General features: G+C 34.2%; 6 protein-coding genes and 1 long non-coding RNA gene across 16 annotated transcripts; 5 read left to right on the plus strand and 2 right to left on the minus strand.

The window, feature by feature from the left end:
- Positions 1 to 5,707: 5,707 nt before the first annotated feature.
- LOC126693539 (probable methyltransferase PMT7) lies at positions 5,708 to 13,110 on the minus strand. The gene is made up of 7 exons (XM_050389515.1): positions 12,729 to 13,110; positions 11,238 to 11,652; positions 8,887 to 9,176; positions 7,738 to 8,121; positions 6,591 to 6,837; positions 6,353 to 6,491; positions 5,708 to 6,170 (listed from the first exon to the last, which is right to left on the minus strand). Exons 1-7 carry the CDS (start codon positions 12,910 to 12,912, stop codon positions 6,012 to 6,014), a joined length of 1,818 nt encoding a protein of 605 aa, XP_050245472.1. The 5' UTR covers positions 12,913 to 13,110; the 3' UTR covers positions 5,708 to 6,011.
- Positions 13,111 to 17,170: 4,060 nt separating this feature from the next.
- On the minus strand, positions 17,171 to 20,653 carry LOC126693552 (pentatricopeptide repeat-containing protein At4g35130, chloroplastic-like). The gene has a single exon (XM_050389539.1). It carries the CDS (start codon positions 20,320 to 20,322, stop codon positions 18,385 to 18,387), a length of 1,938 nt encoding a protein of 645 aa, XP_050245496.1. The 5' UTR covers positions 20,323 to 20,653; the 3' UTR covers positions 17,171 to 18,384.
- Positions 20,654 to 24,338: 3,685 nt separating this feature from the next.
- Positions 24,339 to 26,497, plus strand: LOC126691451 (disease resistance protein RUN1-like). The gene is made up of 6 exons (XM_050386497.1): positions 24,339 to 24,441; positions 24,637 to 24,818; positions 25,347 to 25,569; positions 25,770 to 25,870; positions 25,952 to 26,188; positions 26,300 to 26,497. Exons 1-6 carry the CDS (start codon positions 24,339 to 24,341, stop codon positions 26,495 to 26,497), a joined length of 1,044 nt encoding a protein of 347 aa, XP_050242454.1.
- A 2,367-nt stretch (positions 26,498 to 28,864) lies between these two features.
- LOC126693558 (uncharacterized) lies at positions 28,865 to 29,721 on the plus strand. Its single transcript, XR_007645421.1, has 2 exons — positions 28,865 to 29,073; positions 29,250 to 29,721. It is a non-coding gene; the product is annotated as an uncharacterized LOC126693558 (long non-coding RNA).
- A 10,772-nt stretch (positions 29,722 to 40,493) lies between these two features.
- Positions 40,494 to 48,456, plus strand: LOC126693549 (disease resistance protein Roq1-like). Of its 8 annotated transcripts, none has more exons than XM_050389532.1 (6): positions 40,494 to 40,788; positions 45,488 to 45,557; positions 45,662 to 45,710; positions 45,825 to 46,352; positions 46,624 to 47,725; positions 47,846 to 48,456. In XM_050389532.1, exons 4-6 carry the CDS (start codon positions 45,838 to 45,840, stop codon positions 48,164 to 48,166), a joined length of 1,938 nt encoding a protein of 645 aa, XP_050245489.1. In that variant the 5' UTR covers positions 40,494 to 40,788; positions 45,488 to 45,557; positions 45,662 to 45,710; positions 45,825 to 45,837; the 3' UTR covers positions 48,167 to 48,456. The 8 variants fall into 8 exon arrangements, with proteins under 8 accessions (XP_050245489.1, XP_050245490.1, XP_050245491.1 ...); XM_050389533.1 differs by having other exon boundaries at positions 45,662 to 45,698; XM_050389538.1 differs by lacking the exon at positions 45,488 to 45,557 and having other exon boundaries at positions 40,496 to 40,788; positions 47,846 to 47,966; positions 48,059 to 48,456.
- Positions 48,429 to 49,715, plus strand: LOC126691452 (disease resistance protein RPV1-like). Its single transcript, XM_050386499.1, has one exon. It carries the CDS (start codon positions 48,429 to 48,431, stop codon positions 49,713 to 49,715), a length of 1,287 nt encoding a protein of 428 aa, XP_050242456.1.
- On the plus strand, positions 49,356 to 53,325 carry LOC126693548 (disease resistance-like protein CSA1). Of its 3 annotated transcripts, none has more exons than XR_007645415.1 (5): positions 49,356 to 50,627; positions 50,734 to 51,385; positions 51,638 to 51,970; positions 52,248 to 52,572; positions 52,893 to 53,325. XR_007645415.1 is itself a non-coding variant. In XM_050389530.1 (4 exons), the coding sequence occupies exons 1-4, from the start codon at positions 49,716 to 49,718 to the stop codon at positions 52,373 to 52,375; spliced, it is 2,025 nt and encodes a 674-aa protein (XP_050245487.1). In that variant the 5' UTR covers positions 49,356 to 49,715; the 3' UTR covers positions 52,376 to 52,678. The 3 variants fall into 3 exon arrangements, 1 of the variants encoding a protein (XP_050245487.1); XR_007645416.1 differs by having other exon boundaries at positions 52,951 to 53,325; XM_050389530.1 differs by lacking the exon at positions 52,893 to 53,325 and having other exon boundaries at positions 52,248 to 52,678.
- The last annotated feature ends 7,071 nt before the right edge of the window (positions 53,326 to 60,396 follow it).

The following is a 60,396-nucleotide window of genomic DNA, read 5'->3' on the forward strand; positions in this document are numbered from 1 at the left end:
TTTTGCTGAGAGAGAGAGAGAGAGAGAGAGAGAGAGAGAGAGAGAGAGAGAGAGAGAGAGAGAGTTTCTTTCAATTTTTTAATTAGAGGAGATAGGGAGGGAAAAAGAAAAAGGTGAAAATGTATATACAAAAGCTAATGTACTTGGTATTGTTACCGAGTAATGTGGCTTTTTACAAATGAAAATATTAAAAGTATTACAAATTTAATTATATAAAACTTACAAATTGATGTGACAATAAATGTGATTAGTGGACTATAATAACTTCTTAAATAAATATTTAAATTGCCTAATTATGATTGGTAACGCATCAATTTGTAAGCTCAATGAAGTAAAACTTAAAGTACCCAACCGTAGCACTATTCTTTTGCAAATTAGCTTTTAATTGTAGTTTAATTTTGTCCCAAGTGTTCATTTTAATTTTCTTAATTTGGTATCAAATACTTCATTTATAATACTCAATGCGAAATTCAGGATGATAATTTGATCATCACTACTATTTTTCTAACTATAGTGCTAGTTAAATTGCTTTAAAACAAAAAACAAACAAACAAAGGGAGTGCTCAATGTGAATGCTCTAATCTTCGAGATGCCTTCCCTATTCTATAATATCACCATCAATAGAAGTGTTGAAGTAGATTATCATAATATTATGTCAAAATTAAGATGCAAGACTATAAAATAAATGCATAAAAAGAAACTATTATAAGAAAATTATTTCTTTATCTTAATAATAAAAAAAAATGAGAATTTAAACTCTAGATATCTCCTTTGAAAATGCCAAAAAGAGCCAACCAATTAAATTACAAAGCTTTTAACAATTATAAGAAAACCACTAATAAAAGAGATTTGGTTTTCTTAACCATATCAATAGTGCAATAAATCATTCTTGTCCATGTATTAATACAAGAAGTCCAAAAAAAAGAAAAGAAAAAAAGAAAAGAAAAGAAAGTAAGAAGAATAACTTTACAAATCTATGGACTAAGTTGAAATCTAGAAAGAAAATTAGCTAGGAAGACCCCGCCATAAATTACTTGCTAGACTTTCTTGATAAGATTAGCATCCAAGGAACCATATATAACTCACATATACCTGGCCTTATGGATAAGATCGAAATTAATGTCCAGACCAGATTACCATTCATATATTGCATCGTGTTCACTTTTCTTGCACTTGAGTTTACCATTCATATATTGCATCGTGTTCACTTTTCTTCCACTTAATTGGTCAAGTTGCTAATTACTAATGGAAAATGCACTCAAATTATTTTACAAACTGCTAATGTAATGAGTGATTATTAAAAAGTAAAAAAATATTATTAGTGGTGGGTTTAGATAAGAACCAATAAAAACTTGTCATACCGTGATTTGTAAAAATATTGTAAAAAAGTTTGTATTTATAACATTACCCATTACTAATTAACAAAGCAAAATACATACTGACACTTGCTTTTACCTTAATTTTCTCCTTTTTGAGCATGGCTTGTTGTTAAATGAAGATGTACAAAACTACAAATAAGAAGCGCATAATGTTTGTATACTTTAGGCCGAGAATAAACACGTATTTCTATACAGGATTTAGTTGACCATATTTAGTCTCATGAAAAGGTAAAAGTAAAACTAAGAGTTTTGTAGCTCAATTGATTGATACGTCATGTTATTTTCAGCAGTCTTCCAAAATCCAAATCTCTTCTCTCCTATTCTAACTTATAACTATCAAATTATCTTTTAGAAAAATAAAAAAGATAGAGAGAAATCATTTTGGGAAACTTTGAAAAAACATTAGCTCTAGCTTATTAATGTGGATATTATCATTATTTTAGTTTAAATATGCACACACACACACACACACACACATATATATATATATATATATGTCAAAAGTCTTATAGTTCAGTGACATAATTTGATTTTCTTTATTAGAGAAATCAAGTTTGAATTCCCCTCTTTCACCTATCTGACTTTCCAAAAAAAAAAAAAAAAAAAGAAAAGAAAGAAAGAAAGAAAGAGGCACATATAGAGTCAAGCATCTCTAAAAAAAAACTTTTCCGAGTGTTATTTCCATTTCCACCTACACCTAAATTTTACAAAATTCTGCAACTCCTTTCATAGTCTCCTTCATAATGGCACGTCTTTCATTAAATTCCTTTTCTCAATGTGAAATCATGAAAATGTATAATGAACCTCCTTTTATGTACAGAACAGAGATTGCAAAGGTAAGGTCCTAAATAAATATGTCATCGCTCAGGAGCCGAATAAGCAATATTAAACATCAATTCCTTTCATTCCTCTACATACTAAAATTATTTTGGTTATTTACAAATAAATGCTTCTCTTCACAAACTTGTTTGATCACCTTGTGTTGTGTACCACCATATAGAATTTGCTCAATTTTATTGTTCTAACATTAACATTAAAAAAGGGGAAATGAAACTTTACCACATCAAGTTTGAGAAAGATCGAACTGGAAATTTATGTGGAGCTGCTTCTATCTTAATTTATCAACTTTAATGTTTGTCATTTGCAATCATTTTAAACTATTCATATGCAACACCCCGAAATTTCTTTCCCCTTATTCTTTTTTTTTCATGATTGATCATGTGTTGTCTCTTGTCATATATGTAATCAATCATGTCTTGTTAATTTCCTTGGTGTTATAATCGTTGACCCATATTTTGCCTTCTCAATGTCACTTTTATAATGCTGTGTTTAATTAGACGTAAATGAAGAATTAAGAGTCTTGACATATTCCACCCAGTCTAATTGATGTGAAAATATTCAGTGTGAACAACATCAAATCCAACAATATCAAAAAGTCAACTAAAAATTAATCTAAACAAAACTTAATTAAAACGACCACAAGTGCACAACCGTCAATGAGATATTATCATTAACTTTGGAACCAAACAAAAGTCAAGCTCTAGCCAAAAATACTACTAGCACTAATCTAAAAAAACTTTCATTTACTTCTATGAGGACTTTGAGTACATTTGTAGACCAAATATTAAATGACATAAGTCAAGATGTGTCCATGAAATGGCGATTGATGGCAACATATCCTGAACCCACATGTATCACAATATAAAAAACCAATCCAACCTTTTTTTTTTTTCTTTTTTTTTTTTCCCTTTAGAAATAAAATGATATTGAAATGGTCAATCTCATGAACATTCCATATGCAAACTAGGTATGATCATAGTAGCTCCTATCGCACATGCATGCTTCCAAAACCACAGAAGATAAATTCCAATTATTGCAAGAGAAATTAGCATTAAAAGCAACATAGAGTTTAGCCGTAAAATGAACTGCTAAGTAACAACCTCACCAAATACCTAAGAGACTTAAATGGAATAGGGACTATGGGTATTCCTAATTATAGATTTAATCATAAGTTTGTAACATAGACTTGAATGGTTGAACCTCATCAATATCTTATTAAAACAGTATAAAACCTTAAAAGTCCACAAGAAAGATGGGAAGTAAGAAGAGGGTGATGGAGCTAAAAGAGGTCAAAGCACTGCAGCAGAGAGAGAGCAAGGAAGCACCAACTGCAAAAAAAATGAAATAATAATAATGGGGGCAGATTTATGTGGGGGAGGGGGGCAAAGGCGACAAGCGTGGGGTTGTCTAGTCATGTCAACTCCAATTTAGTGGCCTCACCATTCTTTTGACACATTCAAGGCCAAGGGGGTTTTTGTTTTTTTTATTTATTATCCATCCTTGGCACTTATTTTGGATTTACTTTATTGTCCTCCTATCTTAATTTTCCATCTCATTGGAGGGTCAATGACTCCAAGATCTTGTCCCTCTCAATCTCTCTCTCTTAGAAACTCTTTTATTTTTATTTTTATTTTTATTTTTTTAATTTTTTGGGAGTCCTTTAATGTGAGAGATATTATTATTGTTATGTGTATTTTGAGTGACCCAAGGTCATAACTCATCATCATAATTGAGATTTTGTTATACTTGTAGAATTGTATCCTGACCACAACCTTGATTCCAAAAAATGAAAAATATCATATGAGATTATTGCTTTGTTTTTTTATAGATTACTATTCATTTAGCAAAGTAGTGAAAAACATATGTACTTAAGGTGAAGATGTTGAATGTCTATTCAGGCCCCAAACATTTAATGGATGGGCCAGGTTTTAAATTGACTGTCCTCTTGATTATGTGGGCTAATTGCATTCCAGTAGAGCTTCCATCTGCTATGGGCTTGGGTACAAAACAAACGTCTTCACTTGAGATTGGATCCTGGTTGTCTCATTAGGAGACGCCTTGAACAGCTTACTGTTTTTCAACAAGAAAAAAATATCAAAACTAACAGCCCCGTTTGGTTCTTGTTTTTAAATTCACAAAAGAAAAAAGAAATTTATATATATACCCCTCAAGTTGGTTTTTATTTTCATGGGTTAATGGTTTGGTGTTTGGGTTGATTTAAAAAAAAAAAAAAAAAAAACCCAACTAATACCTACTCTATTAAAAATATGAAAAAATATATGTATTTTTTTTAAAAAAATTATTATAGTTTTGATAAAATTAATATATCAAAGTAATTATGATAATATAATTTATTTAATAACGAGATTAAATAGTTAAATAAAATTTACAATATTTTATTAAAGCTAATAAAATAACACTAGCCCAACAATCCAACCCATTCGAGGATTTCGTAACTTTAGAAAGTCGCGTTGGGTTGAAAATACTTGGCCCAACTCAATTTGTTTCTCCTAGGACTGTAAGATATTTGATCTCCACCAACCATCATAAGAAACTGGTTTGAACTTTGAAGAAAAAATGAGTCCAGTGTTTAAAAAGTATATACATTATACAGTTACCAAATTCAAAATGGAAGGAACACCTTATAAAGTTTTGACAATTGGCACATAGAGAAACCTCTAATTACTAAATTTGGTTAAAGGATAGGCCATAATGTAGCAATCCAAAATGCTAAAGGTTTTGTTTGAGATAAAGGGATATAGAGGGAGAGGAGATGAAAGGATACATTCCAAACATGTTTCAAAGATTACAAGAAATAGAAAGATTTCTTGCAAGGAGTCGAGTGCCTTTACTCTCTAGCCATCTTGGGCTCGTTTCCAGTCTATAATGGGTCTAAAAAGGTCTTCTCCTTTGGTCCACTACTCAAAACATTTAACATACTGTCAAACTCAACCAACTGGAATGCATAGAAGCGAAGCATCAAATTAGGTTGATTTTCCTGTTCATGCTCGGACACCTGGTTTCAAATGTACCTACAGCTTCACAATAAATACAAAGATATACAGACTACATGATATCGTGTACTAAACAAATTCTCAAACTTGGCCTGACCTCTCCACATCTTACTTGTTAGTCCTGAAGAATTAGGTACCAAAAAAGAATGACCTTTGCCACTCCACTGGTATTGATAAACTACCACTTTCCTAACATCTGAATATTTTATTTTCTAAGGGGGAGGTGTGACATATGGGGTGCAAAATTAGAATCACTGCACTATCATGATAAATTACCACTTATTTCAAAAGCTTATGCTGGTAGAAAATATTAAAATTAATCACTTAATCATTATTTTATTGCATGCAAAATACATCAGATACGAATGATGAATAAAAGCCTAACAAAGGAATGAGAGGTGTTACAACCAAATGGTCATTTGCTAAGGTCATGTAGGCATGTACACAGAAGAGAGAGGCGACTGCTAGAATATGTTTGATGATCATGAGGAATTCAAAATTTGTATTGCCACCATTGGCAAAATATAAAGGAGAAAGTTGTACATTGAAAGTCTCTCTAGAAATTTACACAATATATGATTATGAAGCAATAAACAACTTAAGACTTATAACCTCACTTCATTCACAAGGTCGACAAGCATAAGCAAGTACAGGGAAAAAAGGGTCATTATACGAACAACCTACATGTTTGCCAAAGAAAGAACTATATTGACGAAGGCTTGGTGGTTGTTGTTGTTGTTGTTGCTGTTGTATTGGCAAAAGCTCTTTACGCTGTATTTTAGACAATTGCCCAAAACTTCTTTCTGCATAATAACACAGTTTCTGCATTGTTTTCTTTGTTTTTTGCCATATGTGATGTAACCTCCCATAGAAATTTGGGAGCAAGATCTTGGATTCTTGATGCGATGGATTCCACATCTCTAATAATAATAAATCCCTGCACATACATTCTCAATAAATTTCCTGGAAACTTTTGCTACTAAGCCATAACTAACAAATGCAAAAGAAAATTATAAATTCCAACCCTGACTAGAGACAATCATGGAGATGAATTTAATTCATGGCAATTTTCATTTTAACATTTCAGATAATCAATCTAGACAACTACAGATTAATTACCTGGGGCCTTATCATACGGTCCATCTCCAGCATGATATCCTCCAGTAGGCAACCTTCTACCTCGTTATTATATAGAGAGAAAAGATGGTCCGCATGCAGCAGATCGTATGTGCGTGGATAAGTTGAGAATGGTTCACACCTGATGTTAAAAAACATAGCTTAGCAATATTAGAAAATTTTGTTTTTAAAGAATTTGAAAATTTTAACAGCTGTATGTAATAAATTCACACAATCTTACCAATCATGGAAAGCACCAATCAGTCCTCGGTCATAAATAGCAGACAGGGTATTCTTTGTGCTTACAGGAACTATATTCATCACCCAAACAGGCAAGGTATTCAAAGCCACGGCAAATCCACCACAGAAAGCATTCATGTCCATGACATTTCGTATTTCTGTCTTACTAATATTCATCAACCTCCAGTAAAGGCTAACTTGATCTTGCCAAAACAAAGTGTCTGAACTAAATTCCTTTTCATTAATATCTGTTGCGAACAGATTAATCATGTCATCAGACTGAATAACACTTCTTTGTAATGCTTTAATAATAATGTCCATATATTTGTAACTTTAAAGGTCCAAAAGATAAGCAAACAGCAGTGTTGCAAGAACTAAATGAATCAGAAATACCATTTTGTTTGAGATTTCAATAAATGGTTTTAACATATTTGAAGAAAAATAAACTAGTAATTGAATTTTACAAATCACTTATTCAACTCTACAATGCTTTCGTGCTCTTATTTCTTTTCTTTTCTTTTCTTTTTTCTTTTCTTTCTTTCTTTCTTTTTGATTAGCTAGCTTACACACACACCCCTAGTGAGAACCAAAGACCTTACCCTCCACCTTTCTTAAGGGAGGATGAGGTGCCATCGATACAAAGCTGATTGGCACAGTGCCATCATGCTATCTCAAGATTCCTCACCAGAAAATCACATTTTGTTTATTTTTGTTCATCACTTAGACTATATTACAATTAATTTTAATTTGCTTTAGGTTATCATAATTCTTTTAGGATAAACTGAATTTCTATTTGCAAACAATCAATTGTTTAAGATTCCAATGATCTAAGGAATAAAAATTTGAGCTTGTCAAAAGCCAGACTGCCCAAATATTTCTCTTCAGGTCCACCATGTGGGATTGCAAACTTAGCACAAGCTCAATTCTTATTAGTCCAAAGCAAGTCCATTTTAACATTAAATGAAATATGCATCTAAGAAGCCTAATCTTCAGCTTTATTTCTTTAATTGGGTTTGATATGTATCAAATCTGTCCTTTTGTATAAACACAAAGGCGATAACAACATGCTTAAAAAGAATTCATGCAAAATGACAAACAGAAACATAGAACTAGCTTCTTTAAAGTTTTGAAAAAGAAAATAGACAAACCTATTTTGCTGAGACTCTCTGAATACACAGAAAGACGCTCTGCCCTAGTATGGAGTTTCTGAATATTTGTCTGTCCACTAATTACTTGTATACAGTTCCTCATTGGTGTATTCCATGATGGTTTAGAATCATTGACAGCATCACATATGTTCAAAAGTTTCTGCTCGGCATTGTCCAGAAGGCATGCCTGATTTTCTTGTTTAACCCAGATTGCTGTTTGAACTTTTCGAGCAATGAGTTTCCAGCACATTGCTGAAGTCAGATTTACCAACTTATTCCAAATCAATGGATAGTCTTTATCCTTCCTATATGCAGGTGGAGCCGAATAGACAAAGTACCCATTAGATCGCAGAAGGCGATTCACTTCTTTGAGTAAAATCCCATCTGCAAGTAACAAATTAGGAGCAAAAAGGATAAGCACACTTCACATTAAAATAATTAGCATAAAAAATCAAAACTTGGCAATTTACAGATCCCACTGGTGCAGAAAGCATCCTTCACTCAGGGCTGGCTTTACTGTCAATCCACTTAGAGAATTTCCTAAGGCCTCCAAATGAAAGAAGACCTTATAATTTGGTTCTATAGTAAAATATCATACTTTTATAGCAACATAAAATAAAATATATCTCATACCATAAACTTTTTTGAAAAGTCGTCTATGTCTAGTTAAAAATGGAAGAAATCATACTCTTTTCAAGAGTCCATTTGCTTCATAATATTTTTCATATATTCTTAAAGGAGATGATAAAGTATTAATTACTCTTCCCTATGTTCACACTCAACATGGTCATATTGGCTTTTGTACATTATTAATAGGAAAGCATCTTGAAAATAATGTAATTTTAGGTGGAGGTGCAGTAGATATATGGGCTCCTGCTAGTTGCAAGCTGGTTGTTGCAGATTTTTATTCAAAGTTTACAGTACATGCAACCAATAGGTACAGGTATGTCACACAACAGTTTGATAACAAACATACATAGAAGCATGTTTGCTTCATCGCTGATCTCTATAACAAATAATTATTTTCTTGGATACTTATTAATTTATTATTTTTCAAGATAATTAAACTAATTAAATTCATATGTTATGTAGCACTTTCTTACTTTCTACAATGCAGTATATATAAATATCTTTAGGATGGAAGAGTACCATTCTCATGCCAATCGACACGACACCTTGAACAGTGAACCATCTCAAAGGAGCTACTGGGATATGGTAGTTGCTTTGTGGCTAAAGCAGAGATCATTGTACCAATTCCTCGCTCCAATGCAAATTGAATTTGATTCTCATGTCCATCTTTGGGAGCAAAGGACATTGTTTGAATATCCAGTGGGAGGAGGTAAGCAGAGAAGCTGGCAACCCCACAACCAACATCCAAAACCTGAACTACCCCTGCAGAACGCAGATCACCTGTCTCACTTGTAGTCATATTTCCTAACCTGAATTTACAATAAAATTCAATAAAGTTCAAAACATATGACTAGAAACATCACAGAACACATTGATCCTGACACAAAACTTAGAAGTATGTAGAATTTGACATTCCCAATACAAAATAAAACATAGTTTGTCTAAGATTTTAGGCATTTAGACTTCAATGACTCTATTTTGTGTGTAGTTGTGATACGTTTGTTCAACAGACCAATTTACTTCAATTGTTTCCCAAACTTCACAGCCTTTAACTAGCCCAAATATTTTAGATGTTTTAATCTGTTAGTTTCAAGAAAACTGACTTGTTTTCCTATGTTTGATAGTGACCCTGAAAATGAGCAAGAAAACAATTTTCAGTTCTTTGAATTGCATGGAAAATCATTAATATTTCTTTTCATTCCAAAAAATTATATGAATTAAAACTTTCATTCACAAAACATACATAAATAGCAAAACATTTTCCCTTTTTTTGGGCAATTTGAGAGTCTCAAATGGGAAATCGCAAAATCGGGCTCTAAATTTGGAATCTAAGCAAAAATGTAAGTGGGAAAGAGACTGGTTTGAGCAAAAAAGTCAACAATCAGTAAACAATAGTCAATGATTGGTCTGTGGTAAGAAAAAGGGCGGCAAAGAGGGAGAAGTTACCATTGGGAAAATTCTTTTGTGGTTTGAAATTAATTTGTGGTGGTTTGTTGAGCATGTGACGTTCCGAAAAACATTTTTTGCACCTAAAAAAATATTGTTTTCTTCTCTATTGACTTGTTTTTTGTTGATCACAGAAAATGTTTTCCATCATAGAAAATGCAGAAAAAAATTTCTACAAAATGTTTTTCCACCTAAACAAACAGAGAAATGTCAAAACCAAAAACTATGAACTATTTTGGATCACAAACCATAACTTCAATTTATAAAATCCATTACAAAGTAATGATCCTAGAAGGAGAAACATTATTTTTTCATTCATAAAAACCTCAATTGTTAGTTAAAACCAACACTACAATGTAATGAATCCTTACCACAAGTTAGGTGGAATCTTCATAGTATGAATCAAAAGTATTAAGAGACAAAACGGAACAAAATTGTTAAGACTTAAATACTGTATAGAATTACGGTAGCTTAATTCTTCAGGTGGTCCTACTCCCAAAACAAGGATAGTGAATACTTATATAAATAATAAAAATAAGTAAATTCCAATTTGGAAATTCTAGAAGCATGAAATCTGCATCATTTGTATGATTGGCCACAAGCTTGGGGACTCACAAATAGTGATTCCCTCCCTCTGTTCATTAATTCTCTTCTCTCTTGCTCATACTTTCTTTTCGCTTTTCTTTTCATTCCTTGTATTTTTTTACTCTTTATGCTCGTTTGGCATAAAGTAGCTTTTGCAATATAGATTCTTCTTACTTATCACAAAAAATAAAAACTAAGGGGGAAGAGTTTTACTGAAGCCGAAAGGTATCCTAAACGACTGGTAGCACCACAATCAAATATGATTATAAACTCAGGAACTATGGAAATTACAGTTGAAATAAAATGTTAGTGACAAATTTGGGTTACCTAGGTTAGACAACATCCCCTTTATCCTCACTCTTTTCCTAGGGCAGACTTACATGGGACTATTTCTTTATTCTGGTTTTTCGGGCCCAGTTTGGCTTAGGTATGTTTAATTAGGTTATCTGTAATGGCTGTTGCCATTTCTTTTAGATAAGTTTTGGTCCCAAGGGGAGATTTGAACTGGTAAACCTTGCTACATGAGGCATGGTCCCTAGTCAATTGTGCTACCCATTAAATTTGGCAATTGCATCTTGTATGGGGGAGGACGGGGAGTGAATTGCTTACATGGAAGCATGACTGAATGCTCCAAAAAACCTAATAACTAATTTATTATTTTATTATAAGAAAATTCAAAAAAATTAATGCCAATGGTGACTTCAAATTTACATACGATAAACTTTACTTCAGTGCTTGACTAGCGAAATCATCATCAAATGCTAACTACATGGCCAATCATAGTAGTGGTAGAATATGAAACACATCTGAACAAAATAGAGTATGTAAAACAAGCGTACCTTTGAATATACTCAGGGGCCCCATGTTTGAAATGGGTACCACCACCTGGGAACCACCAGAGCTGATTCTTCTCATGTACCCAATTTTGTCCTCCTTTGACTTTAGCAAGTCGTGTATGGTTCACATTGCTCCGCCACACAAAATCCCGGCTTGTTGGCCATTGTATTGGTATCTTATAATCTTCTGGAGGTGGAATCAAGCAAAATAATCGTTTCTCAAGTGGAGGGCAATGCCTCTCTAGCTCTTCTTTTCTAGAAACATCCAAGTTGGGCAGCAAACTCTTAATGTAAGAAACATCATGGCAAGGAATATATTCATTGAATGTTAATGGGCACACATTCATTCCAGTTTCAGGGATCAAAAGTGGTGTTTTTCTATAAGTAAGAGCAACCTTGTTTGTAAATGTAGAAATACCTGAAATTGTGGAATACAACAATATCAATCACAAGAACACGAGGTTGCATGTCTTAGTAAAATACCATATCTCAAGACGTTACAATGTCTTATAGGCATCCACTACTGTTGACCTCATAGCAACAATCAAGGCGATACATCAAATAAGTCAAATCATAGATTAAGACATTCCGGCCAACTATACAATGTGCACATATGCATTATATGTTCATGCCCTGAAGTACAGCACTTAAGAACAGACTTCTATCATGCATTGGCAATAATTAATGAGTTGGAATTTCACAACATATACCCATAAGATCTATTGCATATTAAGCATTCAAATGCTTAAATGACATCAAACAATACTCAGTTTGTGGGAATTATGCAGTACTGGCCTAAGAACTTCCTTTCAAATCCAATCTACATTTATGCTATGGGAGTGGTATCGTAAGGGTATGGCACTGAACAACTCCCATGACATTATTCATTAACATGATTTTCATCCATTTTTCTCACGCCATATACTAAAGACACTCAGCCAGACAACTTCTAATAAGGATGAGCTAGCTACGCTTTGGGTTCATAGTCGACTTTGCCTCTCCATCTTAGCTTTGCATGTGTAATAAAAGACTAAGATAGAGAATGTAGACACCTTCTACAAAGTTTAGTTTTGAAAAATTACATAGACCCAACTTATGCCAGTTCCCAGTCTCACTTAAACCACACAATGTATCATGACCATGAAATCAAATACATTCCCCCACCAAAATCACCATAAACCAAAAGATCACTACTAAACAAGATCCATCACACTCCCCGTTAAAAACAATCCCATCTAACATCCAACTATACCATGCATAACTATTCAAGCTGTCCAATTTACCAAACCTACAACATAAACCCACCAAAAAAAAGCAAAGATTTGAACACCCATAAAAGCTAGAAACACAAAGAAAACATAAGCCATCAATCTAAACTCCAACTACACCATGCATAACTATTCAAGCTGCCCAATTTACCAAACCAACAACATAAACCCACCAAAAAAAAAGACACCCATTAAAGTTAAAGAGAGAGAGAGAGAGAGGTGTTACCAGTGGAAAAGGAAGAAGGAGAAGAAGAAGAAGAAGAATTGGAAGGGAGCTCGGAGACATAGATGGGGCCATTGTTGCCAAAGAGGGTGCCAGCATAGAAGGTCCCAACCATTAAAAGCAGAGCCACCATTATCATTTGACCCGATTTGGAATCAAACGCTGAACCCAGCGCAAAGCCACTCATTTTCTCTGCCTCTATTCGCTTTGCTTCTTTCGCCTTCTCTACTCTGCTTTTGGCTTTCTATCTCAAATGGGTTTTTCTTGAATTTGCAGGATTCATAAGGACTGAATCCACATTTGCAAATCTGAGGAGGAGGAAGAAGACGACACTACCACCAGATTGCTCCCATTCCCAAGCTGTGAAAATTTTTATGTTACCTGCTTTTTTTATTTTCAATTTTTTTTATTTATACTTTGCACGGGCATGAGTGCACGTGTGATTCACGTGACAATGACACCTTTTTCCCTCTTGCTATTTATATATACTTAGGTTAAAAGGATATCACTCTTTACTGACAAATTTATCTATACAGAGATCATTATCTTGTAAAGGCAGTTCCTTAATTAACTAAGAGCTTTTTTGTAGTAGTAGTTCATGAGGCTTTAAAAGGTATTCGTGCTAGTAACTAGTAAGTGCATATTTGTAATTTTGTTACTCAATTTAATCTTGTTTGTACTAGTATATTTTAGTTTGATTCAAGTTCCTAACTGTTAACAATGTTCGATCCATGTCTTCGATTTGATTTTTGAAGTTCAACATTTTTACTTAGGCTTCAATTTTTTTTCTACATACCATCAATCCGTTCATTAATTAGGTTGGATTTGTTCTATCTGTACTCAAATTAATTGTGATCATGAAAAATTTAGCTTCTTGAAACTCAATATGGATGTTTCGAAAAAAAGTCTAACCATATTAGTTGTATAAAATTTAAGCTTTTCTGGGTTTTAAAGAGATTTAACTTGAAACCCTTTATTTTTTTTCTTATATTGATGTGGAGTGGGTTGTGAACAAGATTGTGCCAGTTGAATGTCAAAAAAGAGCCCTCAACACCTCCTTTTCCCCTCTAAAATTTAAGTATAAGGTGCTTTTATATAGATGTACAAAACAGGGTGAAACCAAATAAAAGCCCTTCCATTATTAGTATTAAAATTCTAAATCATTGTATTTTTTGCTTAAGCGAGAATCTTAAATTCAATAGGATGGGATAAAGGGTTGGGTCAATTTAGTAACATTTAGTAAAAAAGTTGAAAGCTCCAACGAAAGTCTAGTACTTTAGGTTCCAAGACATAGAGCACAACACCATTGTGGGATTTGTGGTAAGCACATTGAAGGAGCACTAGCATTGAAAAATGCTAAAGCCATATTTAAGGCATTTTTGACATTTTAGAGGACAAAAACACTTGCATCAAACAATGCTAAACCACACTATTGCAAAAATTTTTGCAATAGTGCTACAGTACAATTCTAAACTTAGAATTGTACTGTAGCACAATGGTAAAAGAAAAAAATATATTTTATTCCACCCTTTTCCCTCCAAAGTTTCTCTCTCCACTATCACGGTACTTCAGTTCTCTTCTCTCTCTTCTTTCTTTTGTTTCTCCATCAGCTCTCTCCTCTCTTCAGCTCTCTCCTCTCTTCAAACCCAAACAGCATACTCCTCCCAACATCAACATCAACATCACACACCATGCTCCGTCGCTGAAACTTAACCGATTCACCCTCACCCATCTCCATTGCCGACCCTTCACACGGCATCTCATCTCAGACCCATCTCCATTGCCGAAGCTTCACACGGCGTCTCACACGGCATCTCATCTCAAACCCATCTCTAAATCCCTTTACCGATTCACCCTCACCCTCAACCGATTTAATCAAACCCATCTCCAAATCCCTTTACCGATTCACCCTCACCCTCACTCATCTCATAAACCCAACACTCTAGATAGTACCCATTTAACTCTTCACTCTATCACTCTCTCTTCAAACCAACACTCAAGGTTCAACTAAGCTCCGTCGATGTGGGGGATTCAGAGGTGAGTTGTGGGTCACGGAGATCGGAGTGGGTCATGGCGTGGGTCACAGAGATCGGAGATCGGAGTGGGCTGAAGTGGGTTTTTGGCTGTGACCGGTGTTTTTGGTTGTGGTTTTTGGCGTGGGTCCGGTGTTTTTGGTTGTGGTTTTTGGTTGGGTCCGGTGTTTTTGGTTGTGGTTTTTTGAATGGGTTTGCTCCGATGGGTTTCAAATCGGCGGTGTGGTTTCTGATCGGTGGCTTGGGTGGTGGGTGTGGTGGCCGTTGTTGGCTCTGGTTTGATGGTTTGTGTGTGTGGCTATGTGTGGCTCTGTTGATGGGTCTGTGTGTGTGGTTCTGTGAGATGAACCGGTGCTAGAGGTTGAGGGAGGCTGAGGAAAAAAAAAAAAAAAACGGTTGGAAAGCCTAGGAAAGTGGAACTGAAAAAAAGTATTTGTTAAAAAGAAATAATAAAGAAAGATTAAAGAATACTATTTTAATAAGAATAGAGTTTTAGGATGTGAGAGGTATTGTAAAATGGGATGGTATAAGTAATAAAGTGGTTTTTTGGGATGGTATAATAGTATAGCATAGCATTTTTCAATGCTAGTGCTTAGGGAGCAAGAATAGAATGCTCTAAGTGATTTTCTTTATGGGTCTTCAATTGCATACCTTGAAGATGAGATGAGGGAATATTTATACCCTTTATTGGCATGTGTTGGACTGGGAGAAACCATCATGTCTCCCTTCCATTGCTTTTGGCAGATGTGAGTATCCTTCCCAGCTAGCTAGGACCTCCACCGAGAGAATAGGTTATATCACATTTAACGTTAAGTGGGTAATAAGAGTATGTGATTAGGAGTAATTAATGTGATAATTACTGATTTGATCCTTTGCCTACTTTCTCAAACCATATAGGTTGGTTGTATGAAACTAGATACTACCCTTGGCCTATGACCATTTATCGATATCGGCCAACCTAGGTGAATTTACCATCTTACCCCTAGTTCAAATGACTCTGCTCACAAGTGTAATTGTGCCAACTTCAAATGACTATATCTTACTCATTTAAATCTAAATTTGGTCAAATTTGTATCCATTTTAAAACTCCAAATTTTCTAATTAAACAAATTTTACTCCAACTAAGTGTGACCCAAAAAATATGGGTTAAAGATCAACACTTTATGCTGAGTGAATTGAAACTTGATTGTCTTTAACTCTAGCTCAACCTTTCCTTTGATCCCACATTCCTAAATCGACCTAGATCATTTAGGATCATTTATATGTTAGATTTGAGGTAGAATTGCGTGGCAAATAGTGGGATCACATAGGATCGCGATCCCAAGCATTGATCCTAAATAATTCTAGAGGAAGAACCTTTCTGGATTGGCCTAGAGAAGCAATAGGGATGAGATCATGAGAAAGGTTAGAAGAGGAGTGAGCTTCTTTAACAGGAGCTGGAGAATTGAGGCAGATCTCATTTTTTGGTATATAGAAGTTTTGTAGAAGTTGCACAGCCTTATATTCCTTGCTGGAATCTTACACGAGCAAACTAACAAGATTGAAATTTATAGGGAACAAAAATCTTAAAGCTGTTAGAAGATAAAGTCATTCTTAGGGTGTTGAAATTATCTATCTTGGTTACTTTACTCATTTAGAGCTTTGAGTTGCTGTGCAACCTAGAAGGTCTTTCTTTGACAAATATGTGCTCTTTGTGACTTGTGTCACACTCTATAGCTTTTAGTTTTTTGTTTTTTTTTTTTGGTCACATTTTATCGAATAATCAGCATAATTTGTTTTATTTTTTTTACTAATAAATAAGTTACAGGATGCCAAGATGAGTCAAATAATTGAGTACAAAAAATATAAACCAGTTAATTTGTTGAACTTGCATTGAGTGCTTACGTTGTTAACTTGAGAATATTATTTTTATCGAATGTTCCAAAATTGACTCATTTGATACATTTTGAGTAATTTTCTGAATCTATAGTTTTGGTCCTCTGAGCAATGCCATTGAAATCACTTTACTAACGCAGAAGATTGTCCCTATTATATTAATCTTCTCCATTCTAATCAATTTAAAGACTTTTAGAACATTTGAAAAGCTTATTATGTAGTTGAATATAACGAAACGTACAAAAAGAAATATGCATTACATTAAGCATGTCAGTCATCTTATAAGATATATCAGTATTAAATTTCCTGTTTTATTTTTCAATGCTTTTTCTATCATATTTTTTAATACTTCCAATAGTATCATGAATTGAACAGTAATATATCACAACTAGATTAAACTCAAAATAAGAGAAGTAACTAAGGTAAGATGGTTTAATTTGCGTTGAAGTCTACAAAATCATTTTGTTTTGTATTAATTGTTTTGTATTTATAAATATATACATATATATATATATATATATAAATATGTTTGCCAGCATTATTCTTGTATTCCAAAGTAATGGATTTCGTTGTAACAATGAATAGTACTGCATATCCATTTTCAAAAATATAACGAAACTTTAACAAAAGAATCTAGTTGGAATATATTTTAATAAAGCCACAAAGGAAGTACTAAGGTTAAAATTCAGGGTTTGGAAAATTCTCCTTTAAATCCCATAACCGGTGTATCTTCTAAGGAGGATATGGAAGACAACAAAAGTGGCTCAACTATACCCAATGGATTCCCATTCAAACGGTTCTGCAGTAATAACACCCGATGAAAAAGGGTATCCATTCTGTCACAGAAATGAGTGATACAGGAACATGAAAGCTCATAGCAGCCAACCTGATCAAAGCCAAAGATAAAGCCCCATCAACAGGCCATGAATCCAAAAGATTTTGATCATCCATTATTTTAACCTCTCTTTCTGTGGGGATGTGCACTTCTTCATATCCATTCAAATCAGAGACCTTCAAATCTTTAGTCTAACACTTGATGGCTTCACATTTAGTCAAATTCATACTTCTCTGCTAGTTTCAACATGCAATAACAGTTTTGACCATCTTGAAGTTGTGACAGCAGCAGCAGAAGATTAGCCATCTTCTCCCTACATCTGCATACCACTTGATAATATCAGTATCTTCAAGAGAAATGAGTATATTGATTGGCCTAAGTAAAACCAGTCATCTTAACCGCCTTACTAGCAAGTTCTATTGGTGCATCAACTTTCACACACAACCTTGTCAAATCCTCAACCTTGCTCTTAGCATATTCCATTCTTCTTTGTCCTCTGCTCTCCTTTCTTCCTTCTTTAATGCCTTTTTATTTTGGACCAGACTCAAATATGAGTCAACTTGCTCTTGGAACTTATCATAGGCATCAACCAGCTCTTGGGGTAATTGATCTCTAAAGTGCCTTAAAGAGAGAATTGCCTGCTGCGAGCATCCGATGCCATTCCCAGTGCTCTTCCAAGGACCCCAACAAATCTGGACTGCTCATCAGCCCAATTCTGAAAATTTCTCAAACTTTGTTCTCAATTTGACACGCAAATTTAAACCCATCACTTCACTTCAACTTCTTAAAACATGCTGCAAGGTCCTCATCCCCAGTTTCTTTCTACTCCTCTCTAGCATTTTTCATTAGCCCAGGATAATGTCTTTGCATGGGCATTAGATTGCAAGACTCAATTGATCAATTTAGCCTAAGAAGATTATACAAATTCCAGCATCATCCTACTTAAACTCCCCAAAATTTCGTAAATCTCCTCCACTTGATGGTGTGTTCTATCTGCAGAAACAAAACCATGGATCATCCCATTAGCCTCGACGCAGCTCCACCCTGGTTTCTTCTTCAGATCCTTTTCATTCATTACTCTCCTTACTTCTTCAACTTCATCCCATTGTCCAACACATGCTTGTACATTACTCAACAAAGTATGATACCCAATATTACCAGGTTCCAATTCCAAAAGCCTTTGTGCAGTATATTCCCCAAGTTTTATGTCTTCATAAATTCTACAAGCCGCAAGAAGAGCACCCCATATCCTACTATCAGGAAAAATCACCATTTTCACTATTATAGATAAGGCCTCTTTAAGCTTTCCATATCGACCCAAAAGATCCACCATGCAAGTGTAATGATCCAAATCAGGTTGAATACCATATATCCATTTCATTGAATTATAAACTTCACACCCTTCTCTGACAAGACCAGAGTGGCCACAAGCAGACAGTAAGCTCAAGAAGGTGATACAGTTTGGTTTTATTCTTTCCCCCAGCATTAGACCAAAAAGTTCTAGAGCTTCAAGACCAAGCCCATGGCTTCCAAAGCCTTCAATCATTGTTGTCCAGGTTACTAAATCTTTGACCAATATATTATGAAAACATGCTCTAGCAGAAGAAATATTTCCACATCTTATGTACATGTTTAAGATGGAGGTTTCCATGTGTGTGGTTTCCTCCATAGATCTGTAAGACAAATTTCTTATAATGAAGCCATGGATTGCCTTACCCAATTGCAGTGCTCCCAGATAAGTATATGCATCAAGAATGCTTCTCAAAATCTCAGCCCCAGGCTCAAAATTTGCAGCTTGCATTTGATGGAACAAATTTATGGCATCCTTAATATATCCATTTTGTATGAATCCCGACATCATAGCACCAAACGTAACAATGTTTCTATTTGGAATTTCTCTATACAACTGAGCTGATATCTCTATTTCCCCACACTTTGCATAAAAGTCTAACAAACAAGTAAGCAAAATTTCATCACAAAAACCAGTTTTAATGGTTAAACAATGTATCTTTTCTCCTTGAAAAAGATCTCTACACTTCGCAAATGCTGATATAAGTAATGTTAAAGTCTCAATGCTGATTGCAGCACTACCCCGCATTTCAATAAAAATATTCACTAACTTTTCAATATCCCCTTCCATGGCATAATAGGAAATCAGAATATTCCAGGAAACCTCATCCTTTCTGTCAATCTTGCTGAAAAAGATTTTGACTTCTTCAACACTACCTGTCCTAGTATACATTTTTAAAACTGAATTTTGTACTGACCCATCTATTGATAACCCACTCTTGATTGCATAACCATGAAGTTGCATACCATGGATCAAACTTTCAATGGCACAACAAGCCTGCAACATTGCCATCAAAGTCACTGAATTGGGTTCAGACTTTACCATCATTTCCTGGAACAAAATGAAAGCACTACCAACACTTCCCTCACCAACATACCCTGAAATCATTGACGTCCAAGAAACCAAATCTCTCTGTGACATAGCATCAAACAGTTTACGGGCATAATCTACACACCCACATTTCAAATAAACCTCAATCATGGTATTGCAAAAATAAACATCAAATCCAAACCCCATTTTCGTTGAGACACAATGGACCATCTCTCCATACATTACATCACTCTGAAGCGATGAAACAGCTTGGTTTACTATTGGAAACGTGAAACTATCATGGGCAACACCCAGACGTCTCATTGTTCTATATAACAACAAAGCCGAATAAAAAAGACCCGAATCAAGATGAGACTTCATGATCAAATTCCATGCAATAGTATGGGGTTCTTCTAAGGTATTAAATACACGAACGACGCTGTGAAGGTCATGGAACTGGGCGTAGAAGCTCATGAGAGTTGAGGCAACAGAGATGGGTAGGAAACCTTTTGAGACAATGAGAGAAGCATGGGCTTGTTTCAGAGTTTGAAGGTCCTTGCATGAATGTAATAGCCGTGAAGAAGAAGAAGAAGAATGAGTATTTAGGTGATGGGTGTGAAGAAGAAGAAGAGGAAGTTGTGAAGGGAGAAAGGAGAGGCGAAGAGGATGAAAGACATGACGGAGAAGCGAAGGAATATTGAAGTTTATAGATTGAACAAACAAAGGTGTGTTCTTGTTATTGTCTCATTGATGGTGAAATGAATAAAAGAGACAGAGACTACACCGTCGAGTGTTCTGTTCTTCGCTGATAAATATTTCCACGGCTAACGAGTAACGGCTCTTATTTGATTTTTGAGAAATTACATAAAAGGGCTAAAGTATATTTCTTGTTTGGTTAATTATTACGGAGCATTACACATTTGTTAAACATGATTTCATTTATAATTTGTAACTTCTATATTCCTTATAGAGAATAAAATAAATTATGGGTTCAAGAGTAAGATTTAACAAACTGTGATGAAAGTGGGTTCCAGTTAACTTAATTGATAAAGTCTCTAATGGCTAAATAAGAGATCTGGAGTTTAATTCCTACATACACTAAAAACCGATTGGTGTCTTGATCTAATGATAACCTATTATCAAACCAAAATGCTATAGGTTGAAACTATTTAAAAAAAAAAAAACTGTGATAAAATAAATAAATAAATATATATATATATATATATATAATATTAATGAGTTCCACTTTACCTTGATTAAGGTGGTGGATATATGGTCAAGGAAAATTAAAATTTTATTTCCAATTTTGATTTTGGTATTGGAGAGAGAAAAATTTGTTGGTATGGAATCTTGTGAGATTCTGTAACTAATGTTAACAATCAACTACGTGAGAGATGTGGATTTCAATTAACTCAATTGGTAAAGTCTCTGATGGTTGTATAAGAGATCTGGGGTTCAATCCCCGCTTATACCAAAAACTGATTGGTGTCTTGGTCTGATAATAAAGAGTTATTATCAGGGACAGATGCCAGAGGTTGAAATTTTCTCCAAAAAAAAAAAAAAAAATACAGCTTCAATTTCTAGTGAAACTTTGAAAAAAAAAATTAAGTGACACCTCAACTTGGTACATGGGCTAGTTCTTCGTTTAAATCATGACACGTGGACCATGTAATTGAATAACAAAAAAAAAAAAAAAAAAAAAAAAAAATTAAAACAATTGCAAAAATCTCTCAAAATCAAATAAATGAAAATTTTTAATTTAATTTAACTTTTTCCTTCCTTCGATATTTTTCTTTCTTCTTCACCAAAATTTTGCCTCTTTTTAATCTTTTTTTTTAAACCTAATTTTTGTGGTGTGGTTTTGCTATTGTTTGTTCTTCGTGGTTGGACTATTGTTTTATTTATTTTTATTGAACTTGACTGACTTGAAATTATATATATATATATATATATATAAAACCTCAATTGCTCACAAGCCCAAATGTTGAATTGATTGAGCACTTCTACCAACTTCTACTTCCATAGCCAAAGTAAACGTAATGCTAAAGTTACTACAAAATTCTTATAATGATGTGATAAGAATATGATTGGTGCCACTTAAATAATATAATAAGTGAATGTTTGAATCATTTTTTTTTTTTTTTTGTCGGACCGTAGCACATCAACTTGTAATGCTTATGCTATAAAATTTGTAATATTTCTAGTATTCGTCAACTGAATTAGTTAGATTAAAAGTAAGAATATTGGGTTTTAAATGAAACATTAACCAAATTGATGGTTAATAAATTAAATATTATTTAAGTGGTGCTTAAGTATAAATTTTGGCATCAACCTCAAATTGTATTGATGCAGCCTTGCAACTAAACACATAGTTAGTTTCTCATTTTTTTCTAAACTAAAACCATAGTTAGTTTCTTTACTATGTAGTATTTGTTGATGGGTAGTATTATGGATATAATAATTTCACGACAAAACTCAGATGACAAGTTGTTATTGGTTCTTATTTAACTCTATTATTAACATCATTTTTTTTCCTTCCAATAAATAACAACTTGTCATTTAAGTTTTGTTATGAAAATACTGCATTCATAGCTCTACTCTTTGTTGATAAATGTAAAAGGTTTTTCGGATAATTCAAATGGAGGAGATGAGATTTGGATTTGAATGTTTTATTTAAAAACACCAAAATATACCCATTAATTAAGATACAAAACTCTTGATAGTACTGTAAAAATATAGGACGATAATTTTTTGCTAATGTTTGGCATCCTTGTCCATATTTGGATTAAATTGAATTGCAAGTTGGGGCTCATTTTCAAGTGAAGTCATGAACCGAAGTGGCATCTTATCTTACTCGTTTTTTTTTTTTTTTTTTTTTTTTTTTTTTTTTTTTTTTGTTTAGAAAGGAATCCTATGCTTCATGGATAATGCTGTGTTATGAAATTGTTTGGCATTTTTTCATCCACAAAAAAAAAAAAAAAAAATGGCATTCTTATTGGAGCACTGTTTATTACACACGTTTAAACTTTATAGTGATTTTTTTTTTTTTTTTGCTTAGTCACAGCGAGTGGCAGAGCAATGTATGTTTGGCTAGAATGAGTTTATTTGCTTAACTTTGTAAACCTGAACAAAGTCAGGATTCTGAGTTAGAAGGGCTATAGTATAAAAGGAAAATTATTATGAAACTTCAATTAGTTTTTACAAATCAAGGGAGTTAATATTATATTTGAGGCCATTTCAATTTGGCAAAAATAACAAAATATTTCAATAGGGATTTGAAATTACCGCTACTATATATATATATATATAATCCCAATATATTAACCTAATATATAGTAATATAAAAATATATTATATTAGAATTATATTATCTTTTAGTAATTATAAACCAATTTACATCATATTTTTTCACATAATCCCTACTAGGCCCATGGTTTTAGTTTTCCACCCATCTACAAGCCACTTTTTTTTTTTTTTTTCTCCTCCACCCATTTCTTATCTTCTTAGACCTTTCTTCTTTTTCTTTTTCTTTTTTTTCTTTTTTTTTTTCCTCCACCTACATCCTACATTTAATCATTTTTATTTCTCCCCTCTCCTTCTTCAGCTTGTTTCTCTTTCTTCGTTTCATCTTCTTACTTTTTCTTTATTTCATCCATTGTAAAAACTCTCTCTCTCTCTTAAGTATCCTTCAAAACATCAATTCTGCACTTATTTGTATGCTCAATTTGTTGTCAAGTTGTGCTGCAGTGACACTACCTCTCTCCCTCTCTTTTCAGTTCAACGTCTCTCACTTTATCTCAGTTTTTTTTTTTTTTTTTTTTGGGAATTTGATGGAATGATCAAAATTTTAAACTCAAAATTTTGTAGGGGCTGGGCTTTTTTATTTTGGTAAGATTGGTAGATTGGGGCTAAATTTTGTAACTTCGCTATTGGTGATTTTGTTATTAGGCTTATTTTTTTGGAGTTTGCTATTTTTAAGGGAGCCAAAGAATGGCACCGATTCAACTGCACGTTCTCATGAATTAACCAAAAAAAAAGAAAGAGGTAAAGTTGTTTGACCGACCTAAAGGAGTCCTTCTATCCCACTCTTTTTACTCCACTATATACTCCACAAATAAAAACATGTTACATATACATCTAATTTATTAAATGCTAAATTTATGCCTTCTATTATTTCAATTACCTAAATATGATGGGTTATTTATTTATTTATTTTAGGAAATAGAAAGAACAGAAGGCATAAATTTAGCATTTAATAAATTAGATGGACATATGACATGTTTTTATTTGTGAAGTATATAATGGAGCAGGAAAAGTGGGACAGAAGATTTGGACTCGACCTAAAGAACGAAAGGATTAAAAACATTGCATCAAATGGTTTCTTCTTCCCTAGTTTATTTTCATTATTTTTTCTTTAGTAGTATTTAATTTCCTTTTTTTCTTTTTTGTTTTGGTATAGTGATTCAATATTTAGTAGTAGTGCATTTGCAATGGCTTTAATGGGAATGGAAACTGCCTCATCATCTCTCCCAAGTTCTTCTACTTCATCTTCTATTGAGCAACGGAAGTATGATGTTTTCCTCAGCTTTAGAGGCAAGGACACCTAAAACAATTTTATGGATCATCTATTTACTGCTTTGATAGATAAAGGCATCAACACTTTTAAAGATGATGAAAAACTTGAGAAAGGAAAATCTTTCTCACTAGAGCTGTTGAAATGAATAGAAGAATCAAGATTTGCTATTGTCATTCTCTCAAAAGGCTATGCATCTTATACTTGGTGCTTAGATGAACTTGCAAATATCATTGCGTGCAAGAAAGATATTGAAATGGCAGTTTTACCTGTTTTTCACTATGTTGATCCATCTGATGTACGAAAACAAATAGGAACTTTTACACAGGCATTTGTTAAACATGAAGAAAATGAGGAAAAAACAAGGGCAGATAAATGGAGAGATGCTTTGAGACAGGTGGGCAACCTCGCCAAATGGCATTTAAAGGATACTAGGTAATTTATCCCGACATATTTGTTTCATTTAAATATTCAAATGACCCACTTTTTATATAAAACTTTATTTGGAATCTTAAGCAAATCTATATACATGTTTCATTGTACTTCTTTCAATTTTTTCCTAAGCAGATCTATGTACATGTTTTTGTTTTAGTCAACAAAATTGAACTTTAAATATGAATCATACTTTTTTGTCTAACTTATTGGTGGTTCAAACTCAATGCATTTCCTACTTTTTTAATTGCATACCTGAGTTACTAGTAGAATGGATATCGCTTAACTTGAAATATGATGCATTCTCATATATTACCCAAGACCTAGTAGGAATATACTCTCGACTAGTGGAATTGGAGTCATGCTTAGCTCTAGGTTCAAAAGATGTCCACTTTATAAGGATTTGGGCAATGGGAGGGATGGGTAAGACAACTCTTGCTAGAGTTGTTTACATATGGTTTCTAAAGAATTTGAAGCTCTTTGTTTTATTAAGGATGTTAGGGAAAAGTTTGAAAAATATGGTCTTGTTCCACTACAACAGAAAATTATAGATGAAGTTTTGAAGGAAAAGAATTTGAAAATAGAAGAGGAGTATGATGGAGTTCTTAAGATCAAGAATAGGTTATGTCATAAAAGGATTCTTCTTGTTTTTGATGATTTAGATAAGATGAAACAGTTAAAAATGTTAGCTGGGGAGCATGATTGGTTTGGTTCTGGTAGTAGAATTATCATAACAACAAGAGATGCGCATTTGTTGGAGGCACATCAAGCAGATGAAATATATGAAGTTAAAGGATTGAATGATGAAAATGCTCTCCACCTTTTTTCCTTGAAAGCTTTTAAAAAAAGCATGTCCTTGATGATTATAGAGAGTTGTCTAACCAATTTTTGAATTATGTTGTTGGCCTTCCTTTAGCTCTTGAGGTTTTGGATTCCTTTTTGTTTGGAAAAAGTACTGTTGAATGGACGATTGCATTAGAGAGACTCCAAGAATTTCCAGACAAAGCAATTCTTGAAGTACTTAAAATAAGTTTTAATGGACTCCAAAAACCATAGAAGGAAATATTTTTGCATATTGCATGTTTTTTTAATAATTAGAAGAAAGATTATGTATTAGAAATACTAGATATTCTTGGCCTTTACCCTATTATTGGATTGAAGGAACTTGCTAATACGTCTCTTTTGAAAATTATGGATAATGATATAGTGCGGATGCATGACTTACTTGAAGAAATGGGTAGGAACATAGTTTGTCAAGAGTGCCTTGATGATCCTGGGAAGTGTTGTAGATTGTGGGATTACGAAGACATTGACAAAGTGTTAAAAAGAAATAGGGTAAGGTTATTTTCAAATTTGAGCTCATTCCCTACCTTCATGTTTAACAATTTGGAACTTGAATTGTAATGCTAATAATTAATTTTGCACCAATTCTTTCTTAATTATTAGGGGACAGAAGCACTTAATGCCTTGGATATTCTGAGTACTTATAATGAACAACAAGTTGTATGTTGGAACCCTGAGGCCTTTTCGAAGATGGACAATCTTAAATATCTTAGAATTTATGGCATTCTCCACGTCCCCACACACCTTCCTAATGATTTAAGAATTCTTGATTGGATTTTGTATCCATCAAAATATTTGTAGACAAGTTTCCAGCTAGCTGAGCTTGTTCAACTTTGTTTGCAACAAAGCAAAATTTAACAACTTTGGACAGGAATAAAGGTAAGTATCCTCCTAAAACTTTTCTTTTTTTAAATTACAATAAATGGACACTAGGAAGCTAATTATTCTAACAATTGTTTTTCTTCTAACAGAATTTTGACAAGTTGAAGTTCATTGACTTGGCTGACTCCTCGGACCTGATTATAACTCCAAACTTCACTAGTGTCCCAAATCTTGAGAAATTAGTTCTAAGATGCACAAATTTACGTGAGATTGACCCATCTATTGGAATTCTTAAAAAACTTATTCATCTTAATTTACAAGGTTGTGAAAGACTAATTCGTCTTCCAAGCAAGTTTGGAATGGAGCCCCTTGTGACTCTTGAAATTTCTAATTGCTCCAAAGTTAAGGCAATTCCAAAATTTGTGGCAAACCCGAAATTCTTACAAGAGCTTTCTTTGGATCGCACTGTTGTTGTGGAACTAATTAAAAACTAGCCAGAGAACCTATGGATAATCAAAGGCCTAGAGATACTTGATTTGAGCAAAGCAGATATAGAAGAGCTGTCTTCATCAATTGAATGTTTGACTGACCTTACTTCATTGATTCTAAGATATTGTGAGAATCTTGTAAGCCTTCCTAACACCATTTGTAGTTTGAAGTTGCTTAAGTCTCTTGATCTTTTTGGATGCTTAACATTTCATAACTTGCCAAAGAACATAGGAAATGTAAAAAGTTTGGAGTTGCTTAATTTGTGTTGGACAGACATAAGAGATGTTCCTTCTTCCGTTGCCCTCCTTAAAAATCTGAAATATCTATATATCTATATATGTAAGTCAACTGAATTTTATTCCCTTCCAAAAAGTCTTGAGTTGATGGGCCTAGTATTTCCTTCATTAATTTCCCGGACAACAAGTCATCGGATGACCTTTTTATTGAATCAGTCGAGCCCAAAATTTGTTTCCATGCTAAAAGTTCCTCAACCGTTACTGCCTTCCTTTTTAGGTCTTCAATCTTTAACATATTTGCATCTTAGTGACTTCGATTTTCCGTCAATCCCCAATGACATTGGCTGCTTGTCCTCTTTAGAACACTTAAATCTAAGTGGAAATCATTTTGTTTCCCATCCTAAAAGCATGTCTCACCTCTCTAATCTTCAAAGACTCCATTTGGAGGGTTGCACAAGGCTTCAATCATTGGAAAATGTTCATTACTATTGATATTGTAATTGCAAACAATTGTATCTCACTGTGGGGATTGCCAGAACTGCAATTTTATACTTTTAGGTCAGATCACTCCCATTTGAATTTCCAGTGTGTTAACTGCTTCAAATTGGTTAGTTATAATCAAGGTAGCAGTAACATGCTTCAGGTCTCTCTCTCTCTCTCTCTCTCTCTCTCTCTCTAAGTTCTAAACATTATTTTCCTCAAAAAAAAAAAATCTAAACATTAATTATGTTTTGTATATTTCAGGGATAAAGTGGTAAACTACCAGACATCTTTGACATTATTATTCCTGAAGGTCACTTTCCAAAAAGGTTTGAACATGAATCTATAAGTCATGAATTGCAGGTACAAGTGCCTTATGGGTGTGATGAGTTGATGGGAATTGAGTTGTGCGTTGGTTTTTCAATCCCAAAGGTTTCTTATACCTTTGAAGATTTTCTTCTTACATGTTGGATTAAAGTCAATGGATTTGAAAGCGTATCACCAATACATTCTTCTTTTAGGACAAACTATGGTGTAGTTAGTTCACTTCACCTTTGGCAGCTCTATTTGTCTCCTCACTATTTCGACTCCCAATGGGGAGAAAATTTTCATCAAATTGATGGGAATGGATCCAATAAAATTGAGATTAGAATAAGTGCTTCACATAACTTGTGGGTGAGGAAAGTTGGGATTCATTATGATATTAATAATGATTCAGCCTCCAAAGGTACCCAAAATAATTGAAACCATGATGAGGATGATGGGGCTGGGCCTTGTGGAGAAGGCTATTCAAATGATGAACCACCTCCAAAGACATGGAGGATGTAAAATTGAATCAAATATAAGAGAATTTTTCTTTGCCTGTAAGTCATCATCGTTCTTCTTCTATTACAATTTACAAGTCTTGATGTTCTCTTTATTTTGGGGAGGGAATCCAATGAAATGAAAGTGTGGGTTTTGAATTATTTTAGCATGATAACAAATTTAATTTGTTCTAGGTATATAATAGAGAATTTTTCTTTTTGTATTTCCCTTACTGGCATTTTAAAAAATAAAATAAAATCATTGTATTGTGCTAGTTGTACCTTAGCATTCTTTTGGCTTTCATATAGCCACATTCTCTCTCTCTCTCTCCTTTTTTTTATTTTTTATTTTTTATTTTTTAAATCAGGTTGAAATCAAATTTTCCTGTTGTCTTGTTTGTGCACTTTAATATAATGGAAGGAGGAGATCAAACGTCCAAGAATCTTGAAGCCCATTGCGGTTGTAATTAAGAGGGATAGAAACCAAAGGCACACTGAAGAATTAGCAAACCTGGGCTCTTGCTGAAGTTGTCAAGGACTCAAAATGGTCAGCTATTATTATTGATTAAATCACGTTCTTTCTTTTCTTTATTTTGGTGACCTACAAATGCAATGCTCTGTTAAACTTTTATATACAAATGCATATTGAAATTTCTCTTCCTTAGTATTAATGTAATTGTTGTTTTGCTTTTTCTTCCACGGTTTGGTGTTTACTGTTCTCAGATTATGGCGTAACCGTTTCTCCTGTACTTAGGGAATGCCCATTTGATGGTTCCTTTTGTTGATTTTGTGGAAATGACAATGCTAAAGTTGGGTTCACCTGAGCTTGAGATCAGTTTTACCATGACCTGGCTTCTGTGGCATAATTTTGACGAAATTGGGCTAAGAGAAACTGCAAGTTCTGTCTAGACTTTTTGCAGCACCATGGTGGAATGTTATTGATGAATCAAGCTGTTACATTTAGTCTTGATATTGGAATACAAGACCTCATGGTGGACTGTTCCAACTTCAGGTTGATAGTTCCATTGAAGTTGAGTGAAAGCTATTTGTTTGAGGCCAAGAAAGATTTAAAAGTGCTCACACTGCAGGTTGTTTTAAACAAATTTCTTCAGTTTTCATGCAATATTAAAGAAATGTAATCTAACAGCACATGGTTTAGTGGGGTATGCAAAGGAGAATGAGGAGATCTCATGATTGGAGGACTGTCTTCTCTTTTTTCTTCCTACCTTACAGAAAATTTAAGCTAATTAAGATCTGTCTCTTTAGCTTCTTTTCTTTTTACTTATATAAAAAAAGTTCATTTTCTTTTCTTTAAAAAAAAAAAGAAAAAAAAAGACAGTCCGATATATTAATGTTTTCTATATATTTTTTCCCCATGCAACAGACCTGCTCGTTTTCAGAACTTGATTTTGGACCGTGATTTGCATACCTACATGTAATTGAAAGTTTTTTAGGACTTTGATCACCAACAAAAGAAGCTTAGCTCTAATGTACTTCAATGACTCTGCACTTGAATAGGTACCAGGCTTTATCTGAAACATTTTGAGGACTTTGATGCACCAACAAAGTTTACTATAATAGATACAAGGCCATCTCATCTTACTGGCTTCCAAAGACAGTTTTTCTTTCAAAACACTTGACACCCTTTCATTTGATCCACTGGCAGCATCATATATGACTCAAGTACCATTCTTCCGAATTAGGACTCCAACTGGATTCCACCAATCATTCCATAGGAAAATACGACAACTTGATCCCACTTCACACTTCAGTAATGGCTTAACAGTGCTGCTAAGATTTAGAATTTTCTTCCAACCTCAATAGCTGTCTTGAATACTCCAGAAACTCATCTTTTAAAAGAATAGATTGAACCCAAGCTACCCAATTTGAGCCTGCCTTTGCAAAAAAATCCCTTGTCTCATTATGGCTGCTTTGTTCAATTCTTCCACTCTTCAAATCTAATCCGCCTCTCTTTTGTTATATTAATATAATTGTTGTTTTTCTTTTTCTCCAACAGTCACAACATATATAATATTTTCCCCCCTTCCTGGCATTTGGCTCTCTGATTTATATTGAGAAATTTCGAACAGAAACCTCACTCGGTTCAGATGTTGATTTTGGACCATGATTTGCATACCAATTTAGCTATGCAGGGTGCTCTCCAAGGATAGAGCTAAATTTATCCCCCATTTACTACAAATGGCTTACTTCTAGTCTCCACCCTTGGTTTAAGCTCTCTCTATATGGACTGCATAATCCCTCCTCAGTTCTTATCCCTTGGCAATGGAGAATGGCATTCCTTTGGTGCCATAGATGGCTACACAGCAGCACCTGAGGCCAACTTACATACCACAACCCTTAGAGATTTCCACATCCACTGATTTTCTCAAAACAATGATGTCTTCCCACATAAATTCTTGGGAATTAATTAAGCAGCACTTCATTAATTCTTTCCAAAACCAGACACAATTTAAATTCCTCCAGATGCTATGAAAACCCTTACAGCAAACTAGTTGCTTATGCCTATAGTTGCTTCTAGATTTCCATTTCCCATTCAAGAAATGCCATATAAATAAATATCTTTAGGGTGGCTAGGTACCATTCTCATGCCAATCGACACAACAACCTTGAACAGTGAACCATCTCAAGCTCTTCTGGGGTCTGGTATGGTAGCTGTTTGTGGCTAAAGCAGAGATCACTCCACCAATTCGTTGCTCAAATGCATATTGAATCTGTTTCTCAGGTCCATCTCTTGGGAGCAGAGGGCAATGTTATTTTAATAAGCCCATCCTCAAATCCTTCTCATTTCTCAGAACCATTTTCTGCACACAGTACAGTACTAGTGTCTCTTCTCTGAAACCACATTCCTTCTTCAGACACCACATTTCTCCAAAGCAACTTATTATTGATATGATATACCCACTTTTTCCAATTTTATAGGGAATATAAATTAAATATTTCAAACTAAAATAAAAACCTTAATCATATTTTAAACACCAAATTATATATTTGTGCTGTCTCTAAAGAAATACTAACAATAAAAAAAACGACGCCGTCTGTAATTGGCAATTGCCACCATTTTTCACTTCACCGAGTCAGAGCAGAGCTTGTTGAAGTAAAAATGGGGAACACGGCAATTCTGAAGGACTGGGTTTGAGTGAGTCTAACTCGGAGAAAACCGGAACCATCACAGCTCCTCATCTCAAGGTTCTCTTCTTCTTCTTTCTTTTGTCTATTGCAATTTCAAAATTCCTCTTATATATATATATACATCTTGCCCTGAAATCGACGTCATTTGACATTTCTTAATTCTTCTGAGTTGCATACAGAGCATCCACAGCCGAAAATCTCATCCCATCCTATTTTACCATCTTAAAAAGTAACTTTATCAATTATAACATACCATTTTTCAATATACTCAACATCTCAAAACTCTATTTTTTTTTTCATTTCATTTAAATATTCTTTTTTAATCTTTTTTTTACTATTTCTCTTTTTCTCTTCCTTTTCCTCTCTTTCTTCCTCAACCTCTAGCACCGGCCTCAACCTCCAGCAAACCCATACCCACCACCATGAACCTGACCAACCATACCCATCGCCACCCATACCCACGGCCAAAACCCATCACCAAAACTACTAGACCATCAACCCCACGCCGATCTCACAAGCTGCCATCACCACCATCAACAACACCACTGCTGCACCACCTGCCACCCCAGCAAAATCACAACAAAAAATCCATACCAAAATCACCCAAATCAAACAAGCAAATCACAACAAATCTAAAACCCAAAACCAAACTCCACAGCACCACCATAGAAACCACCACCAGAAATGAGTCTTTGTGCAAGGACTGACCCAAAACCCACTCCCACCATGCCGCCGCCGTGCAAGGACTGACCCAAAATCCCACTACCCACTACCACCGAATACCCACATCCACTGCCACCGCCATGCCACATCACAGATGAACCCACCACAGACCACCGACCCAGACCCACTTCGCCACCACTGCCACACAACCCAGGCCACCGCTACAGGAAGACGACGTCGTATTGGAGGATCCACGCCTACCTCTGCCGCTACCACCACCACCACCACCACACGGGGTTTTGGGTTTGAGAAAAATGGAGGTTTGGGTTTGAGGAGAGGAGAGAGCAGCCATAGAACAAAAGGAAGAGAGAAGAGAAGACAGAGAAATGAGAGAGAGTGTTGAGAAGAGAGCTTCAGTCAGTGGGAGAATAAAATAATGTTTTTTGTTTTACAATTGAGTTACAGTGCAATTCTACATTTAGAATCGCACTGTAGCACAATTGCAAATTTTTTTGCAATAGGATGCATTTGCAATACAGGTTGCTGGGGGAAATTAGGCTGTGAATGCTAAAATGTTGTTACATATGCCATTTGCAAGTTGGGCTGCGGATGCTTAAGGGTGTTAAAAATGCTAAATGCTATTTTTTAACATTTTTAACACCTCAAATCATAAAACCCCATCTTTATCCAAGCTTTCAAATATTAAAAATTTTAGCAACTTGCTACAATGATGGTTTTATTTCTAACATCTCACTGTAGCAAGCTGCTACCATTTTTTATTATTTTTTCTTCTTTCCTTTTCACTGTGTCTCTCTCGTGCTCTTCATCCGCTCTTTTTTTCATTCTCTCCACCTCTCTGTTTCCCTTTCTCTCTGCATCTCAAGTTCGTGGGTCTTGGGTGTGGCTGGGATGCGATGCTAGGTGTGGTTGGGTTGCAGTGTGGGTTGATCGTGGGTCTCCACAATGACTGGGTTTTGCGATTTGATATCAGTGAGTTTTAATTTCAATGGTTTTGATTGATTTTGGTGGGTTCTTGATTTCGGTGGTTGGGTTCGTGGGTTGATCGAGGTGGTTTTGGGTGCTGGGTGTGGGTTAATCAGGGTGGTGTTGGGTCTTTGTTGTGATTTTGTGATTCTTTGATTTGGATGATTCTTTGATCTGGGTGATTCTTTGAGGTGGCCGACGGCGCTAGGTTGAGAAAGAGAGAAACAAAGGAGAGAGACAGAGAGAGGAAGAATAAAAAATTAATAAAAAATGATAAAGAAAGAATATTTAAATGAAGTGTTAAAAAAATAGAAGTTTTGATGTAAGTGATGTTGTAAAGTAATATGTTATATATTATAAAGTTGGTTTTTGAGATGGTAAATGCTAAATTTTTTAGAATCTTTGATGGGAATGCTCTAAACGAAGTGGAAGTTTGGATTTTGGAACCTCCACTTTTTTGAGATTGTACCTGACAAGCTAGCCAGGTCTTTGCAAATACCAAACTTTTTTTTTTTTTTTTTTTTGGGGTAAACTTTGTTTTTAAACCCATATTTTATATTGGTTTTAAATTACAATCCTCCTACCGATATTGAAAATTTTACCGAATGTTTCACATTTGAGATGGACCGATGTTGCTCAATTGAACCACCACAAGACAAAAACACAAAGTAGGTTGTAAGAAAATTAATGACACTTTTGAAGTTGACATTTTAATTTTTAGAATCTTTAAATAATTTTACCATCTTTTTCTAAACTTTTGATTTGCTCAATTGACCCCCCAAATTTGAGAGAATTACCGCAATACTCACCCTTTGTCCAAATTGAGATTATCTTGGACAAAAAAGCATAGTTACAATCACATGCAAAACATGTGATTTGTGGACCCACAACACCAATTAAATTGCCCTCATTATTGCAGTTTGTTATCTAACACATACAAAATTGATATCGTACCCAAATTGAAATTGAAACAATCTAATATGATGAGAGATTAAATTTGGTAAGGATGTGGTGTAAAACCCATGTTTTACCCCTCCAATCCCAACATGTCACATTATCTTATCATATATTTAAAAATAAGCACAATTATACCTAATCAATTCTAATATTCATATATAAATCCAACCAAATTGGGAGTTTATTGAGATGTTATTAGATGTGGTAGGATGTATCGAATTTTAAGTAAAATGCTGATATAACAATCTCTTATTGGATAGTGTAAAATATAAGTTTTATACCCCATCTTTACCAAATTTGGACTCATATAATAATATTGTAGAGACGAAATTGTAAAACACACTTCTAAAGTTTAAGGTTATATTTCCTAAAGCTTCAACATTTTGATCATCTCCCCTAAAATTAGGGGATAGTTTTGATTGGCAACCACTCCATTAAAAATAAAAAAACAAAATATTAGTTAGCCATTAAGTATACCCCAACTTGTCACATGAGCTAGTTCATCCAATTAAATCATGACATATGATGTGAATTAAATGACAAAATATATATATATATATATATATATTTATAAAAAAAAATCTCTAAAATATAAGAAAATAATTTAATTTAATTTAACCTTTTATTTTCTTCAATATTTATTTTTTCTTCCACAAAATTTATGCTTTTTTTAATCTAAAAACACTAATTGTCCAATGGTTTGGTTTTCTTCTGCACTAATTTATGCCCTTCAATATCTCTAAAGTTGTGTGTGTGTGTGTGTGTTGCTAAATAAAAAAGGGTTTCCAATGTAGACTCATCGACCCTAGGTTACGTGACGACAATGAGCAATACCATGTATACTATCAGTGCCCTGATGAGGCTATCATCATGAGCATAACACATTTATTGAAGCATCACTACTTGAACCGCTTACCTCCTACCAAGCATCATGCGTAACGATATGAGAACTTTTACTACCAAGCCACAACCCGCAATGGTTTGCTAATGTTTGCTTTCTTCTTTATTCTTTGTGTTCGTACTACTGTTTCATTTTTATTATTGAATTTGGTTGACTTGAAATTTCATAGAAAATATAATCTCAATTTCTCATGAGACCAAATGTTGAAATGATTTAACTCTTCTACTAACATCTACTTCCACACAACGATAAAAAGTTACCCACTTCAAATTGGATTTGGGCTACCTCCAAATTACACAATAAGCTATTTTTTTTCCCCTTTTTTTGAGGGAGACTATTATTGATGAGTTAAATAAAATTAGAGACGAAATTATGCTATTTATATTGAAAGGACATGATCGTTGGAAAATATGATTGTTCGAAATATATGGCTGTTTTTCTTCTTCTTCTTCTCAAAAAGGAAAAAATGTGGCTGTTGAAAAAATATGACCATTGGAAAGGGAAAAAATAATAAAGACTTAAATATAATAGAGAAAAAATAAAGAATATGTTGGGTTTGAAAAGTAGGTAACTCAAATTGAAAATTTTAACACCTTAGATCCTTCACGTCAAGCCCCAAAAGACCAACCTTTTGGGCTTGAGCGACACAAGGTATTAGAAATAGAATTACAGGAATGTTCTACTCGTTAATAGGACATGTCAAGAACCTTGTGCGCAAACACCTTTGTAGGACACAAGGTGTTAGAAATGGGAAGGCCCTTTCCCGTTAACCCCTTTTAGGGTTAAAGGGTTCAGTATGCTACAAAAGGTGGGCTTTTAGCTAAACTTTGGGTGAGAGTTGGCCTAACCCATTTGGTATGGACACAAGATACATGTCTCTAATTACACAAACTTACATTAACAGAAAAAGAAGACACCCAACCAATGGCCTAACTACTATTAGTTAAACTTAAGGCCTAACATTTTTTTTTTTTTTTTTTTTTTTTTTTAAACAAAAAATGGGTAGAGGAGGCGACCAATGTGGTTTCCCTACCTGGGTGTGACTATAATAGCACTCTACTCACTCCCGGGCGAGACCCCATACTCCCGGTTTGTGAGAAACTCACTTATTATCTTTGGATCTTTTGGAATGAAGATGAGATATAAGGAGCACCAACACACAACTAATTGTTGAGGCTCGAACCCAAGTCATGAGATTTGTTGGCCGAGTATCTAACCAAATAGGCCACCCAAATGTGGGTTTAAGGCCTAACAATAGATGTTTAGGATTTATTTTATTTATGAGTGATTAGTTAACCCTTATTAGGCTTATTTTCCTTTTCCTTTCTTTTCAAAACCTTATTGTCTTTTATTACTTGGTTTAGAAATTTAATTCCTTTTCTTTTTTTTTCTTTTTTTTCTTTTTTTTTGATTTTATAAGCTTTTCAAAAAAAGAAAAGAAAAGATTTTATAAGATTTCATGTGATTCTAAAATCCAATTTGCCTGATTTGACTTCATGGATGCAATTAACTATGGAATTTTTTTAGGACTATGATGCCACTACCAAGGTTAGGTCTTTTTGTAAGTGCTAATGTTGTAAATCTTGTATTTCCACTCTCTCCTTCTCTATTCTCTATGTATTTTTGTATATTATCTCAAAAAAAAAAGAAAAAAAAAGTCACCATTGAAGGATACCAATACTAAAAATTGTTTTTTATTTTATTTTATTAATAAGACTTAATTAACTCTATACAACGGAAAGCACCGGTAAAATCAATCACAGACACAGTAGTGAAGGAGCAAAAATCAAATAGTAAAGATCCAGTAATTAATGACAAAAAGATGGGCCTAAACTTAGAATCGGTTTAATTAGGACAAAGTTTGACAAATACAAATTAGCCAGATACAACTTTTCCCCCACAACATTTACCCTTTATGAGTTATGACCATTGTTGTCAAAATCGCGATCTGGATCGTAGGATCGCATGATTTTACGATCCCACATCACCAAAACGATTAGAATCGCACTAGGATCGTAAAAATGGTAGGATCGTGTAGGATCGTATAGGATCGTAGGATCGTATGGGATTCTACCGATCCTACCGATCCTACCAAAAACATAGTTTTTTTGTTTTTTTTTTTTTTTGGATAAATTTTTTGTTTTGATGAAGTTTTAAGGATTTTTATTTTTTCATGTTGTGATGGTATGACTTTTTATTTTTTATTTTATAAAATTATGTCAACCTAAGAAAATGTTTTCTAATTTCTAGTTCACTTGTAATCAAAATGAAAGAATGTTTCTTCATTTCTAAATGAAGAATTTGACTTGGCTTTGCTACATTTTAAGTTATAATATTGTTAAATTTGTTTGATCAATATACTAATTTGTATTCTAATATTACTAAATTTTTTTTAATTTTTTTATATATAATTTTATCAGTTATGCTTGTATTTGTATATTGATTGATTGATTTTTTTGAGTATATTTTTTAATTGTTGCTGAGTGGTATAACTTGAATAGTTGAGTGTGAAATTGTATCTTGATATCTTTTACAACTCTAGTATACAAATATATAATGTCTATATAGATGATGATATGGATGATGATGATTAGGAATTTAGGATGGTGGTTATAAGAACCTTAGAATGAGAATAATTAAATGTTCACTTCACCTTAATATTCATCTTACTTTTGGATTTCATATTGTAGTTAGCTCGTTTCCATTTGCTAACTTATTTTGGATTTCAAATTTGGAACTTAGAACTTAAAAATATTTTCCATATGTTTTGATAAATATTTTGGTATTTGGTTGCTAATTAAATATTTATTGAACTTTTTAGATACATTAAGTCAAAACTTAAATATATTTGTTTCGTTAGTATAGACTTAGCGATGTATGACATGCAAATTACATCATATGATACAAATCTAAGTTTTTTTATGGATGAATTTATAAGTTACGTGATTATTCAACATACAAAGTCATAATCAATGTGTTTTTTGCTTTAAATCTGAAAATATGTAGGATCTTACGATTCACGATCCGATCTTACGATCTACGATCCCACCTACCTTCAACGATCCTACGTAGGATCCCGATTTTGACAACCTTGGTTATGACACTTATTCAATGCCCCCACCATTTGTGTAGCAATCAAGTTATCATCATCACCACCGGGCCTTGTGCCTAAGTGGTACCCGGGCCTTAGTGCCTTGTCAAGCTCGGGGGTTCGATCCCCCTATAAACCAATTACCCAGCAAAAAAAAAAAAAAAAAAGTTATCATCATCTTTTGCTAGTCACCATGAATTTACGCTTTGTCCTCATTTTTGAACACACGGGATGTGTATAGTAAGGTTGACTCATATAATGACTCTACCATTAACTTAAGGCTCGTTTGTTAATATTGTTCTAATAACGTTATTTAAGTGGTATGAAAATATGTGTAAGTGAAAAGTATTATAAAAATACGTATTGTGTTGTCTAAATAATAAAAACTGTTGTTTAGACAACATAACCAATTAAAACTCTCAAATGAAGTTTCTTTGGAAATTTCCAACATCGTTGCTTATACAGTATACACCGGTGAAAAAGCAATATGAAAAGAACTTCGTTATTTTTAAGAAGAAAATATAAAAAGCAGTTTATAGTAGCTAATAAAAATAAAATAATAAAAAAGAGAAATTTTGTACTACAACTTTCTGCACCACTTTTGACAAAGCGTCAAAAAAAGGAGCACAATGAAGCTTTGATAGAAACTACACAAATTCTCTCCCTATTCTCCTCTCTCTCTCTTTCCACTTTTGCTTTCTTCTTTTCTTTGTTGGGTTCGTGTGTGGAAAAAATGTGGGTATTGGGTAGCCGTTCTGACATAGTTCCCACTGTTTGAGTTTTATTTTGCTTTTTACAAACCAGAAACTGAGTTCAAGTCTGGGTTCCAAACAAGAATTTGCGTGAGAATAAAAAAGAAAGAAAGAAAGGGAATTATGAATTGATTTAAGAATTGTGAGTTGTGAGTTATGAGAATAAGAACTAAGTTATGAAAATTAAGACATGAATGTGTTGAGAACCAAACACCGTGTATAAACTTCCAAATCTTTGACCACACTAGGATATGCCCCATTTGAGCTCTAAATTAAAGTTTCTTTTATTGTAATGATCCTAGCCACATAATAATTAGATCTAACGGTGTAAAACCCATTCCTGGAATGTGACCAAAACATATCATCATTTATCTGATAACAAGTTAGGGAAACACATAAAATTGCCTCAACATTTCCACTATCAAAGTATAAAGACTAAAATAGACTTAAAAAAAAAAAAAAAAAAACTATGGCCCACAAGTGACATCCATCATACCAACCATGCGTGGTGGTAAAGATAAAGATTTTAAGACTGAAAGAGTTGTAATAGCTATCTTAATTTTATGTTTTTAGCAATACTTGCAAATTATGTCTTATTCACAATTAAAAATAGATTCTTATAAAATAAATTAAAAAACTGTTAATAATAAAGTGAGGCTGATAAAGTATATTCTCCATTAAATTTTAAAAAGATAGTTTAAACTTTAAAGTTTTAATAGTTTGCAATGCAAAGTGCAAAGAATTAATAATTTAGACTTTTAGAGTGAATTACTGAGTTTAAGTAATTTTTTTTGAGTGAATTTAAGTAATTAATACATAAAACTAACACTATTTATGTTTTTGTTTTTTTGAGCTGACATTATTTATTATATTAGTCACGCAGAGATGCTGTCGTATTACTAATACTAGGCATATGCACAATATATATGAGCACTTGGAACTATGCAAATGCACTTTCAATGTAAGACAAAGAAGTTAAAATGTTTAAAATTATTCATTTGTTCTAATGTTGAAATTAAAAATAATTTTTTTAATTTTAAATCTCAGTTCTTAGAAGACAATTGCATGATTTTTCTTACTTCACTTAAATAATTAATTTTTTTAATAAATATATAAACAAACTCTTAAACTTGGGTCAAAAAGCAAATGTAAAAAGAACTTTATAGTTGGCAAAAAATAGCAATATAGACAGGACTTCTCTAGTTAATGGGAAGTTATACAGCCTGTCTTCCTCGTTGTAGTGCTTGAATTTTTTTGTATTTTTACTATAAAGAAAAAGCTATACACCCAAGTGAAAAAGCAATATGAAAAGAACTTTTTTTAAGAAGAAAAATGTGAAAGGAAGTTATAGTAACCGTTAAAATTAAAATAATAAAAAGAGAACTTTTGCTGCTCCCGCACTACAACTTTCATTGCCACTTTTGAAAAAGCATAAAAAAGAAAAAGAAAAAAAGGAGCAACTTTTGCTTCTCCCTAGGAAGTGGAATTACTCAGAAATGAGAAAACATATATTAGTAATAAAAAAGAGCAGTTGAAGTTTCTTGTAATTTTCCCTAAAAGGAGCACTGAAACCTCAGTCTGTTTCATTACTTCCAAAATTCTAGCTCCCCTCAGTCTTTTCTCTCTCTTCGTTTGCAAATTTCAGATTGGATTTTTACTCACTCCGATTCGACGCATTTTCAACACAACGCAAGTGATCAGGTTGGGATCAAGTCATTTCTTCTTCCCTAATTTCAGATCCACCTGTTCTAGCCCCAATCTCAGGTGCGTCTCCTTGATTCTCTCAGTCTCATCTATTGTTAAAATTTTGTGGAGTTTGATGTGTTTTTACAGTCTTTTTTGGCTCTGATTTTCAGACTACATTATTTTAGTTTTTTGGGTTTATGATGTTTGTGCTATTTATTGGGTCTATGATATGAGATCAGAACTTCATATATCAACACTAAACCTTTAAAACTGAGATCTTTTGGCTTTATTTTCTGGGTTTATTTTATCAGATCAAAACTTTTAATATTTTTTCACCTTTGCATTCTTCTTTTATCTTCAGGTTGGGTTTGTGTGTAGAAGAAACGTGGGTAGCCGTTCTGAGATAGGCCCCACTTGCTTTTTACAAACCAAATACTGAGTTTAAGTTTGGGTTCCAAACAGGAATTTGAAAATTGAGAACTAAATTATGAAAATTGAGATATGGGTGTGTTGAGAATCAAACACTGTAAAAACTTTCAAATCTTTGAGACTTTGACCACAGCTGCTTATGCCCCATTTGAGCTCTATATTAAATTTTCTTTTATTACGATGATCTTAGCCACATAATAACTAGATTTTTTTTTTTTTTAGAGGATCACATAATAACTAGATTTGACTGTGTAGAACTCATTGTTGGAATGTGACCAAAACATAGCATCATTTGTCTAATAACAAGTTAGGGGAACACGTAGAAATAAAGGTAGTAAATCTCGTACTGTACCGGCCGGTATGACCGGTAATTTTCGTACCGACACCTACTCCGATACGGAAATGCCTGTGTTTTGTGTCGAATTAAATACCGGTCTTACCGGGTTGATCCGGTCATACCGGACCAAATACCGGATTCCGGCCGATAAATGCATACCGGACCGAAACAAAAAAAGTGAACTGTCAGATCTAAAAGTCACTCTCCCTCCTCAATAACTTACTGGATTAGCGTCGATCACGTCGCCTACGCAGTAAACATGCTTCTTTGTCACCCTTACCTTGTTGATCTATCTCCCTTCTTCGTCGTCGTCGTCTTTTTCTTATTCATTTGGTCTGCTCCTCTGGTTTTTAATCTTCTTTAGTTTTGTTTTATACGGGTCTTAATTTATGTGCTGCTTGCCATGTGAGTGTGTGACTGGCGTGAGTCTGATTCCACTGGCCCCTCACGTGATGGGTAGTTTTTTTTAAAATTGAAGTGAATGCTTAAAAAGCTTTCTTGGAATTATAAGAAATTGTACAAATAGTCAAATATTACTCCAATAGCTGTTTGCATCTCTTGTTTCATGGGAAATTGTTTATCATTCAATGTCAAAATATTACTCCAATAGCCGTCCGCCACTCTTGTTTCATGGGAAATTGTTTATCATTCAATATCAATATTGTAGGCTTGTGCTCTCAAAGTTGTATTGGACGGTCAAATAAAATATTGGGCTTGGATAGAGGTTTAAAATAGCTTGGATATGGGCTAGTAGCATAAACAAAATAAATAGGAATTTTAGTTCTAATTCAATATATTAAGTTATGTTTTAAGATTAATAAGCTCTAATTATTTATATAAATTCATATATATATATATATTGCGGTAAATTCGAAATGGTACACTAGTATTGACCGGTACTGAAATATATTGTTTCACTTATCAAATCAGTATAGCCTCCAGTACGAAATTGACTCTCTCACATAGAATTGCTTCAACATCCCCACTATCAAAGTTTTTAGACTTTAGACCTAACCATTGTAATAGCCATCTTAATTTTATGTTTTCAACAATGCTTGCAAATTGTGTCTTATTCACAATTAAAAATAGATTCTCATAAAATAAAATAAAAAATTGTTAAAAATAAAGTGAGGCTAGAAAGCACAGTCTCCATTAAATTTAAGAAGATAGTTTAAACTTTAAAGTTTTAATAGTTTGCAATGCAAAGTGCAAAGAATTTATAATTTATACTTTTAGAGTGGATTTAAGTAATTAATGCATAAACCACCAGCTCGTGTGCCAAAGTGGTAAGTGGCTGTTGTGTCCCCATCAGGTGCCCAGGTTCGACACCCCATGCTCGTGCTGTGTGGGTTACACAATTTCAATGTGTGGATTAAAACCAATGGGGCTTGTGTGGGGTCGGGGTCTCTGAGCTCCACTTTCAAGTTGGTGGTACTCTTGGGCTTACCCAATTGTATTTTGGAGCTTGGGATAATGACTGCACACGTGAGTTTTCTTTTTTATTTTATCAAAAAAAAAAGTAATTAATACATAAAACTAACAATATTTTTGTTTTTGTTTTTTTGAGCTGACATTATTTATTATTTTAGTCATGCAAAGACGCCGTCATATAACTAATAGTGGGCATTTGCACAATATATATGAGCACCTAAACTATGCAACTGCACTTTTTTAAATGTAAGAGAGAAAAGTTAGAGGATTAAAATTATTCATTTGTTCTAATGTTAAAATTGAAAATGATTTTTTTTTTTTTTTTAAGTTTAAAAATCTCCATTCTTAAAAGACAATTGCATGATTTTTTTTACTTTACTTTAATAATTAATTTTTTAATAAATATACAAACAAACTATTAACTTGGAAGCAGTAAAAAGCAATAAAAAACAAAGTTTTGAATTCTGTCTCTTGGATTTTTTTTTTTTTTTGGGATTGGCCATAGGAATAGAATATTTTGGTGTTAGAGCGTGTTGGTGTACCGTTCTGGAATTACACGCAGAATATGTATCCATAAATTATTTAAATTACTTTTTTTTGAGAAAGAATTATTTAAATTACTTAATTTAGGAGTATAAAAATAAATTTTTTATAAGGTGTTATAATTATGAGATTGGTTATTAAAAAAAATTCAGACTTGATATTACTTAGTAGTTTTTTTTTTTTTTTTTTTTTTGGTTAAAAGGGCTATATTATAATCAACCTAACTGTTTACAGACACAAAAGATGGGCTTGTCAGCCTACAACATGACACACCATACATATCTGCATACAAAATAGGAAGAAATTCTACAGTAGGATGCTGATCAAAAATGACAAAATCATCTTGCATACACCTGAGATGAGATTGTTTGTTTAAAAATAATCAAATAAAGAAGATTGTACTTGTCGTAGATGCTCTCTCAAAAAAAGAAAAAAAAAAAAAAACTTTTTCTTTATTGGGTAAAGTAAACTATGAACGTTCCTAGAAGGCTCCTTAGAGCATCTCCAACAGGGCTGGCCATCTCCAAATTTTGGAGAGAAAAGCCACTGTTCACACAAAATCAGCTCTCCAGCAGCCTTTCTATCTCCAAAAAAAATTTTAGATTTGCTACAGTAGCTCTCCAAGTCTGGAGAGCACTGTAGCAATCACTGTAGATTTTGCAAACGTTATTTCTCCTTAAATTAATCCCGGTTGAATTAAAAAAATATTTTTTTCTCTTTCCTTCCTTTCTCTTTCTTCTTCACTCTCTTTCTCTCTTCTTTATCTCAACGACTACAAAACGCAGAATACAATCCAAACACTAAAACAATTTTTCTCATAAACCAAATGAAAAAAAAAAAAAAAAAAAAAAAAAAAAAAAAGAAGAGAGACCTATTCATGAGCAAAAGAATTAATTCAATCTCAATAATCACAACTGATTAAAATTTTTAATTTTCACTCAATAATCACAACGGTAACAACAGAACTATTCTTGATCTTTTCTCTCAAACATCTCTAAACTCAGTCTCAATCAAAATACAAACTCAAATCACAATTTTAAAACTAATCAAATTAGAACAAAAAAAAAAAAAAAAGAAGCAAAGCTGACCCATCTGAGCCTTGGTGGGGAGGAGGATATGCGGTGGTGGGAGAAGGACAAGCGGACGATCTTCATGTGTGAGAGAGAGCTCCAGCCGAAGTGCTGCTAGAGAAGAAAAGAAAAAAAAAAAAGAATAGAGCTCCAGCCGAATGCTGCTAGAGAAGAAAAGAACAAAAAAAGAAAAGTGCTCCAGAGAAAGTGCTAGAGAAGATAGAGATAAGGGAAAGGTGTGGAGGAGAAAAAAAAGATGAAAAAAGAAAAGAAAAGAAACGTGTGGAGGAAAAAAAGAGATAAGGGAAAAATAAAAAATCCTAATTGAAAAATACTACCACAATATTTTTACAATATTTTCACAATAAATTTTAAGTAACAGATTATTATTAGTTAATATTGGCAAGTAAAAAAATAATTTCAGTGGTGGGTACAAATTAAAACTAGTAATAACTTTCCACATAAATTTTGTTGTGAAAGTATTGCGTAAAATGTTGTGAACATAGCACTTTTCATTGAAAAATATAGTTGTTAAAAAAAGAATAAATGATGATTAAAAAAGAATAAACAATGAATGAAGAAATAATATTTAAATGAGATAGAGAATGGGATAGAGAATCTGTTGGAAAGTGTATTTGAAAAAGTGGGTAGCTAAAAGCTAAATGTCATTGTTCATTCTCTAAACAAGCAAAAATTAGGCAAAAATTTGGAGAGGCTGCTGGAGATGCTCTTACTCCACTTCTTTAATTTATTTTTTGTACTTTTCAATTTTTCAGATATTACTTTTTCCCCTTCTCATCTCTTTACCCTCTTCACTGACCTGACCAGACCTTTTTCTGCCCTCTCTCACTTTCTTCCATTCTCACTGTACCCTCTCGGCCTCTCATGATCTACTCATCGTTTAGCTCTTCTAAAAAAAAAAAAAAAAAAAAAAAAAATCATTGTTTAGTTCTTTGTTTTCTCTCAGGAGCACTGAAATTTCTAGGAAGTGGAAGTACTCTGAAAAATATAATAAAACAGAGCAGTGGAAGTTTCTTGTAATATTTCCTAAAAGGAGCACTGAAATTTCATCACTTCCAAATTTCTAGGTCCTCTCCAAATTCTCTTCTCAGTCTTCTCTCTCTTCATTTTCAAATTTCAGATTGGATTCGACGCATTTTCAAAACTACGCAAGTCAGGTTGGGGATCAAGTAATTTCTTCTTCCCTAATTCATTTTCCTTTTAATCTTTCTTCGGTTCTAAATTTCTAATTGATTATTATTTGTTTTTTGGTTTTTATTTTTATTTTTTAATTTTGCAGGCAGATCTATTTTTCTAATGGCTTTAGTGGACATGGAAATGGACTCATCATCTTTCCCAAGTTCTTCCTCTTCTGCTGTTGCCCGATGGAATTATGACGTCTTTCTCAGTTTCAGAGGCGAGGACACCCGCTACAATTTTGTGGGTCATCTTTATGAAGCTTTGATACAAAAAGGCATTCACACTTTTAAAGACGATAAAAACCTTGACAGAGGAAAAACCATCTCACCAGAGCTGTTGAAAGCAATAGGGGAGTCGAGATTTGCTATCGTCATTATCTCAAAAGACTATGCATCTTCAGCTTGGTGCTTAGATGAACTTGCACACATCATTCACTGCAAGAAAAAGACGGGAATGACAATTCTACCTGTTTTTCACTATGTGGATCCATCCGATATACGGAAACAAATGGGAACTTTTGAGCAAACATTTATTGAACATGAAGAAAAGGAGAACAAAGAGAGGGTGGAGAAATGGAGAGAAGCTTTGCGAGAAGTGGGCAATCTCGCTGGATGTCATTTAAAGAATACTAGGTAATTAAACTTGACTAATTATTTATTTATTTTAAATATATTCAGATGACCCACTTCATATATATATATATATATATATAACTTTATTTGAAACCTTAAGCAGATCTACATTAATGTTTCATTCTACTTCTTTCAATTTTTTCCTGAGTGGATCACTTTACTTATTTTTGTTTCACTCAACCGAATTGAACATCATATATGTTATATATATTTTTTTGCGTGAACTCTTGGTGGTTCAAACTCAATGCGTACTGTACCTTTTTCATTGCAGGTATGAGACAGAAGACATCAAAGACATCATGGGATGGATATCACTTCACTTGAAATATGATGCATTCCCTTACATTACTAGGGATCTGGTAGGAATATACTCTCGAATGGTGGAATTGGAGTCGTTGTTAGCTATAGGGTCAAACGATGTTCGCTTTATAGGGGTTTGGGCAATGGGGGGAATGGGTAAGACAACTCTTGCTAGAGTTGTTTACCATATGGTTTCTAAAGAATTTGAAGCTTATAGTTTTATTGAGGATGTTAGGGAAAATTCTGAAAAACATGGTTTAGTTGGACTACAACAGAAACTTATTTCTAATATTTTGGAGGAAACAGATTTGAAAATCAGAGATAAGTATGATGGAATTCTCAAGATCAGGAATAGGTTATGTCGTAAAAGGATTCTTCTTGTTCTTGATGACGTAAATAAATTAGACCAGTTAGAAAATTTAGCTTGGGAGCATGATTGGTTTGGTCCGGGTAGTAGAATTATCATAACAACAAGAGATGTGCATATGTTGAAAACGCATAGAGTTGATAAAACATACGAAGTTAAAGGATTGTATCATAAAGATGCTTTACAACTTTTTTGCTCAAAAGCTTTTAGAGAAGAGCATGTCCCCCCAAATGATTATTTAGTGATGTCCGAAGAAGTTTTAAAACATGCTGCTGGTCTGCCTTTAGCTCTTAAGGTTTTGGGTTCCTTCTTGTTTGGGAAAAGTACCATTTTATGGAGAAGTGCATTGGAGAGGATCAAAGAAAATCCTAAGAAAGAAGTTTTCAATGTACTTCAAATAAGTTTTGATGGACTCGATGACTTAGATAAGGAAATATTCCTGCATATTGCATGCTTCTTTAATCACAAGGAGAAGGATCATATAGTAGAAGTACTAGATAGTCTTGGCCTTCACCCTGATATTGGATTGCAGGAACTCATTGATAAATCTCTCTTGAAAATTGATGATGAAGGTATATTGAGGATGCATGATTTACTTGAAGAAATGGGTAAGAACATAGTTTGTCAAGAGTGCCCTAATGATTGTGGGAAGCGTAGTAGATTGTGGCGTTATGAGGACATTGAAAACGTGTTGAAAAAAAATAAGGTAAGAGTTTATTTAGAGAATTTGAGCTCATTCCCTACCTTCTTGTTCAGCAATTTTGATATTTAAATATTTATGCTAATAAGTTCTTTCACTATTCACCAATTCCTTCTTGATTATTAGGGAATAGAAAGAGTTCAAGCCATGCATATTTTGCGTAATTATGATGATGAAGGAAAAGAGACATGTTGGAGCCCTGAGGCTATTTCGCAAATGTACAATCTTAAATTTCTTAGCATTGATGGTATTTTCCATGTTCCTCAACATCTTCCAAATTCTTTAAGAGTTCTTTGTTGGAGGTATTATCCTTCAAATTCTCTACCATCAACTTTTCAGCTAGATGAGCTTGTTATGCTTCATTTGCCAGAGAGCAGAATTGAACAACTTTGGATAGAACTAAAGGTAATTATGTGTTATTCAGTATCCTCACAACTTTGCATTTAAATTTCAATAAATCGGACACTAGGAAACTCATCGACTTGACTTCTTTTTTAACTTTTTTTTTTCCTTCTTGAAACAGAATTTTGACAAGTTGAAGTTCATCGACTTGTCAGAATCGTGCTTGATTATATCTCCAGATTTCACTGGAGTCCTAAATCTTGAGAAATTAACACTTTCATATTGTCAAAATTTACGTGAGCTTCACCCATCTGTTGGACTTCTTCAAAAGCTTGTTCTTCTTAATCTAAATTATTGCTCAAATCTTATGTGTCTTCCTAGCAGCATTTGTAGCTTGAATTCGCTTCAACATCTTAATCTTTGTGAGTGCTCAAATTTTGACAACTTGTCGGAGAACCTAGGGAATCTCAAAGGTCTCTATGATCTTGATTTGAGTGGAACAAAAATAAAAGAGTTGCCTTCATCAATTGAAGGCTTGACGACCCTTAATTCATTGACTCTCGTAGATTGTGAGGATCTTGTATGCCTTCCTAGCACCATTTGTAGCTTGAATTCGCTTCAACATCTTAATCTTTGTGGGTGCTCAAATTTTGACAACTTGCCGGAGAACCTAGGGAATCTCAAAGGTCTCTATGATCTTGATTTGAGTGGAACAAAAATAAAAGAGTTGCCTTCATCAATTGAAGGCTTGACGACCCTTAATTCATTGACTCTCGAAGATTGTAAGAATCTTGTGTGCCTTCCTAGCACCATTTGTAGCTTGAGTTCGCTTCAACGTCTTAATCTTTGTGGGTGCTCGAATTTTGACAACTTGCCGGAGAACCTAGGGAATCTCAACCGTCTCTGTGATCTTGATTTGAGTGGAACAGCTATAAAAGAGTTTCTTTCATCAATTGAAGGCTTGACGACCCTTAATTCATTGACTCTCAAAGATTGTAAGAATCTTGTGTGCCTTCCTAGCACCATTTGTAGCTTGAGTTCGCTTCAACGTCTTAATTTCAAAGGTTTCTATGATCTTGATTTGAGTGGAACAGGTATAAAAGAGTTGCCTTCATCAATTGAAGGCTTGACGACCCTTAATTCATTGACTCTCGAAGATTGTAAGAATCTTGTGTGCCTTCCTAGCACCATTTGTAGCTTGAGTTCGCTTCAATGTCTTAATCTTTGTGGGTGTTCGAATTTTGACAACTTGCCGGAAAACCTAGGGAATCTCAAACATCTCTGTGAGCTTGATTTGAGTGAAACAGCTATAAAAGAGTTTCCTTCATCAATTGAAGGCTTGACGACCCTTAATTCATTGACTCTCAAAGATTGTAAGAATCTTGTGTGCCTTCCTAGCACCATTTGTAGCTTGAGTTCGCTTCAACGTCTTAATCTTTGTGGGTGCTCGAATTTTGACAACTTGCCGGAGAACCTAGGGAATCTCAACCGTCTCTGTGATCTTGATTTGAGTGGAACAGCTATAAAAGAGTTTCCTTCATCAATTGAAGGCTTGACGACCCTTAATTCATTGACTCTCAAAGATTGTAAGAATCTTGTGTGCCTTCCTAACACCACTTGTGGTTTTAAGTTCCATGGTGCTCTTGATCTTTAAATGTGCTCAAGATTCAAAAACTTGCCAAAGAACTCATGGATAATCGAAGGTCTATGGATGCTTGATTTGAGTAAAACAGCTATAGAAGAGATGCCTTCATCAATTGGATGTTTGATTAACCTTGCTGCATTGACTCTAAGATATTGCATAAATTTTGTGCACCTTCCTAGCACCATTTGTAGTTTGAAGTTGCTTAAGTCTCTTGATCTTTTTGGATGCTTAAAATTTGACAACTTGCCTGAGAACATAGGAAATATGGAAGGTTTGGAGCTGCTTAATTTGTGTTGGACAGCCATAAAAGAGGTTCCTTCTTCCATTGTTCTCCTTAAAAAACTCAAGCAGCTTCATATCCATGGATGGAAGTTATCTGAATTTTATTCCCAGCCAGCAAGTCCTGAGTCGATGGAACCATTATGGATTTCATTATCTTACTTGCCAACAAATCCTACGATGGAAAAAATATTATTGCCTTCATTTATATATTCTTCCCTGCAAACAAGTCCAGTTCCGGTGGGCTTATCATTGCCTTCCTTATCAGGTCTGCAATCTTTAACCAATTTGAATCTTAGTCATTGTGATCTTTGGTCAATCCCCAATGACATTGGCTGCTTGTCCTCTTTAGAATACTTAGATCTAAGTGGAAATAATTTTTTTTCCCTTCCTGAAAGCATGTTTCAACTCTCTAATCTTCGAAAACTCTATTTGGAGGGTTGCACGAGTCTTCAATCATTGGAAAATGTTCCGTCAACTATTGATTCTGTAATTGCAGATGATTGTACCTCACTAGAGAGATTGCCAGAACTGCAATTTTATCTTTTTAGGTCAGATCGCACCTATTTGCAATTCCTGTTTTTCAACTGCTTCAAATTGGTTGACAATAACATGCTTCGGGGCGCTAATAACATGCTTCAGGTTGGTCTCTCTCTCTGTCTCTCTGTCTCTCTCTCCAAGTTCTAAACATTATGCTTTATATATTTCAGGGACAAAGTTACTTATCAAAAAAAAATATATATTTCAGGGACAAAGTGGTACACTACCAAAGAAGTTGAAAATTATTATTCCAGGAAGTGAAATTCCGAAATATTTTAACCATGAATGTATGGGTCATGAATTGAAAGTACAAGTACCTTCTAATTGGTCTAATGCGCCGATTGGAATTGCATTTTGTGTTGTCTTTGTACCCAACAAATGGCGTGAATGCCCTCGTGATTGGGAACTTTCATTTATAATCGATGGATTTCCAATGAATGAGGGAGAAATTTCTGGTTCTAGGAAAGAATATGGTACAATTGAATCACATCACCTTTGGCTGACCTATTCTTCTTATCGGAACGGATTTCATCCTCTTATGATTACAGCATCTTCCCGGAACTTGGAGGTGGAGAAAATTGGGGTCCGATTCATATACGGGCAAGACATCGAAAATCCCAGTAAAACTATGGCACAGTGCATCAACAACAGCAGCTTCGTAATCCATCATGATATTGATGATCCAATTGCAGAAGGTAGTGCAAATAAGCAAAGCCATGATGAGGATGATGATGGGGCAGGACCTAGTGGAGAATGCTGCTCTATTGTGGAACCACCGCCAAAGAGGATTCAAAGGCTTGGAGGATTTATGGCTGATTCTGAGGATTCTAGTCAAAGGGAATTTATTGACTACTTTGCTAGTAAGTCTCTTATCTTTCTTCTTACTTATATGTTTTAACATTTACAACTTATTATTATTTTTTTTTTTTTGGAGATATATATTTAGCATTCCCTGTTGGCACTCACATAAAAATCACCCCAAATTCAAAAATGAAAATCATACCATATCGGTGATATCACTATTCTATCTCTAGTGTTTACTTTTGTTTTTTTTTAATTTTTAATCAGGTTGAAATAATACAAAATTTTCTTGTTTGTGCACTTTTATTTAGTGGAAGGAGAGAATCAAACGTCCAAGAAGCTTGAATCCATTCACGAAGGTAGTAGTTACCAAGACATCGAAGATCTCAATCTAACTATGGCACAGAGCAGCAACAACAGCTGCACCCTCTGTGAGGGTCTGGTGAAATCTATCGTGATATTGAACAATTTAGCCGCAGAAGGTAGCAAAAATAAGCAAAACTGTCATGAGGATGATGGGGCTGGACCTAGTGGAGAAGGCCACTCTAATGAGGAACCACAACCAAATTGGATTTATGAAGTTGGAGAATTTATGGCTGATTCTGAGGAGTCTAGTCAAAGGGAAATTTTCGACTTCTTTTCCAGTAAGTGATGATCATTCTTCTTATGACTTCAAAAGTCATCATCATTTTTTTTGGGGGACATATACTATCTTTTTTTTTTTTTTTTTTTTAAATTGTTAACTTCAAAGTATTGTGCTAGTTGTACCTTAGCATTACCTGTTAGCACTCACAGCAAAATCAGCCAAACTCAAAAATTAAAATCGTATCATTTCAATTTTTTTATTTATTATTTTTTTAATCAGGTTGGAGTAATAGTAGAAAATTTTCTTGTTTGTCTTGTTGGTGAACTTTGTTTTAGTGGAAGGAGAGTATCAAATGTCAAAGACGCTTGAATCCATTCACGGAGGGAAGAGGGATAGTTACCAAGACATTGAAGATCCCAATCAAACTATGACTCAGTTAACCATCAACAGCAGGACACTCTGAGGATCTGGGTGATCTACGCCATGATCTTTAAGATTCAACCACAGAAGGTAGCAGAAATAAGCCAAGCTGTGATGAGGATGATGGGGTTGGACCAAGTGGAGAAGGCTATTCTATTGATGAACCCCATCCAAAGACTACCTGGATGCATGGCTGATTCTAAAGAATTTGGTATAAGGAATGTTTCAACTTCTTTGCCTGTAAGTCGTCTTCATTCTTCTTGCTATTACTGTTCACGAGTCTTGATTTCTCTTTTATTTTGGGGAGGGGAATCCAATGAAATGAAAGTGTGGGTTTTGTTTCTCAGGTTTAAATTGGCATGATAAAAAAATTTAATTTGTCACAGGTATAAATTGGAGTTTTTCTTTTCAATTTTTATACTAGCATTGCGAGAGGGAAAAAAGAAAGTTCAAAGTATTGTGCTTGTTAACATCACCTTTTGGCACTCACATCCCAATCACCACAAACTCAAAAATTAAAATTATTCCATATATCTATTTTTTAAAAGTTTTTTCATCAGGTTTGAATAATACAAATTTCTCTTCTTGGCTTGTTGGGGCACTTTTATATAATGGAAGGAGACCCAAGAAACTCGAAGCCTATCGCGGTGGTAAGAGGGATAGTTATGAGAGAGATGTTGAAGAATTAGCCAAGGAGGGTCATTCCTCTCACACCCACCTTGGCACCGTCTCAAGTGGGCAAGAATTAATCAAGGAGGGTTACTTTTTGCTGTATGTGTGTGTATATGTGTGTGGCTTTGTTTATTTGGTTTTATAGAGTTTAAGCCGTGGCATCAGTGTAGAGAAATTAAAGATGATCTTGTCCCATGCTTTTGTGCTATTTTGTAATCTCCCATTTTCTTAGTGAAATATTCTGTTAGACACTGTCCGTGGATGTAGGCTTAAAGCCGAACCACGTAAATCTTTGTGTTTCATGTGTGATTGTGTTTTCTATTTCTATTTTGCATAACATGCTATTATTTTATTACACACAACAAATAAGTGTAAAATAACCTACTATTAGGTTGTTACACACAACTAATAAGCATAAAGCTTCCACTAACTCAACAGATTGTGATTAGAGCAATGTATGCTTATGAAATGCAGTTGTATTGTTGTAACAATTGAGTGCCCTGCTGGGCTTGTAAATTGCGGTTGCAAATGTAGCTGTTTGCACTTTGGTAGCAGAGAGGGCTTGTTTGAGTGTTGTATTTGCTGGGCTGTTATTTGTATCCAGCTTTGTTTGAAGTTTTTTCTTCTAGTGTTTTGATAAATAAAAATGGCTGGGCTGTTATTTGTATCCAGCTATGTTTGAAGTTTTTTCTTCTAGTGTTTTGATAAATAAAAATGAATTATTCATTAAAAAAATGTTTTCCTTGAGGTTTTTTGTATTAATATAATTCTCTTGGGCTATTGGTCGATTCATGCTTCTCTGCTAGAGACAAACAAAATACCCAAGAACCTTTAGTTATATGTTACTAAATTTTTTATCATCTTGAAATTTTGACAGCAACAGAAGAAATCAAACCACTTTATAGTATCAGTATCTTCAAGAGCAATGAGTAACTTGATCATCCTAGGGCAATCCATGATATTTGTAAACGCAGCCAACCACCTTCCTAACAAGCTCTATTGCTGCATTTCACACAGCCTCATCAATTACTCGACTATGCTCTTAGCATATTCCTATTCCTCTTCCTCTTCTACTCTCCTTTCTTCTTTCTCTATTGTCTTTCTAGCCAAAAATGGACTCAAATTTTGTCATCATTTGCTTCGAACTTATTATAGGCATCAACCAGACCTTGGGGCAATTGATCTTTAATTCGCCTTAAATAGAGAAAATTGCCTGCTGTAAGAAGCTGTTGCCATTCCCAATAATTCATTTAAAAATTTGTAAGGACTTATTAGTTTTGAATTAGTTGGATTAGTCAAACTAGGTTGTATTTCCGATACTCCTAAACTATTTTCCTTTTTTTTTGTGTTTGAATAGAGCAAAAATTCCATGCAGAAGCAAAATTATCAGTTCCATTTTGTTCGAGTTATTTATCGGGATGAATCATCCCTCCATCCACCTCAACCTAAATTTTGGTATGTTTCACTGACTTCTGGTCTGGTTGATATTGAATTTTCGGCTAATATGTGAACAAAACATTAACTTCTTTGTTTGTAATTTTTTATTTAAAAAGTTTTAGTCAAAATATGAAATTAGTATTTGATTGTTTGATTTGATGTCATGAGAAATTTGAACCCAATGATTAGGAAGTGGTCAAAATCATGTCATACTAAGCTGGTTGAGCAATTTAAGTTATTGACTTGATTCATCATAAATTTTTTCTTGATTTGATAGTTAAAATTTGGTCCTTTTAGGCTAAACTCTTATTCATCCTAAATTTATTGGGCTTTTGTTATGTAATGAGATATTATAAACCTCTTTGTTGAGTAATAATTATGTTAAGAATGTGTACTATTTGATAATAAATAATGCTTGAATATTTGAATGAACATTATTTAGGACCTTGGTCAATGTATGAAGTTTTCACAAAATGACATGTTTTTTTTCAGCTACCCCATTTGTTAGGGTGTGTGTGGAAAAGAACAATAATGGATTATGCCTTGTGAAGTACAAAATTTATCAAATTTGGTTGACGAACATTCACCTAGAGGCCTAGCCACGGATTATTAGTCCACAATAAGCTACCATTAAAATGCCCTATGTTACCTAGTGTTGACGACTTCAAGAAGAATTTCAAGTGCCTATGCTCTTCCTGGTCCAAAATTATTAGCCTCCTTATTAGATTTAGCTGGACTAAAAGAAGCAAAAAAATTCATATCTAAAGCAAACTGAAAATTTTTGCCTCTAAAGCGCAAAAAAATTCAATCTCAACTGTTTGATTACTTGATAACCCAATTCACATCATCATGAAACATTCTTTTTTTAATTCAAACTAGGTGCCCACCTTGATAGTGTTTTGAACATGTTGGGCTAGGTTTGGCACATGACATAAAGCTGAAGGTCTAAGGTTCAATTCACCACATTATCAGTTCATGAGGTTTGGGGGTGTTTCCTAGACAAGAAGTAGAATAGTCTGGTCAAAGGTCGAGACACCACTTCTTTATATCGAGAGAGAGAGAGAGAGAGAGAGAGAGAGAGATTATATGTCTCAGTAAAACCCGCAAAATCCAAAATGAAAAATCTAATTTTAATTATCCATCTCATTTCTCAAAATCATTTTCTGTACACAATACAGTGTATCATCTATATCTTATGAAAACTACCTCCAGCTTCAAAAACCACATTTCTCCACACACATACACCCATTAAACTTGATATTGCAACCACCAAATAATGAAACAATGACATTCCTTCTGGCTTGCCAAAACTTAAACCTCAAAAGCCCACAAAACATTACACTTCATTAGCAACAAAACCTTCTACAGCCAGTATGGTCAGTCTGCCAAAAGCTCAGCCATCTTCATCAAAAAAATGATCAACACTTTCCCTTCTGAAGTATTCTATTTTACTTAAAGCCTTGAAATCTAGTACCTCTGATTCCAAGATAACTCACACAACCCCACAACAGCCATTCCTACAATGAACAACCAAAAAGACCAGTTAAATGGAAACAAAATGTTCAATACTAACAGTAAAAATTTTGCAAGCAATAGGGAAAAAAGGTATATTGCATTTTTCAAAAGTGCCAAACATTGACTAAACTCTGAAAGCAAAAAAGGGTAATTACAATACAAGTCAATCATCAAAGAAAAATGAAGATTAATTTTCAAGTCAATGCAAGCGTATACACATACATCACCCATTATAATTCTTTTTGCAAAAAATGGCTGTGCTTCAGATTTGATCTTGCACACTTTTGGTTAGCCAATCATACAATTAGGAGTTAAAAGAAACTGAGTTAAGCCCAACTTCCTACTACTCAGAATTGACTCTTGCAAAAGATTTATAGAACTCAATATTGGCTCAAGCTTCATTCCAGTTTCAATATTCTGGCTCTCAACTATCTTCCAAGCTAATTGCAAGCTCCAAAAAACTTCTAAATGCTAGTTGTTTTGAGTATTTAAACTTCAAAAGCTGATGAGCTATACATCAGGGGTAAGGTTATTGCACAACTTAGGAAGCAACACTTGTGATGGCTTTTTATTACAGGAATAGCTACTCTTTTCTTCTCTTGTTAGCAAATGGATATCCAGGGAGAGCAATATCCATTTTGAACATGAAAAGCTCATGTCATTTTCGATGCAGTGCACAATCCCACAGAGAGATAACAAAAAAAAAAAAAAAAAAAAAAAAAATGATTCTCAAAAAAAAAGATAACAAAAAATGAAAATAATAAAATAATAAATAAAAACAGATAAGTTGAGAAGAATGTGTTGTACTGCTGTCTATGCCTGATTTCTAAAATGAAAGCGTCAGATAGGTTTGAAAAGAAGAATATTCCCTCAAATCTATGATGGAGAACATCTATCAAGCCAGTGCACGAGAAGAGCATAATGATGCTTAAGCTCAAAAGTCAGAACATAGTTCAAGCACAGGTCATCTAGCTTAACAAACAAGCCAAGCAAACTTTGATCAAGTTGCTTGCAAGCAGCTTGGCTCTATTTTTAGCACTGCAATATCTTGAGAACAGCTCTTCACATGTACCTACCACAAGCAAGAAAAGAGTTGGACGAACAGGTTTTCTAACATTAGTAAAAATAAAATCAGAAAGATCAAAGGTAAGAGACACTAAACACTTCAGAAAACTGAACTCCAACCAATAACTAAAAAAAAATCCCTACATCAAATATGGGCAAAAAATCCTTAAAAGAGAAACAACTTAAAAGGAGCTAAAGATCGAAACTGCAAAGTTGTAACTTCACCGGCATTTAGTGAAGTTTCAATGAACAAGCAGAAAAACCAAATAAACATCAGCACTAAATTGCATGCATTTAGTTCTGTTTTCTCAAAATGTCACAAAATTTAATTATCAAAGATTTTTAAAAAATAACATGGACATAAATCTCCAGTAACACTTTCTGATTGGTCAACCAAAAATTGGAAACGCCTGGGAAAGAAGATTCAATGAGACAGGTTTTACCAGTCCCATTTCCCATTAAAACAAAAGAAGCTCAGGGAAAAAAACAAATGGTCCCCTTAGTTACAGTAGCCACTAACGTTTTCACCAGACACGCCAAAGGAAATGTTTAGTCCGTGTGTGACTTACAAATAAAAAATAAAAAGAGTGAAACGATTAATGTATTTTATCCATTGCAAAGACCTAAGGGTTTGCATGAAACAAACAACAAATTAAGTATCAAATAGCTGGTGTGGTGAGCATGACAGTTACAACACTGTAGAATAAATTGAGCATGTCAACATGAGATACTTACATAGAAGAAGGTAAGAAGGCACCACAAAAATAGTTTAAGGAAAGACATGATTATCAAATTGAAAGGATACTTAAGCAAGGCACAAGGACAAAATTTTCATGGACAAAATGGTTTTGTAATCCTATTCCGTCATAATATACCAAGCAATGAGATAAATCAAGTGCTTAGGGTTGGGAAAACAAAGGATGCCTTTCACAAAAACCTGGATAATTTACAAAATAACCATCCAAAATCCTGGAGAAGTATTGGATAATGACTACTTGGATATGTTTCTCTATAATGTTTTATAATGAACTTCACACAAGGATTCGTCACCACAAATGACAATGACATTAAATCAATAAAAACACAAACAACTTACACATCACCTGCCTGGCTTCATTTCAGAAAAGAAATACAGAACAATTTCTTGAACAAGGTTCAGATCATTAGCAGCCACCAGAACCAATGCCAATTACATAGAAAACTGCAGCAGAACAAGCAACATTCAGTCGACATCCACAAACGAATTGCAATCAATGTCTTGCAGGGTGATATTCCCCATATAAAAATCATTTATGTGATGAGAACAGAGAGGGAGGCATTTCCGATTGAGACTTTCATGAATTGCACCCATCCCTGGGACCCACTTGTCCTTAACAGATCGGTTCACATTCAAACGGTTCTAAAGAGAGAAAATCACCTGCTGTAATTATCTTATGCCATTCCCAACGCTCTTCCAAGGAACCCAAGAAATCATGGACCACTTCATCCGTCCAAGTTCTGAAGATTTCTCGAACCTCATTTTCAATTTGAAAGTCAAATTTAAACCCATCGCTTTGCTTCAACTTCTTAAAAACATGCTGCAATATCTTCATCCCCAGTATCTTTCTATTCCTCTCTCTAGCATTTTTAAATTCTAAAGCTCTAACTTCCTTCTGCCTAAAGTACTTCTTACGTGCCCTAATTGCTTTCTCTGTCATGGGAGGATGCAAAACTGAAGGTGGAACTGCCTGTAGTTCCATACCTAGAAAACTAACATTCTCAGATACTGTACTATGAATTGCCGTCTTCATTTTATCCACCCTCAAATCCAACCTACCTTCTAAATATTTCAAAACCCAATTCTTAAAGTCCATGGTCAATATCTTTGACCCCGACGTTATCACTAATATTTCATCCAAATACCTGACCACATACATCTTCACTGGCTTATTAAACAGGCCAGACATCCAAATAAGCTGCTCCGATTTAAACTTTGGATTCTCCTGATTTTTCTGAAGACGCATATCTTGAATTTCTTTATCAAACCCATTAAAGTAAATATTAATCAAAATCGAACACAATCTGCTTTCTTGAGGAAACCCCCTTCCTAAGTAACAAACACCCAATTCAATTCCCACCACCTCACACTCAAACAACCTCTTTATTAAACCAATCAAAGAACCATCCTTTATTTTCTCTTCAATAAACAAACACAACTTATTCACATGCCTATCATTAAACCTTTCTCTATCAAATGTGACACTAAACCACCAACTAGGATTCTCTATCGAGTTCTTAAGGTACCTAATGGCAGTGTGGCGTCCCAGACCGACACGCCTACCATAAGAAAAAGTTACAAACCGTTCATCATACACAATTTCCAACACCATCCTAATAGCTTCAATCAAAACCTTTAATTTCAAGTTGGGCAAGACCAAGGACTCACCTTTCATTCTTGAGGGCATCATTGTGACACAACAAGCTTCAATATCAAACCGAGTCTCACAAAGCTGGCGGCCCATTTCTTCGATATCAAACCGCCTCAAGACCGAGTTGAGAAGAGACTGTGAGTCAAGGGAGTTGAGGGCATTGTTGGGTTGTGAGGTGGTAAGGTTTTGGCAGGCAGTGAGGAGGACATTGGGCAAAGCAAGGACATTTAAGACAAGATTGGAGAATTTGCCATGTGAGTATTGAGTGAGAACTAAGGCTTTGACTTGGGGTTTTGTGAGTGTTTCTGTGGGGTTTTGGGTTTGGGTTTTGGGGGGTGGAGATGGGTTTTGTAAGAGATTTGAGAATAGTCTAAGAGGGGAGCAATCTAGAAAGCACGGACGCGGCTGGGAGGGTGCCGCACCGGAGTCTGACGCAGCGCGATGTGGGACACAGCGTCCGACGCGGTTGACTGCGCGTCAGTGCCATGTCTGAGGTTTTTTTTTTTTTCTCGGATTCGGGCCGAATAGGCTTGATTCGCACTGAATCAGCTTCGATTCACGCCAAACCAGGCTGATTCGGCCAAAATCGTGCTGTATCGGCCATATCGGGTCGTATCGGCCGGCGACCGATACGGCCGAAATAGGCCAGAAATGGCCTTGAAACTCGCTGGAGCAGCCGAAATTCTAACCTCAGATGTGTTTTTTGCCTTCTTTCTTTGTTTTGTGAATCAAGTATATTAATGTGTTTTTTAAGAATATTTTAATAGTAAAAATATATAAATAAATATAAATAAAAATATTTTTAATAATTTTTTAATCGCCGAGCCCCGCCGCACCCGCACCCTACTTTTTCAAAAATTTCCGAGTCCCGCACCTGCACCCAAGTCTCGAAACGCACCCATGCTTCATAGGGAGCGATTTGGAGACCTGAATTCAAGTGGGTTTATTCTTCTGAGGTGTATAATCA

Source organism: Quercus robur, chromosome 7 (assembly GCF_932294415.1).
Source record: "Quercus robur chromosome 7, dhQueRobu3.1, whole genome shotgun sequence".
Lineage (NCBI taxonomy): Eukaryota > Viridiplantae > Streptophyta > Magnoliopsida > Fagales > Fagaceae > Quercus > Quercus robur.

Bases quoted from the DNA above. Each gene is read 5' to 3' on its own strand.
- LOC126693539 (XM_050389515.1), bottom strand. From the start codon at position 12,912: ATGAGTGGCTTTGCGCTGGGTTCAGCGTTTGATTCCAAATCGGGTCAA. The intron at 11,653-12,728 runs GTAACACCTCTC...CCACAATTTCAG, and splicing joins TCCTTCTTCCTTTTCCACTG to GTATTTCTACATTTACAAAC. The intron at 9,177-11,237 runs GTACGCTTGTTT...TTGTAAATTCAG, and splicing joins GCCCCTGAGTATATTCAAAG to GTTAGGAAATATGACTACAA.
- LOC126693552 (XM_050389539.1), bottom strand. From the start codon at position 20,322: ATGAGCTTCTACGCCCAGTTCCATGACCTTCACAGCGTCGTTCGTGTA.
- LOC126693548 (XM_050389530.1), top strand. From the start codon at position 49,716: ATGTGCTCAAGATTCAAAAACTTGCCAAAGAACTCATGGATAATCGAA. The intron at 51,386-51,637 runs GTAAGTCTCTTA...ACTTTTATTTAG, and splicing joins ATTTATTGACTACTTTGCTA to TGGAAGGAGAGAATCAAACG. The intron at 51,971-52,247 runs GTAAGTGATGAT...ACTTTGTTTTAG, and splicing joins AATTTTCGACTTCTTTTCCA to TGGAAGGAGAGTATCAAATG.
- LOC126691451 (XM_050386497.1), top strand. From the start codon at position 24,339: ATGGCTTTAATGGGAATGGAAACTGCCTCATCATCTCTCCCAAGTTCT. The intron at 24,442-24,636 runs GCAAGGACACCT...CTTGGTGCTTAG, and splicing joins TGTTTTCCTCAGCTTTAGAG to ATGAACTTGCAAATATCATT. The intron at 25,570-25,769 runs GTAGTAGAATTA...GCCTTCCTTTAG, and splicing joins GCATGATTGGTTTGGTTCTG to CTCTTGAGGTTTTGGATTCC.
- LOC126691452 (XM_050386499.1), top strand. From the start codon at position 48,429: ATGTGTCTTCCTAGCAGCATTTGTAGCTTGAATTCGCTTCAACATCTT.
- LOC126693549 (XM_050389532.1), top strand. From the start codon at position 45,838: ATGGCTTTAGTGGACATGGAAATGGACTCATCATCTTTCCCAAGTTCT. The intron at 46,353-46,623 runs GTAATTAAACTT...TTTTCATTGCAG, and splicing joins TGTCATTTAAAGAATACTAG to GTATGAGACAGAAGACATCA. The intron at 47,726-47,845 runs GTAAGAGTTTAT...CTTGATTATTAG, and splicing joins ACGTGTTGAAAAAAAATAAG to GGAATAGAAAGAGTTCAAGC.